Here is a 72,089-nt window from a genome sequence, read left to right as displayed (position 1 = left end):
TATTTTTCTAGCTGATGTTGAATTTCAGTGAGTTCCCTTAGTCACCCACCTTGCTGAGAAGCATCTTCCAACTGTTTAAGTCTTGAGTTGAGGAGCTACCGGGAGTGCACCCTTCCTCTGATCTGCCATCTTCTGCCCCGGGAACTTAATAGCAGTAGAAATATTTGTTTCTGAGTGTTCTTTCTTTGCTTTTTAACCACCTCCCTGGATGCAAACCCCAAAACCCCTTCTGATGGACGCGCCCATTATATTCACTTGTTATTATCTTAATCCAAATCCTGACAAATCTTGCTGGTCTGGAGCCTACTCATCGTTTATGTGATTTTACATTTTTTTCTCCGCTCTGATCCATTGAAAGTTAAGTTTAGAGGTTAATTGTCAGTGGTCACTTTCCCTGGTGCTGTCCTTCCTCTGCTCTCTCATCGTAAATCCTTGTTGGTTAGCAAGCCTAGGTTTTCTGACCACCGAGGTGCAGATGCCTGTGACATTACACTTATCTTCAGCTATCGCTAATCCCAACCCCAAGTCACAAAATGTTGTAGATAAAATTAAATTGGATAGAAAAGGTAGCTGACCTTTAGATAAAGTCATTTTAAAGAATTTCAGTTAAACGTGACAAAATAAGAAAGTAAAAATGTAAGACTGTTCCAGAGGGAGAGCTGATAAATGGCTGGAAAGAAGTTTCTTTCTCTAAAATTATTCACTCTTTGTTATCAAGAGAAAAATAATCATATATTAAGTCAAATATGCTCTCTGCACATTTCCTGCTTTGAAAGAGGAACTATATCTTACCAGGAAGAAAAACAACAGCACCAGGTGCACGGTTCACAGCGTTCACTGGAGACATTTAAAGTCTTATTCATAAAAGGCCAAATATTAACTACGTGATAAAAACTGAAAATTAAGTTTTTGTTTTCAGAGAACTTCTTTGGCTGCTGTATTTACTATATTCTGGCTTGGTAATTATTCTGAATTTACCATATAAAAGACTTTCAATTGTAGCTTTAGGAGGAAGTGATTACTTAGCATGCATACAAATTGAAAATTCCAGCTTCTTCTAGTCTAAGGCCTTTCACAGATGAAAATGTAATTCTTATTTTTAGATTTTTAGAAGATGGAAGCTGTAGTCAGAAAAATTGCTAGACCATGTTTGCTGGTCCACTTCAATTAAATGATATTCTATTTATTCCTCAAGTAAATTGGTTTTCACAAGGATATACTAGCATATCAGACACTGGCTCCTATCTTCTCCCACATATATAATCTATTTGAAGTGACACTTTCAATTGGGTCATAGAGCTGTATTAAATTATCCAATCAAATGTGTTAATTCAGAATGTCTTTAGAAAGTAGTCAAAGTTTGCTTTCCAAATTGGCAGTCCAGACACAATGGAATAGTTTGTTTGTTTTTGTAAATTTTATTTTTTAATTAGTACATTATAGCTACATACAGTATGGGGGTTCATTTTGACAACCATACAAGCATGGGATATAACTTGCTCTACTTCAGTCCCCAGTATTGCCCTTTTACTTCTTCTCCTATGTTCCCCTGTTCCCTTCCCTGTATTCTACTCTTCTTCCTTCTGTTTATTTATAGAATTTTTAAATTGGTGCTTTATAGATATACATAAAGGTTAAATTTGCTGTAGTACACTCATATATGTACTCAGCATAATTCAATCAACTATATTCCACTGATGCTCTCTTTTCCTATCCCTCCTCCCTCCCCTTCCATCTCCTTCCTGTGTTTCACTGATCTCTCGTCTATATTTATGGGATTTCCCCCTTTTTTTCCTTATTTTGGTCTAGCTTCCACATATGAGACAAAAACATTGACTCTTGAATTTCTGCTGGATTATTTCACTTAGTGTGATGTCTCCAGTTCCATCCATTTACCAGCAAATGCCATAATGTCATTATTCTTTATGGCTGAGTAATATCCCATTGTGTATATGTATCACATTTCCTTTAACCATTCATCTATTGACAGGCACCTGGACTGATTCCATAACTTAGATATTATGAGTCGTGTTGCTATAAACATTGATGTGCCTGCATCTCTACCATATGTGATTTTAGTCCTTTTGGATAAACACCAGAAGTGGACTAGATTTCTTGAAAATGCATTTCACCCTGAAACCTCACTCACATCCTCCACTTACACTTATACTGACACACATCCAGAGCACAATCTTTAGTCTATACTTACATTGTACATTTTAGGGTCATGTTTCTTAAGAAGAGCCTTTGAAGCTATCTCTGGCATGGTGCTTTTTAGAAGATGTTTTAAATGTGCTTCAATACCTAGACTTTGTCACTTACATCTGTGTATTCGAGCTCTTGTCTAAGCAGTTCTGGTTCAAACACAAGATGGTTATCCCTGCAGCATAGGTATGTTTCCTTCCCTCCTAGGCCAATGGGGTAGCTATGTCTGTCTTTCTGATAATGATGGGTGATGTCAAGAACAGGCACCGATCTAGATGCACAAATAATTCTCAGCATCTCATCATATCATGTCTGTTCAGCCGAGGTCAGTCAGTCCTGTGACTGAGTCCAGAGTCAAGATGGCCAGCCACCACAAATGGCCCATGGCAAAAGCACAGATTTCCAGAAGAGGACAGTTTTTTTTTTTTTTTAAATCTACTGTCACTGATTTTCTGCCCACAATTACTTTCATCCCATTTGAAAAATAAGCTTAAGCCTAGCATCTCCTCAAGTCTTCTCACATATTAAGTTTGGTATCCTGGATTTTATGACCGATTTTAGACCCATGTTTTATGCCTCTTCCATCAGAGAACTGTGAACCAGTCTGCCAGAACTGTCTGCCTCTCAAACACCAAATACACAATTGGGAGGGAAGGATGGATGCCCATAGGGGACAGTTCCATTAACAACTGAGACTGGAAATGGGTAGCAGAAACAGGTGTAGAGTGTGTGCAGAGGTCCCTTCATCTTGGGGGAAGATTGGTGCTGCCCACTAATTTGGCTTCTTAAATTCCTTCTGTAAAGATGTGAGAAAACATGTCTTCTACACAGTGTCCTACCATCAGAAATTCTGGTTCAAATATGATAACAGTTTTATGATTATTTACAGGTGCTTTTAATAGCGCAAAAAATTCAAAAGTAAACAATAAAATGAAAAAGAAACAATTACAGCTGTTGAGGCTTTCTATGTCTCAGACTTGAGATTTCTCCATGTTCCCAAAAACCTTAACTGTGTATGAGCATATGATTGTGCATGTTTGTGTGACTCTGTGTGTGTGAATGCTTCACTTTCTGGACATAAGCACAACTACTTTGGATTTGTCAGGCTGCTATAGCACAAAATAATTAAATTCTGAGAGCATTTTTTTTTAGTATCCTGAGGCTATGTTTTAACTTGAGATGTTGTTCTTTGCTGGAAAGAAAGAAGAAAAACACATTTACTCTCCAATCCACCCAAATCTTGAAATTTCTGTACTGTATGTAGAATTATTTTGAATAATGCCTCAAAATTGACCAGCACATTACAGAATCAATATCTTTCCTGAAGTATCTCATCACTGAAACTATCTAATGACAGGTGATACTTTCATCAGTCTGCCTACAAGTCCCCCCCACAAAAGAACATTAGGTGCAATTTTAATTTTCTAAACTATCAGAAGAAATAATTTTTCCAAATGTTCTCAACTATCTAACTAAGGTGTCACACTCCCCCAACTGTTTATAGCATTTTCCTTGTATTTTTTTTAAAAAGTTCATTAATTTTGTCCACACATAATTTTAACCAGCCAAACTTGTTACAAAGCAAATGCCAGAAAGTTATTGTTTTGTTATGATAGCATTTTGGTTTAATAGCATTGTTATTGTATTATACTTTAATTATTCTAGTTGTATTGCATGAGAAACAACCACAAAACTTCAGAGACATAAACAAATGCATTTGCATTTAGCTCACAAGTGTGCACACTGACTCTGTGGGCTGGGGTTGTGGGGAGTCTTCTGGTCCTTGCTCACATGTCTAGAAGTTGACAACTGAATGCCTGACTGGCTCATCAGATTGACAGTGACAACTCATATTTACTCTTTGCTCCCATCCTTTTCTTGGAACCTCTGGGCTAGTCCAGGCACATCCTTCTGATGGCAATAACAAAGGCAATACCATTGAGGTCAGACCCCATAGCACAAACCCTCTTCATGCTTCATCTTGTATCACTTTGCTGGTATTCCATAAGCAAAAACAAGTGTGAAGTTCAAGGTCATCTAGGGAGAACCCTGAAATTCTCTATGACACAGGGTGAGGACACAGCAAAAGAGGAAAAATCATAGCAATTTGATCACCTATCACATAAATAAGAAAACTTTCAGTTTCTAAGTTCAGGGGAATTTGAGGACTTTGTTAAGTAACAGTGAATGCAAATGTAATGAAGAACATTACATACTTCAGAAAATACAACTTTTGGAGTTAGTTACATTAGTCTAAAATAATCAATATTTAACCCTTTCTTCTTATTTTCTCTGTAAGTTCTTCTTTTATTTTTCAACATAAGAACCATTATTTCTTCCAGAGATGGAGAAGAAGCATCCAAGGCAAGAGTTTTATAGAAAACTAAGAAGGAAAAATGGAAAAAGATGTTTCAGAGCAATATAAAGCAGTTCTCAGCAGATACCGCCAAACACTTCCTCTCAAAGCCCTGTTTGGGTTCTTGGGTCACAGTGTGCTCTGAGTTCTAGATGCTCCTTGTCTACATCACTTCGCTGAAGCTGCCAGCAGGTCCGTGTCCAGTGCTGCTGCCTTATCTTCTATAGTCCTGCACTCTGGGGAGCTTCTAGAATTTCTGTCTCACAAGGAGAAAAGAAGGGCTTGAAAACCGTTGGAGCCCAGCGAATTTGGATGCTGAAGCAGAAGACCCACCACTGGGCAGGAATCCAGGGACCAGCAGCAGACAGGGGCCCAGAGCCCAGACTCATCTTCTAGTGTCCCAGGGGACTTCCCTGATCCAAAGTCAAACCTATACCTACCTGAGAGGGTTTCTTGAGGTTTGCGTGAGCAAATCTCTGGATGAGCTGACACACAGCAGTGGTTATACATGTCCCATGTTTTTATTTTAAAGAAGAAAGATGTGCACAGTGTTATGCCTTGACTTCATCTCACGGTTTCAGGGACTCCCTTTTCCTGCCTCCCTCTGGACACTGGAGGCCAGGGTGTTTTTGATCACTGCTATTTGTTTGTTACAAAGCATCCACTGACAAACATAATACACACCCAAAGATTCCAAAATTTTTTTCCAACTATCCCTGCCTTCTCTTTGATCCTTTTTTAATTTACAGGTCTCCACCCCTTATCTTATTTCTTCCCTTCTTCTGTCTCCATTATACCTTTCAACTTACAACACACACACACACACACAAACACACACACAAACACACATACACAGAGGAGTTCAGGTCATTAGATTTTGTCTTTGTCACTATTTGAATTTGTCACTTATTGGCTTGTCTCTTTCTATATTCATCCCTGAGCATATAGCAACCTCCATTTCAAGAACCAGTTTACTTTCTTAACACAAAAACTGAGAAACCACAACCATATCTGACATACCATGGTTCATTGTGGTTAGCTGTATTTTCCCAAGGAACACACCCGATAGCAAAGTCTTTGCAACAAAAATGTACAATATCTGACTGAAAACGTTCATCTGCTCAGGAAGCTTCGGCTTTAATGTATTGCCTGTGCTCAGATTCAACAACTTCAGATGAAGTATCTGACAATATCAACTCTTTGCAAACACTGTAGGCAAGAGAACTCCCTCAGATGTACCACACCATCTATGAAAACCTCACAGCAAGCATGGTTCTTAAGGGTGATGCACTGAATGTGCTCTTTCTACCTAAGATCAGGAGCAAGATAAGGATGGCTGTGCTCACCATTCATGTCCTACATGGTCCTGGAGGCTATTGGCAGTGGTGTGCAATAGGAAGAGTCATAACAGGCACAACGTTGGAACCAAAGAAGGGAGACTGTTCCTTGGTATGAATGACATGAATGTCTACGTAGAAAATCCCAATGTGTGTGAAAGACACCAAGACCAATAAGTGATACTAGCAGTGCCACAGAATACACGATCAACATAGAAATTGAATGCATTTCTATATATTCTCAGGAGTAATTGAAAGTTAAAGTTTTTAAATGGTATGTAAAACATTACTTTTACAAAACAATGTTTAACACTGAATTTAACAAAATATGGGCAACATCAAAAAGTACAAAAATAATAATGAGGGAATCAAATATGTATCTGTCCATCCACCCATGTTTCCATGAACTAAAATACCCGGAATAGTTAAGATGCTTATTCTTATCCAAATTGAGTTATAAATTAAAAGAAATTCCAATCAAAATTCTAATGGTTTTTGGGTGAATACAACTTACCCAATAAAATTTAGAATGTATGTGGGCATTCAAAAGGACATTCGAAAGGACAAATCTGCAGTATAAATATTGTATCATTCAAGATTTACCATAAAACAACAATAATCAAATTAGTACATTATTGGCAAAATACAGATATAGGTCAATAGAAGACAAGAGAGAGTCCAGAAATAAATAAACACTCACCTTATAAATTACTTTTGACAAAGAGGCCAAGATAATTTAAGAAGTAAAAGGCAACCAATCATTCATAACTGGAACCAGATAGTCATATGGAAAAAAGCACATCCTTGACCCTTATCTCATGTCACCACACAAACTCAAAATTGATCCATGACTTCAATGCGAAAGTTTAAGCTCTCTGATGTCTAGAACTGCACTGTCCATCTATATGGTAGTCACTAGCCAACTTTGATCATTGTGCACTTGAAATGTGGCCAGTCTTAGGTGAGATGTTCATATAGAAAAATCTTTGCACCAAAAATGTAAAATATCTGACTAATAGCATTCATCTTGATATTTTAAAACATTATTTTGCATATATTAAATTCAACATAATATTTGATGAAAATAATTTTCAGGCTACTTTTTGCTTCTGCAATGTGGCTAGTGGAAAATTTAAAGTTGCATATGTAGGTCATATTATATTCATCTTGAGCAGCACTGAAACAGAAAAAAAAAAAGAAAAAAGTTTACAACCAAGGTTAAGTAAAGATTTTGTAGATGAGGTGTGAAGGAACAGACTATGTGATAGCTGAATAAATTATGTTTTATCATGATTTAAGATTTCTTGTGCTTAAAATAGTAATTAGGAAAAGAAAAGGCCAAAAACATAAGACTTTAAGGATAAAACTAGGACACAGTATTCTACTGAAATACATCAGTAAAGAAGGCTTACATCTAGAGGAGTATAAGAACTCTTATAACTCACAGATAAGAAAATATGAAAGCCAGTTTTGAGTTTTTTTTTGGGGGGTGGGGGTAGAGGGAATTGAACCCAGAGATGCTTAAACACTGAGCCACCACATCCCTAGCCATTTTTATTTTTCATTTTGAGAAAGAATCTTGCTAAGAGCTTAGACATGCCAAATCCATTTCCCTTGAAAGTACAAATAACTACATTGATATAAATTGATAATGTCTAAATCAAAGCACTGAAGAAGTATTTAATACCCTCTATTATGGATAAGCTAACTGAGGGAAATTGTAACGAGCCTATGATTGCAAATATCAGAGTCCAACTAGGCATGATTTCATGGTACTTAACCTCTGCCCTGCCAACTTATACAATGACCTGGGAAGTTGGGCCTAACTGGAGTCTACTTTCTACTTAATAGTGTTTTTTCTTTACTTCAATGTGTGGCATAGCCATGGACAGAGACCAAAAAACCCAACCTTTCAGCCATTTGTTATCAAAAGGAATGGCTCCTATGTGGAATCATGTCAATATATTTCCCTTCTTTCCAACTGCTCAAGTCCTCACTAAGAAAAATAGGAACCAGAATCCTATTAAGAGTATTAATAAAGTAAATAGGAAACCTTGTCTTTCACATAGACAGAGATGTGTCATTCATCTAAGACTTGTTAGTAATAAGATATGAACTGACAAGAACACAGTCAGCAGAAATCAGAACCCAGGGACCCCACCAGGTGACATGAAATGGTGCTCAAAACATAGAAAGGCATAGAACTTGTGATATGTAAGGACAAGAAAAAACACAGTTTTATCTTTTATAAACACAGATGTTAAAACAAGAATCAAAAGAAAAGTTAATTTATATATAGTTTCAAAAGATCCATCCATCAAGAGAAAGTATATCCTAGTAAAAATCACCTTCTCTAAAAAAGGCAAAATTCTTTAAAGTTGTATTCTAAATATAGAGACTAGAAGTTGATTTTTAAAAAAGTACTGAAGAGGGTATATGGTGCTGTAATTTCTTCAGAAAAAGAGGATTAAATATTGATGCCCAATCAATAGATAAGGCACCTAAGGTGACAAGTTAAGTGATTGTAAATTAGGCTGTAGACAATAATACAAAGTCCTCCTCAAGTCCTTGTTCAGTTGGCCTTACTACCACATTTGTTAAAAATGCTTTTCATTTGTAGTTTAGTGAAAAATCAAATCCTTGATTCATCTCTTGAAAGCCTTTCTTAAAGGAGTTGAACTTTCTCATGATTAAAGATAAATCCATGCCCCTTTCCTTCCTTGAAGCATCTGTTTTATGGGAAGGACACCCAGGGTATAGCAGGCACCACCGCAGCCATGTAGCATATGCCACATGTAAACAAAAGAGCCATGCATTTGTAATTAACACCAGGTTTCTACTCCATCTCGACATAAACAAAACACATTAAAAAATAAAAAGCATCTCGTGGCTCTGAAGGTAATCATTTTATAAAGGGCTCTGAAATAAAAATCCATTTATCCATCATTTTATTTTTTCCAAACCCATAGGGATTCCAAAAATGATTCTTGTGTGTGTGTGTGTGTGTGTGTGTGTGTGTGTTGTTTTTACGAGCTGTGCCCTAGATCCTAGCTCCTACTGCCATTAAAATATTCAGTCATCTGTGTAAAAACAGAAGGATTGTGGATTATATCCTAGAGGTAACCCCAAATTGTCACTGTCAGATAAGTAAAAACTGACTTTTGGCATCCACTGTATCCAAAGGAGCAAAAATGAGAACAGGAGCAATGAGAATAATACAAATGTTTTGTATTACAAGTGAACAAAGGAGATTAATCTTATATGCTTTTCTGAAGAGGGAGGGTCAGTTCATAGCCCTCGCAATCAGTCCTTAACACCCTAGTAAATGAGCAGCTTAGAAAGCAAAAAAAAGGCTAATTTACAACTTCATTCAGAGAAGTACAATTGTAGGAAATCCATATATGTGTGTAAGTATAAGTGTACATATAGTGTGTATGGATATATATGTGTAGATACATAGTATGTATATATCTATATATTTTATATAGGTGCATGCATGCAGGCACAATAAAGTTAACAAATAACACTGATTCTATGGAAAATGGAAGACAGTTATGTGGGGTTGGCCTCTGGAAACAACATTGCTGCTGAGCAATATTATTTGTCTATGGGACTGGCTACTCTGAACCATCAGAACCATCCTGCATCTCCTTGTTCCTTTAGTCAGCCTCTAGACACCTTTTACCTCCAGCAGTTGATTCTTTTATACCATATTTTCTGCCACGCGACCAGCGCTGGCTTCATGAAAGAAGGTTCGGTTCATAAGAAATTACTAGGGAGTTTTAAATTAAAGAGACAAGACTCTTATTACCTTTAATACCAGCTCCGGGACGGCTTCTCCTAGCTCCCGCTTCCAGCCACCTAATGCGGTGGTGAGGTTTACAAAAGAGACTAGCGAGAGAGGGAGAGCACGCCAGGGAGTGGGCTTCTATTGGGAACAAAAAATTCCAGGGAAAATCCCATCCAATGAAGGTTAAGGGGGGCAGCATCCCAAGGTCAGGGATGTCTATGTCCCATAGACACTTAATATTGCTCAGGACAGTGGCCAGGTAGGCCTCTGCATGGACAAGCCCTCGGACCTAGGAAAGGGTGGGGAATGGTTCAGACACAGCTGTGTCTAAGCACCTCTCACCCAGCCAGGGAGGTAACTCAAATCACGTGTGAAGATGGCCTCCCACAATATTTTCTCAGAACAGTATGGTAAACTTATACAGTGTATACTGTGTACATATATACACACACTTATGCATACACATCATACACACACATCATATATGTAGAAAATACCCTAGAATAACATAGATTTTTACTTTACATTTAATTAATTAACACACTTGTTAAAACATAGTCTATGATTTTATTATGTTAACTAAGTAACATGAATTAAATTGTCAGTTACTTAATAAATAGTAATCATTTCAGAAGTGGTATGAAAGAGAAGAGGCATCATGAGCAAAAGCAATCTTCAATATCCTCATTATTTGCAAACACCTTCTTGACTATATTCTCTGTACCTTGCCTTGGTAGTAGCTGAGTGCAGCTTAGCTGTGCTGAGGAAGAAGACTGCCCACCTGCAGCCAGAAGTTTCACCCTTCACCCTGGTCCATCCTAGGGACTGGAGACTTGCTTATTCACCTCACAAATGCATAAGCCAATTCCTTTCAATGATTTCTTAACAGAGGTCTCCAGTTGCTTCTGTCTCCATAGTAGTATTATAATGGGTGCCTGCATCTTCCAGGAAAAAGGTAAGAAAGGACAACTCCACGAAAGATAAAAGAGTTGTTGATATGATATGGAATTTGGAGATCACTTTATATCTGGAAGTCTAGCTCTGTCTTGAGACATGTGGGGAAAAAGAATCTCTTCAGATTCAAAATCAGATGTAGAGAAAATGATCATCAAAGAAGCGGAGGAAGAGTCAAATAAGAGCAAGTGCCTGTATAAATGTGACCTGGAGATCAGAAAGAGGAAACAGGTGGAGAAAAAGAGAAATTTGAGTGCTTAGATCAACCAAAGTATGCCTGAAAGAACAGAGAACCTACACTAGCACAGCTGACACGGAGACACAGAGTGTTTAAGTGGTGATGAGGTGCACATTTGATCCTAAGATGAGATTTCTGAAAATATTTTTGATAGTGGAAATTATGATTGCCTCCAAATAATAATAATAATGATGCTTCAAGATCTAAACAAGTCTCACATTTCCCTTTTACTCAATTAATCACTGTTCTCTAACTTGACTAACTTGAGCTTTCAACACACATCTTTCGAGCGCCTGACTTACGCCATCTTGCAAGGCTCTTGGGAACCTTAGTGAAAATGTGTCCTCATAGTAATTATGAGAAAAATCACTAGAGGAAAGTTGTGGAACTAGGAGTACATTTATATATTTGAGATGTAGCTGGGAAGGAAGAAGTGTCAGGCTGCCTCCAGGGTTAGGCATAAGGGATCTGAATAAAGGGTTTGAATCTTCCTGTGAAAACCTCAGTTATTTGCTGGTAGGGATTCTTTGCTCACCATGGCCAACTCTTTCCAATATTATGTGTATATGTTTCACTTTGTTTTGTTGCTCTCAGGAGGTCAGTTTAGAAGTACTCTAAAAATACTCTTTCCTTAGGGTAGAATGGTGGAGGGACTTTTTTGCTTTTTCATAATAGAATCTGTCCCAGACTCTCTTCTTTCCTCACTAAGTGCAGCCTCCCTGGAACACTCAATCCACTTTCATAAGGAAAAGAATCATTTCTGTGTCAATCACTCCTGCATTCTCATCACCAATCTAAATCTGATTGCATATCTAACTGACTAGTTATCATCACTTCTGTCCCACGGGCTTTTCCAATTCAGACTATGTCTCAGCAAAAAGAATGAGCATTGCTCATTTTCTCAGGTCAGAGGCGTCAGTATTTCAGAGCTTCCTCCCCATTTTCTTACATTCAGCCTGTCAAACACCCAGATGTGAGCTGACTCTGCAACACTGACCAGTAGGATTTAGTCTCCTATTATCCTTTTGCTCTCATAATCTCTTATAGTTCCTCATGCCTGAACACAGTAGTCTGCATTTTGGACAAAATGAATAATGTTCACCTTCCAAAGTGTATATTCAATTAAGTTGCAGAAAGCAAGGAATCCACAGACCAGGACACCAGCCCTATTTCTGACTAGGGAGATCTTGACATATCATCAAGCCCATCCCATCCTCTAGTTTGTCATTATAAAACCACATTAGGTTATCTCTAAGGTTTATTCTAACTCTCAAAACTTTCATCATATTTTTAACAAAAGTAAAGATGAGATATGCTGAATTTTTAAATTAACTACTGTATATACTTTTCTGATTATAAATTGCACATTGGCTAGGAGGACTTTGAATAATCAGATTACAGTTCCAAAAGCACTTGCTTCCAGCTCTTACATGTAGTTAAAAAGAAAACAGTATAATTGATACAAAGAATGATTGGTAAGCTTTCCTTCTGAGGACACATATATTTCCTTTGAGGCACAACTTATATGATTGCTCCTTAGTAACTCGGATGAGTCTTTCCCATATAGTTTCCCAGCATTCTGTAAATAAACAATTCTATTGGAGTGCTAGGTAGAGCTTTATGGCCAGACCATGGCTCTGTCAGCACCAGGAATGTGCCTGACATGTTTGATATTAGCTCAAGATAAACCAGGTACTTTCTGGATTGGATGAAAACCACAGGACACGTTCCTTCTCTCTGACCCAAGTTTCAAGAACCCACTGGTTTTATTGCTGCTCTTAACTCTGCTATGTCTCCAAGTCCCCAGTAGATTTCTCTCTGTAATCCTGCATCTCTTTGTTCCTTTCGTCAGCCTCTGGACACCTTTTACCTCCAGTAGTTGGTTCCTTTACACCATATTTTCTCAGAACAGTATGATAAACTTATACAGTGTATACTGTATACATATATACACACACTTATGCACAGACATCATACACACATATCATATATAAGCATCACATATACACACACACACATATATGTAGAAAATCCCCTAGAATAACATAGATTTTTACTTTACATTTAATTAATACACTTGTTAAAACATAGTTTATGATTCTATTATGTTAACTAAATAACATGAATTAAATTATCTGTAACTTAATAAATAATAATATTTTTAGAAAATGCTACATGGAATGCACACATTTGGAAAAGTTGATGGTGGATAGGTGTTAAGATGACAGAAGAAAGCACACCCTAGAATCAGTGAGGTGAATCAAAGAGAAACCATGTTGAACCACCTCCATTCTTCCATTCTTTCTATCCTTTCACCTACCCCATTTCCCTCAAACCACACCATGACCTTTCTGTACAAAACTATTCTATTATTCTCCTAGTTAGAAAACTTCTGCAACACTGATGAGGGTCTTTCCCTAAGATTGCATTCTCCAGGAAAACATGGCTCTCTTGTAGAATGCCATGCCTACAACAGACATGTCTTTAGGTACCTGTTTTATTGTACATATGCTACCATGAGTTCATTAAAGAGCACATTAAACTGCATGATTCAGTTGTGCTTGGTTTATTTTTTAAAATTTTATTTTAGGGTGATAAGAACATTTAACATGAATTCTTCCCATTTTTTTTTTAGTGTACAGTACTGTATTGTTCACCATAGGCATGATAAAAACACCTAATTAATAGGAACATCCAATCACGTTACATGTTAGACTCTTTTATCTGTTGTACAGGAGATCCATAGAGCTTAGTCATCTTGCAAAACTAAAACTGTACACCACTGAATAACTCTGTTTTTGACTCCTAGTTATCATAGTAAAAATTGGCTAACAGTTGCCAATAATATCCATTCCACCCCGAATGCTGTGCTGCTCTGATATTTCCCACACCAGATTAATTAGTCCATTACCTTTAAATTCTGCATCACAGAAAGTCTCAGCTCATGGGAAAATATACATAACTTATTTGCATAATGTAACATGAATGGTTAATATTAGAATTCTCCTTTTTCTCTGAAACCTCATGAGCCCAGTCTTTATTGTCTGCATATCTATGAGCATTCTAGTCTTCTGAGCTCCTGCCAAAATTGCCAATTAAACTCCACTTATAATATTCTAAAGGTTTTCCAGCTTGCAGCTCTAAAATTGTCCAAATTCCTCTCACAAACTCCAAAATCTCCAAAAGTTTCTGAACCACATGATAAGGTTAATCATAGTAATTGCCCCACTCCTGGTACCAGATTCTGTTCTAGTCAGCTTTCTGTTGCTTTGACCAAAGGACCTTACAAGAACAATTCAGAGGACAAAAATGGTTTTTTTAGCTCATGATTTCAGAGGTCCAAGGTCAGCCTCCTTCATTCTTCCAGGCTCAATTTAAGACAGAACATTATAGTGAAGGGCATAATAGAGGAAAGCAGTTATTACCTGTCAGCCAGTAAGCAGAGAGAGCTCCACTCATCAGTGACAAAATATAAACCCCAATATAAAAATTCCAGTGACCTACTTCATTCAGGTACATCTACCTGCATACAGTTACTACCCACTTCAACGATATCAGTGTATTAATCCACTTATTAGGTTACAACTCTCATAATCTCATCATTTTACCTCTGAACTTTCTTAAACTGTCTCACATATGAACTTTCAGGGGACATTAAAATCCACCATATCTCCAAACCATAATGGGAATGAATAAAAGTTTGTGTAAATTAAGCTTATTTCTATAATACAATACCTTTCACAATTTTCATGAGATTAAGCTTGATATTTATTCAACAACTGGTGTTCTCTAGCATGTGGAGAAGAATTCTACTAGATGAAATAAGACACAGGAGGCTTTTGGGTTTGTCCTCAAAATCCCATCTAGTGTTCATGTTTTATTTTGCACATAAATATGAAACACTGCAGTATGCACCACAAAATATTTTAAGATTATTCTCTGGATAGCAAGACTCTTGGCATTCTTTTAAAGAAATAAGTCTTAAAACTACAACTTTGCCTCCTAAATTAATTGTCAATGTATGAAAAACAAGTTGCACATTGAGATTTGCATGGAATCTGAGAATGAATGCATATTATTTACATATAACTGGTGAATGTGAACACTCTTCTACACACATATTAATGTGCAGAAGAAATTTATTCATTGAATATCAATAAACTTTAGAAGATAAACTAATTAAGGAAATTTGTAAGATCCAAAGTAGACTTTTGTCAAATCAATATGAAATGACTTTTGGATGATAGGATTCTCTTAACAGTTTCCAGTAACACAATCAAATCCACTTTATATTTTTACATGAAGATAATCCTAAACTTTATGTTAACTATCTATCTATTTTTCTTTCTTTCTTTCTTTCTATCTATCTATCTATCTATCTATCTATCTATCTATCTATCTCACTATGTCAGTTTTTGCATAGCTGTGACCAAAACACCTGGCAAGGAGAATGTATTTATTTATTTATTTTTATTGGTTATTCAAAACATTACAAAACTTTTGACATATCATATTTCATACATTCAATTCAAGTGGGTTATGAACTCCCATTTTTACCACAGATACAGATTGCAGAATCACATCGGTTACACTTCCATTGATTTATATATTGCTATACTAGTGTCTGTTGTATTCTGCTACCTTTCCTATCCTCTACTATCCCCCCTCCCCTCCCCTCCCATCTTCTCTCTCTACCCCATCTGTTGTAATTTAATTCTTTCTCTTGTTTTTTTTCCTTCCCCCTCAAATTCTCTTATATGTAATTTTGTATATCAATGAGGGTCTCTGGAAGGAGAATTTAGAGGAGAAAAAGTTTATTTAAGGATTACAATTTCAGAGGTCTCAGTTCATATATGGCTGACCCCCTCACTTTGGGCCCAAAGCGAGACAACATCTCATCAGGGAAGGGTCCACTAGATGAAAGCAGCTCAGCTAATTGTGTGTTCAAGAAGAAGAGAAAGAGAAGGAGAGGGGGAAAGGTGCCATAGGGAAAATAGAACCTTCCAGAGCATACCTCCAAGAGAACTATCTTCACCAGCCATGCTCCATCTCCTATAGTTTCTACCAAGTTATTCAAACTAGTACAGACTGATTAGGTTGCCCATCTCATAATCTGATGACTTTGCCTCTGAATATTCCCTCATTAAGAAGAGTTTTTTTTTTGGGGGGGGGGTACCTTATATTCAAACTCTATCTTATTTACTCACTATCTATCCATCCATCCATTCATTCATCTACAGTGGCTGACCAAAACTACCTGAAATATTAAGTATTTTATTATAAAATAGGCTTTGCAATTAGGTGGTTCTACCCAAGTATAAGAAAATGTAAATTCTTTGAGCTAAGGTAAAATATGATGTTTTACAGGTCAGGAGATTTGAATGAATTTTCAACATACAATAGATTCAGTTATCAGGACATAATTCTATGGTACATTGAGGAATGTGGATGTGTGTGTGTGTGTGTGTGTGTGTGTGTGCGCGCGCGTGCATGTGTATATTTAAGTGGTTTAAAATTCATGATTTGAGAAACAATCTATGCTTATTTATAAGCTTATATCATACTTTTATATACTTATTAGTGTTCTCTAGAGAATATTTCTGTTGTTACAGTATCATAAAAATATAACTAGATAATAATCACCAGTAATATTTACTTTCTCTTCATGAACTACAGATTCCTTTTCCAAAGCCCAGAAGATGTACTTGTTAGCTGAGATAGCACAAACATGTTTTTATGTAATTTTTAGGGGAATATTAAATCCATCATCTGTAAAATAGGGCTGTGTTAACAAGTTGTAGAAGAGTCCAGGCAGATTAATGGACATGCACTTGGGGCACTGTCCTATGAGAAGCACTTGTGCTGCGGGCCAGGGTTTTTTTTTTTTTCTTAGACTAATATGTTAACCTTCTGAAAATAGATGACATACGGACAATTTCTCAAAGATTTAAAAATAAGTCTGAGCAGTGATATTAAAATGAAAAAAAATGATCATAGAGTAGATACAATTTTTAATAGGAAAGGTATTAAAGTCAGATCACAAGTGAATACAAAATATTGAAGAAAAGTTTTTTTAAAAAAATCATTGAAAGAGATGAAGATGGAGAGATTGTCAAGGGGGAAGATTGGCAGAGAGAAGAAAAAGAGAGAAAGAGAACAAATAGGTGACAATGGGAAGTGCCTAAAGAAGGAGAAGGAAGCTTTGGAAGGTCAGGGCAAGAAGGAAGAGGAGAAAGAAGAAAAGAGATGGAAAAGGTATAAAACTTGCAGAGAAGAGTGGAGTCTGCCGGGGGCCTGCCCCGGCGGGGTCCAGGGAGTCCCGAAGGAGGAGTGGCGTCGGCGAAATGATGAGACAGGAGTCGTTCCCTTTGAGCAATCTTCAGAGAGAGAGCTAAAGCAGCTTTTCTCTGGGTCCCCTTTTTATTACAATTTTTCTCATCATTATAGATTCACAATACGTCATTGATTATATAACTTAAAACTTTGCCAAGACATGACATTTCCTTAACCATGATTAAGAGCACACCGATCTACATTCTTCCAGGATATGACCCCCAGCCATACAATCATCAAAGTACAGATTCATCAATAAAACATGTCACCAATTTACATCCTTCAGATTTTCCCAAGATTTACTATTTTTCCCAAGATGTTATTTCCTTATTAACTAATGTCAAGCTACGTAACCAGACTCTAAGTCTCCTAATTAATCATTAACCTAAAGTACACCTGCACTTTATTTTTAATCTAAAATTCCCATCTAAAAAAGTCCCTTTAAATCTTATATTTAAAATGTCCTAAAGTTTATGAATCATCCTTAAAGCATATCAGAAACCTATATAACTAAAGACTTAATAATTTCTAAACTTAAGAATCTAAATAATATTTTTAACATTATTCTAAAACTGTGTCTTATAAAGCTATTTTAATTAATTCCTAAATTTATTCTCATAAAACTGGTTGAGCTGCTTTCTCAGAGAGTTTCTTTTGTTTCTCAGTCAAGGTACACTAGTTCTCAAAGAATTTGTTTCTCAGTCAAGGTACGCTAGTTCTCAAAGAGTTTGTTTCTCAGTCAAGGTGTACTAGTTCTCAAAGAGTTTGTTTTTCAGAGAATGATTGTTGTCTGTTATTAGGTTTGTCCACAATGTACTAAGATAGAAGAATAACCTTTTATTTTGTCCTTGATATGCTGAGGGGTGGGTAGCAGAACAGCTTCCAAGGCATGAACTACCTGTTCTGTTCTAGCCATCTGAAATTTAATTGTTTGGCATTTAACATACTCATGCCTCCTGTGAGAAACATAAGCATGAAAATGCAAAGTCCCAATTACATAAAAAAGGGTCTCATGGTTTCGGTTACCCACCAACCAGTGTGGCTTTGCCAGCATTCATCCTCACTGTGACCCTGTCAAGACAGTGGGAGAGCGGCTTTGCCAACACTTTTTCTCACTGTGACCCTGTCAAGACAGTGAGTGGGGGATCGCCTTCACCAGGAGTCCAGGGATGAGGAGTGTCTCCTAGTAGCTTCCAGTCTTCAGTTGTTACCATTTCTCAACTCTAGGCATGTGTGTGTGCAAGAGTGCATTTTGTGTACTCATGCACTTTGTGTGTACAAGTGTGAGTATGCACATGCATACTTGTGTGTTTGTGTGCCTTCATGCGTTCATGTGTGTGAATTGGTGTGTCATGTGCGTTTGTGATCAGACACACACACAAACATTTGGATTCTGTGAAAATGCTTTATTCAGTTTGCTTTTAGATATAAATAAACTTGATGCTGGTGTCTTTTGATTTCAAATCCAAAACAGTATTTACACACTTTATAGTGTACATGTGACATCCCCAAAAGCTCATGCGTGAGACAAGGCAAGAAGGTCCAGAGGAGAAATAATTGGGTTTGAAGAGTCTTAATTCAATCAATGAATTAATCCCCCGATAGGGATTGACTGAGTGGAATTGAAGTGGTAAAGTGTGACTGGAGGAGCATGGTTTTGGGGTCTGTATTTGGTGAGTGGACTCTCTGCTTTCTGATCATCATGTGAGCTGCTTCCCTCTGCCAGACTCTTCAGCCATGATGTCCTGCCTCACCTCCAGCCCCGAGGAATGGAGCCTCTTGTTTATAGATTGAAACATCTGAAACCTTGAGCCCCTAAATACACATTTTGTCCTCTACAGTTATTCTGGTCAGGTCCTTTAGTCAAAGCAGCGAAAAAGCTGATGAAAACACACACTTTTATTATTTTTCAATATCTTGTTCACTGTGCTCCCAAAGACTACTCAAAACTATTGATCTGCTATGTATGTTAACACACAAAAAAAATCAAATCCTAATTCTACATATCTGAGTTTATTCCACCCACCTTTCCACTTACCAGGTGAAAAAAACATGGCTCTGCCCTTGTCTTTCAGGGATTTTGAACATATTACTTCAGACCCTTAAGCCTCACTACTTTCTACTATAAATATTGTCCTTTTGAATATTTAATAAAATAATGCATTTAGGACCCTAATGTAGAGCACTTTAAGTATAAAAAAAATTATTATGGATATGGTTTTTTAATTTTTATTATTATATTTTTTAGAATATACAACAGAAAACATACAGTAAGCATTCAATGCATAACAATTATAAATATAATTATGAAATATAAAATATAGCTTATTAATATAAACAATTTCAATTTCAATTCAATATCCAGCATCACACAAAACAATAAAAATAACAAAGACATTTTTATTAAAATAAGAAATAGGGCAAAGTACACAATATATACGTAATTACATCTCAGTCAAAATCCCAAATGGCTTTTATTTTGAAACTTGACAATATAATTGCACATTTCTTCTGGAATAATAATATATCATAATAATTAAGGAAATATAGAAGGAAGACAATGGGAAAGGACTTTCACAATGAGATATTTCATGAGCTATAATAAATTTTAAAATAGTGTTAATTCAAGAGTAGACATATTGATAAAGGAAAATAAAAACCCTCCAAACAAACGCATTGAAAGAGATATATAATATCTAAAGGGTCAAATTTCTGATAATTTAGTATTATCTATATAGTGTATAATATAATATAGTATAATATAATAATATATATAATAAATAGTATTATGATTATTGGTTGGCACATGGAAAAAACTCAGGATTAAAAAATTTGTTTTATACAGTTTGTTAGCATAGATTATAGATAGACTAAATTTTTAAGTATAAAAAGGGAACAAAAACATTCTAATCATGTGTTTAAATAATAATATTTTTGAATGAGTTTTTTCAAGTGTCAAAATGTTAATTAAAATAATTGTTAATTAGTACATTCAATATACTGGTAGCATAAACATCACATCAACAAAATGTAACGACCTATTTTAAAACAGGGAAGACTTTTAGAATTCTAATAAAAAGTGCTCTGTACCTTTTATAAAAGGTCTTGCAAAAAACAAAAGAACAACTATAACCACCAGCAATAAGAAGACATTGACAAAGTAGGTGCTAAGACAAGTTTTTAAAAATAACCTTTTAAACATATGACAAGAAAATGTTCAGCTTTACCAATGGCTGCCTGCTGAATTTGGCAAAGAGAGAGTTGCCAAAACCTGCAGGTGTGATTCTTTCAGTTCCTTTATATTTTTGAAACTATGGCATTGTGTACCTACCTACACAAGGAGGAATGCTGCATCTTCTGCATGAACTGACACCATCTGACACTCAGAAATGTTTGATGTCACCTATGGTAAGTTTCCTGTATGGGAATATACTTTAAAATTAAAACACCTGATCCCATTGGAATCTTTGACCTTCCCCTAAAAATTCTCAGTCTTGTTTTCCATTTGTTTGCTTTTCTGCCCTGTACACCAGTCTGGGGAATTTATTTTGATAATCTTTGACTTTCTCATGTGTCTAATTCCAAATCCAGGCTGTTGCTCTCATCATTTCTTTTTAGTCTGTAACACTTCCTTAGGTAGTTCTCAGTGTGACTCTGCTTGTGATGAATCCTCAGTGTTGTCTCTTCAGCATTCTTGGTTTACCTTTATATTTGAAAGCCATTGCAATGTTCTGCTTCCAGTTTTAGCGGATATACTGATCCCAAGCTCAGCCTCTCTTACCTAGCTCTTGAGTCCTGTGCTAAGTTACATGCTCTGCTCAGCTCCACCTAACTCCTGCTTTTGTTCAGCACATACATTCTGTGGAACACGAACTGGGGGGACTCTGTAACTAACCTGGTTTGTTCTTTTTTCTGGAAACAGTGACTTATGTATTTTGTCCACTATCATAGATGTTCTTCACAGGGTAAGTCTGATCCTTAGTTCCCCTCACTGAGCAGAACCACAAATCTCCATCTCCACCAGAGATTTCAGTCATAATAATAATAAAATTAAAATGTTCATTTTTTTTCTCCATGTGCCACAAGCATTAAATAAATTTATATATATATATATATATATATATATATATATATATATATATATATATATAAAGTAAAAGAAGCTGACTCAGTTTAAATTGATGGAAAATCATACTGTCAATTTGGCAGTATACCAAAATCTATTTAAAATATGCAATGCCCTTTGTTTGAAAAATATTCTTTTAGTTGTTGATGGTCCTTTTTTATTTTATTCATTTATTTATATGCAGTGCTAAGACTTGAACCATGTGCCTCACACATGTGAGGCAAGCACTCTACCACTGAGCCACAATCCCAGCCCTGCAATGTCCTTTAATACCCCAACAAATTCCTAATTATTTTAAGAAAATAAATATAAATGAAGACAAGAGTTGTGAGTAGGAATAAAAAAGTAAATAAATGGACATGTACAAAAATCATTTGAGATAAGTAGAGGTTATTGATTTAACATTCAAGCAGCCATCTTAAATGTTAACCACCATCTTATAAGTTTCACTTTTCTGCATTTCCTCTTACCAGACTCCCCCCCACTCCCATTAGTGACCTACCCCATGATACCATAACCCTAAGCCAATCCCAGCAGGACAGGACCCTTTTGCTCTGGAAAGCCCCATGGTGCCATGGACCTAAGCCAATCCTTTGCTATTCCCCACTCACCTAGCTCTGATGCAAGCACTCCTGAGCCTATCCCATAGCACAACAACTACAACTCCAAACCCCTACCCCATAAAAGCAGAACAACAATTTGGGGTCTCTCTCCTCTCTATAGAGAGATGCCCTTTATTTGTCAGCTTTGACAAATAAACTTTCATGTGGATCTCTGCCTGGTCTTTGTTCTTCTTTTCTGGCTTACCCCTGTCTTGCTTTCTCACTTTCCTTTCAATAAGATTAATTAAAAGCAAGATTATACAGCCCTTAGAACATTGATTTTTAAATGACTGCTCTTGGAGATATTTAGGCCAAGAAAGTAATTTTTATTCCTATTGTGAATTGTACTGGGAAGTGGCTAAGCCAAAAATGATGCATGTCTCGGGTCCAAGAAGGGACCAAGGGGAATGATCTGTAGAGTCTGGCTGTAATATAAGAAGTAGCAAGGATGGGTTCCCTCAGCCTCAGCAAGAAAGTACAATTATATTGCAATATAACAACAATGTGTGTGTGAACTTCTCACCAACAATAATCAGATGTAAACATCTGTGACAAAAACATTCTAGAATTGCAAGATAGGTGTTTATTCCTCACTCATGCAGAACAGAGGTGAGCACTAACAATATGGTAGGACAGATTGTCCTCCATGATGTGGCTCTGATAACAGAGCAATCACTCCATTTGTGTTTATATCTGGGCTAACGGGAAGGAAGAATGGAAGAAAATAGAGCATTTTCTTTCTCTTTTTTTCTATTGTGGGGTTTAAAAGTTATGCATGTAACTTCCCAACAGCCAGTTCTTTGGTCCCACTATTATTTGAAGAGGAAATTCAAATAGATCTCTACCATTAATCTTTTTTTTTTTTTTTTTTTGCTATTTGCCTCCAACATGAACCCTATGCTCCAGCTTTGTGGTCAGGAATTTTTTTTTTTTATAAAGGACCAGATAATAAATATTTTAGAATATTCAGGCCTCATGATTGTTTCTTCATTCCTAATGGAAGATAATCTTATAACACCAGGATTAGGATGCATACAAACACAAATTTACATGGCAAAGATTTCATCTAAATGCCTACACCTCAGTCCAACTACATACAGCATGGGATCCCAAATAAATGAAATCTATTCTCCCTATTTGGAGTTTATGGGACAAAACATCATCTTCAAGAGGCAGTGCATAAAAATCAAGGCAGAACTTATTAAAAATTCATCAAAATCTGATCAAGTAGGAATTTAAAAGCTCATAATACAACCTACTAAGGATTATTAGAACTTGAAACATCCCACTTATTTATAGAAGCATGTATTTAAAATGTATTTAATCTACTCAGAATGTTGATGGAGTATAAAGAAAAAATTTATATAGCAAATATGGGTTTAGGTCTGAAAATCATAAATGAAAAATAACTTATTTAGTCTAATTTTAAATTTATCCACAGAGAAGTGCAATGTATTTTAGAAGAAAGCCAATACAACTAATTAAAATTGATTAGATTGCAATTACTCGGTGGTATAGAAAGGGAGAGGGGACTATTGTGGCTGGCATTTCAAAAAATATCATCAAACGACCAAGATATTAGTATGCTGCTGGTGAATGTGATATTTATATATTGGCCATTGAAGAGAAGATCAAATTGCCTTTTTATGTTAGAAATTGGATAAAGGACAGGAATCAAGTAAATCCAAAGTGTAATTTTCTCATGAATGTGAAGTGATGGGACATGTTCAGGTCAAATATAATGTGTGTCACTGTACAGCTGAGGCAGGAATCTCACAGTTCTTTGGCCCTGCTCTAAAATTTGAAGTGTAATGCTTTTATTTTCCACTGATACAGCTGTTAAAATTCTCATATGAGAACAGCCCCAGCTGGCATGTTTTAAATGAAAATACACGTGGGTAATAACCGTGAACTAAGAAGTACTGCCTGCTAACCAGGAATCAAATTAGGGGTAAGTAAAAGCTTTGTTTATATTTCTTTTGCTTTTAAACCTTTCCAGAGAGTTGATTACATATTATTAGCACAAAGATGCATGGATTAGGAACCCTGGGAGACAAAACTGTATATTTAGCTTCAAGAAGCTTCCTTGGATGAGTGTGTGTGTGTGTGTGTGTGTGTGTGTGTGTGTGTGTGTGTGCGCGTCTGTATATCTGTATGTGCCTATGCACAAAAATATTTCTTCTCATGGATATAGAAGTAAGAATAATAGAATATGTATAGATTTGTTCAGACTTCTTCAGTTGGGAACAAAACTTACAGACCTAAGGCACTGCCTTCTTCAATCTACTTTGACCCACTTCCTTTCAGGAAGGCGTGAAAGGAATAGAGTTTTCTGTACCAGTCAGACACTCTGGGTGAAGTGGAGGACTCAGCACTTGGGGCTCTTAATCAATAGTCGTGTTCTGGAAATGGCTGACTGCTTTGAGAAGGGCTAGGAATATCATTTGCCCCATTCTCTTTCCTGCCTAAAAAGTTTTATGCCATTTCACGTCCTTGTTTAGCAAAAAGTCTAATCTATAAACCTAATGAGGATTTGAAACTCTCAGGTATGAGTGAGAACTCTGATGGAAAAGGAATTGGAGGAGGAAGCAAAACAAAGCACTGTATTGTGTGTTTCCTTCGTGTGCACGTAGAATTTAAATTCTGGAGGGCACCTATGTTAGAAATTACCCTTATTTTAATAATAAGGAAACATGCATAGATGTTTTACGACAGGGAAGCTGCATAACTTGAATGCAGAATTATTCAATCTGAAGAAAGTGTTTTTCATGCCACACTTTTATAATCTAATGAATGTAGGTTATTCGAGTTCCCATTGAGTATTAGAAGTGAACAGCAGTTGAACAATTTAAGAAACGTTTTTAGTTGTTTTGCAACAAATGTAATTTTCCCATTGACAGCAATAAACAACATTTAGATATTTTCCCTGAGGGGAGAGTTCACATCAGTGACTATTAGACTTGCTTGGGAAGTGTATTCACAGTACAATGGCACTAAGAGCCAAGTCATCTGCCGTTGTCATAAATGAGAAAGTGGAGCTCTAAGCACTTTGCCTGCACAACCATCTGACAGATTTGGTTGTCCCCATGTGGTCTGCTCAGCAAAGGAAGGCTTTCAGGCATACACCATCCGCAGCTCGATGGGATACTGAAGAGTTCTCATTTGTGTGCTGATGTCCTCCAAAGCTCCCTGACTTCAAACATCTGTAGGTTAAGGCCTTTTTTTTTTTTTAAAGTGTGAGAACAGTTCTTGACTAATGGGGAACCTACGAATATTTCAAAAATGAAGACCTCTTCGCTTTTTCTCTGAAAATATGGTGCCCGAGTATAGCTATGATGACATTTTTGGAACAGCTATTTTATAGAATCAGAGTAGCAGGAACCTTGGAGTGGATGTACCCTGGTCCCCAGGACAGAAACAAGCTGAATGGCATTCTCTTCCAGACTCTGCAATTTTCCAAAGAAGACTCTTGATTGTTAAATATCTTCTACTATTCATTCTTCCTTTTCTGTGTCCCCATCTACATTTATCCCTATATTTCATTCATCTATATTTCATTTCTCATCAAATACCTTGACTTTGTTCAGTTTTCCCACTTGGAATTTTGTCCCGAACTATTGCCATTCTCTGGCCATTGAACCCTCTCTGGGTCCACTGATAAGTTGTTGCTGTTGAGTTAGAGCAAGCACCAACCTTAAAACAGAAGTCTAGATATAGTTCAGACTACACCAAAGTCACAAACCATGGGACTGAGACACCTTTGATGTAAGCTTAATGCATTCATTGTAGCAAATCAAGATGGGAAAACCTTTTCACCTGCCATACTTTGGAAACCACATATTGCATTGCATTTATTGCAAACCTATTTGTGTTTTTCTTGTAAAATTTTACCATGTCAAAAATAACTATCTTCTAATGCAAATCTAGCTCAAAAATTAAATAAATACAGCAATTAGAATTAATCTCTATTTTGCCTTTTTAAAAGATGAAGCATTGCTTCAAACAATAAAAGCAAATTTTAGAATATATTTCTCTTTCCTAGTATATATCTCATCCTATTTAATAGCAGGAAAAGGACAATACTGTAATTTGATTGCTGAATTTGGTTGCTTTACCCCCCAGAATCCCTTTATGTTTCTGGTTGTTCAGTAAACTAAAGATCTTCTATAACTGTGATATTATGACTTTTAGCTTAAGGAATTAAGATATATTTAGACATAGCAAATCACCTGTTTCAACCCTGTGAATCTTCTTGTGACGCATATATTGCTCTAATCTGGTTCACATGTATCCTCCGTCCTCTATTCAGAAGGTTGCCTGACCTGTGACCCATGTCATATTGTTAATCATAATGTTACTCATTAATTCTTGACAAAGAGTCAAACACTCACCTTTAATATCCACCTCTCTAGACTGGCACACAGCTCAACTCTGCCCTTATCTCTGGCAATTCTGATGGATTAAGCTAAGAACCATTAACTGGAGTTTCTACTGCTGTTTGTCTTGGGGAGGTATCCTGGTGCATGGAATCATTGGAGAAAATTGATCTCCTCATATTCTGGTGCAGTAGATAGAGAACCAGAGACTCACCGTGGGTGCAATGTGATAGAGTTTAAATTCATTTTTACTGCCCCATTCCAGATCTCATTATAACTCCATTTCATTTTTTTATAAGACAATTGCCCAGGTTTCTGGACTGCTATGCCCCTACATGGGTTCATTCCATCATCAAAACATTCTCATTCGGTTACCTACTACATAAAAGCCTACTCACTAAAAAGTAAATGGTAAAATCCATCCCGCATTCTGTTCAATTTAACAGCTGCTTCCTGTACTTTGATGTGTTTTAGTCATTGAAACTGAACAAAGAGAAAAGCATTTTAGACAAAAACACTTTGTAAGTAAGCGAGTTTGAAATTATTTTGACAGTTGTTTCCTTTTTCTGTGCATCATTGTGTTCCAAGTAACAGATAATTTGAGTAAGGTAGACAAATATGGAAAATGAAAACCCTTAGTTTGAAAAGATCCACATCTCAATCCTACCTAAGTTGATCTCAATACATCACAGACACTTAGCTTCTCTGGATTGAAAAGCTAAGTGACTAGGCTGCACTGGTTGTGTGTTAGGCTGAAGTGTTTTGCTCCTTTGGGAAAACAAAATAATATCCTTGAGACACTCTTGTTTTACTATTAATATTTTATTTGTCCTTTGAGAAACAAGCATTAACATTTTATTTGTCCTTTGAGAAATAAGCATTAACTTAGGTTAACTATAGGGTAAGAGGTTCTGGACAAACCAAGGCCCATGAAAGATTTTTATTAACTTAAGCATGTGCTTAGACTAGACCAGTGGTGATGGTCTATGTATCTTATACTCAAGGAGTAAGGAGTTGAGTACTAGTTCCCCTCCAAAGATATGTTCAAGTCTGTTTCACTGATACCTATATGTGGTCATATTTGGGAACAGGAGCTTTGCAGATGTAATCAAAGTATGATGTAGTCATGCTGCATTAGGATGGCATCTACTCCACCAACACTGTGATTTGGACTTCTGGTGTCCAGAAATATGAGTGTTGCCTTAGGCCACTTTTATGTGACACTTTGTTATGGCAGCTCTGTCAAAATAAAAACACATAGTAGACCTTGGGCTACTGGAATGTTGGCCTGAGTTTATCTCATTATGGCTCACAATTCATCTACTCTAAATAAATAATCTCCTAACCAAATGAGAATTTCACAGAAAGTCAGGAAATGAACGTTAAACATATGTGAGTATTTTAAACTGTGTATTAAATTTAGTCATTCAGAACTGAAGCCACTTAATAAACTGTATTTATCCAGTAGCACTGGACTCCTACTGTACGATATGTATACTACTTTCCCTCTCAGAAAGTATCTCCAGAAAATACCTATTTGATTCAAAGGGTAATGTGGAGACCCCATGGCTAAGTAATGAGTTTTGGATCAGGTGGTGAAGGGTGATGTTCCCACTTGTGGGACAAGGGAGTGCCATGTGCCTCCCAAGCCTTGTGATGCTTGCAGAACGGCACCACCATGTTCCCCATGAGGGATGCGGCTCAGTCTGGGAAACAAAAGACTTGTTCTTAGATTTACAAGGTCAAGAAAGGAAAAGACTAAAGATTTAAGCCTCCTGACCAAAAGGGCTGAGAATGGAAACAGCCAACTGATGCAGCACAGAACTTTGGACTCGATGCTGAGCTGGTAGGGGCTCAAACAGCAGCACTGATGGAACACGTGGAACAAGGACAATGACGACAATGATGTGTGCAAGTGGTGTCAAGCATTGCTTCACTGCTGATGTGTTAGGTATTGTTTGGGTTTGTACTGTTGAGAAAACCCTATTGTGCACAATAAATTCTTCAATATTTATAGAGAATTTGGGCATAGGAATTCATTATAAGTTTGAAGATGTTTGATTTAAAAGAGTTATACACAGATAAATAAAATTTTCAGTTGAATTTCTATCTTGCACAAAAACTCCAAAGGAAAATGACTTCCAATTCCAAAACATAGTACATTCTCTAAACCAAATAATATAGAACTTTGAATTATGCAATCATTTGTTTCATACTCACAGTTAATGCTTATTTCTCTTGTTTTATTTTTACTCTATATCTGAATCAATGAGGTCAAAGAAGTAGAGGTTTATTAAGCCAACTTACATGTATTATGCCCACAGAAGATTATGCAGTTCAAAATGCTTCAAATTAATGTCATTTATGTTGCATGAGTACAATGAAGAGAAATGAAGAAACAATTCAAAGAGGAGTAAAGACACATTCTATTCTAGAGTCTCTGTTCTCTAGCGGCACAGATTTTTTTTTTTTAATCCATGGCCCAAGATAATATTCTATTACCTGTTGACAAATACTTTATATTACACTTTTGGCTGTTTTTAACCACATAAATGACAACCTTGTCAATTCCAGAATATTGGGCACAAACTTCTTGACACTGGACGATACTTCTAGCAACTAAAAAGAAAGTAAAAATGGAAAAGAAAAGCATGAAATATTAAACTTATATTCTATACATTTATTTATCACATGGACAAAAATCATCAAGCTAATGCTTGGAAATCCCCTTCATCTTTTTTCTTATTCATATGTGTAGATGATTATATATTTTCCCTGTATTTACCCATTTTAATACTCTTCTCCCATTTCTAGCAGGAAGTATCCTGAGTTTTTTTGTTTATTTGTTTCATTTTTTAAAATAGGGGTGTTTGGTGAAGCAGAATTCACATGAAAGCTGTCTGATTTTTATTTATACACTTTTGAACCTGAGAAGAGAAAGATTTGGAGTATGTTCAGAAATCCATGAAAGCAAAAGTGTTCCCCCCCACATTCTCAGGAAATGTCCAACTCGGGAAGTAGGAGGAATACCAGTGGTCATTTGGATAAGGGTGCAGGACATCTTGCTCACTGTTGGGTAGTCCCTTGGTTCTCACAAGAGCTCACTGCAGCAGGCACAGAAGATTCAGAGGAAAGTAGAAGACCCTGTAGCCATGGGAGAGCGGCACATGGGACTTAATGCTCCCAGGCAGTACCCTAGTTGGGGATGATCCTGGAACCAAGTCATGCCCCAGGGAGAGGATTGCAATTACAACTGAAATTCAGAAGTTGACACTTCAGCAGCACTGAGCCTTGAAATAAAGACTAAATTACATTATAAAATAAACATTTTATATCTTTCATGTATATTGTAAATTGCTATCTGTCATATAGGATAAGTTATGGATGTTATTATTTATCTTTATAAGATGCTCATTTTTGTGCATCTTAAATTTGTGTAATTTTTCTTAAAATGATTAAGAAATCCCTTTGAAAGTAAATCTAAGCAAGGAGGAGAAAGACTTCTACAATGAAAACTATAGAACACTGAAGAAAGAAATAGAAGTAGACAACTAAAAGATGAAAAGATCTCCCATGTTCATGGATAAGCAGAATTAGTATTGTCAAAATGGCCATACTACCAAAATAATTAGACAGATTCAATGGAATACTCATGGAAATACAATCACATTCTTCATAGAACTAGAAAAACAATAGTCCTAAAATTTATTTTGAAGAATAAGGAGCTAGAATAGTCAAAGCAATAGTAATCAAGAGAAATGAGGCAAGAGACATTATGCTTGATCTAAAATTATACTATAAAATTATAGTATCAAAACAGCACAGTATTAGCATTAAAACAGACATAAAAACCAATGGAATATCATAAAAGGCAGATGTAAACACACATAGGTATAGTTTTAGAACCGCAGAACAAGCCTCTGTAAGTAGGTCACTCATAGGAATGAAAACATATTCTTCACATAGACTGCAATTCTGTAATTTATTTCATGTGTCTTGTCTCATCCACCCCTCTCTATTTCTCTTTTCAATGCTCTTTTGGGAAGAAAGTGATTCTGCCAAACATCACAGATAAGTTCAGTGCAATCATGTTACTGAATGAGTGTGTGTATCTATCCCATTCCAAACCAAGCAATGTCAAAAAGCCAGTTTGATGGATTTTCCTTAAAGAATAGTTGTACACTATCATTTGGTTTTTTTGTTATTTAGATATGACCAAAGTTCAGTGTTAAGCCAATAACAATTTATCACTTTCAATGTCTAGTAGAAATGCATATACCATACATAGATGTATGTTCAGGAATCACACAACCAAATCATTCAATGACTTTTCAAATTATTTATGTTTGTGACTTCAAAATGCACTATTTCCAGAAATAAACTGAAAAGATGACTCCTTATATAGAGAACCTTACCTGAGATCATTGTATTGGTAGTTTTGCCATAGCACTTTGTAAGTAAATCATGGGGTTGTTTCCATAAAGTACTTTCTACAAGTACATAATTGGTCTAAATCAAATAATAGCTTTTGGACTCTTGGACCATATTAGAAAGTTATTTTCTTAAATGATTTACCAATTTATATTTCTTTAAGAAATCTATGAGAAAATCCATGGCTCTGACCCTTCCTGACCTTTCAGCAATTTTTGAAATTGTCACTTTGCTCAAAAATTTCTTCACTGGACTTCTTTTTTTATACTTTATGACACAATTAACCAAGATTCCCTGTACTGAATGCCCCATTTAGTGATTTTAAAGTAAATATTCACTGAATATGGTAGTAACTTTTACAGGTTCACCCAATGAGAATTTATACCATTCTCTCTGATGAACATTCTATAATTTTATAGAAAAATATCATATTTATTTTTAGTTATCAGATGAATACAGTTCTAAATAGTATACTTATTTCTTGACTATCAGTCATATGATATTAAATATTTCCCTTGATGAAATTTAATATAGTGTACTATAGTCATTAATTTTCAGACACTAAAATATTCACTTTTTTGAAATGAACTCAATTTGCTTGTCATACATTGTACTTTTTATATACTGCTGAATTTGATTTCCTAATATTTTGTTGAAGAATTTTGCATCTGTATTTATTAGTAAAATTGATGGTCTCTTTATCCTTCTGTATTTTCATTTATGATTTCTTTTTCTTTCAAAGTGTTCATGTTGTTTTGCAGTATAACTGTTTCATTTCTTCTTTAAAATACTCATGTGAATTTGTTGTGAATAAAGATGGGTCTGGAGGAAATGGGTGTAGGGGAGAGAAAAGGAGAGAGAGGGAGAGAGAAAATCTGTAGTAGGAAACTAAGTGACATTAAGCTATTTCTAAGTTTTTTGAGGGAAGTCTTTTTTTCTTGTTGTTGTTAATTATAGTGTCCATTTATTTAGAAACAAAGGATTACTATTACTTCCTATTTCTTCTTGTGTAATTTTTGTAAATATTTAGTTTCTTAAGACTGTTTACTTGATATATTCAAATTTATTGACAAAAATCTCATGAATAATATCCTTTTGTTATCCTTTAAAAGACTGTGTGAGAGGTACTAGTAACTTTTTTTTTTTTTTACTTCCTAATGTCTTCTGTTGTGGTGGTGGTAGAGATGTTGTTGGTTGAAGGGGAGGTGTTTGTGACACAGGAAGAGAAAAGAAAAAACAGATAAATGAGAGACAGAGACCATGTGTTGATTTGTGTAATTGTTTTTACTTTTCCTAGAATAGTCTTTCAAAGAGGCTATTAATTGCTTTGGTGTTTTATAAGATTTAGGTTTAGGCTTTATTAAAATTTTCTATTATATTCTGTTTTTTATTACATTAATTAATATTATGATATTTATTCCCTTCTATCTGTATTCTTTAGGTTTTTAGTTTAGGTGCATAAACTCATTGATCTTTCTTCCTACTTTTAATAAATTCTCTTTTAACATGGTGTTATCTACATCCTACAGATTTTCATGTCTAATTTCCCATTATTGCTCTAATCAGACTATTTCCTAGCTGTTGTGATTTACATGTTTCTGTATTCATTCTCTTTATAAATATAGTTCTATTAAAATATATTCAGATTTTCTTTTAATTCAATTGTTAAGAGTTTCTACATAAACGACCTTGTGGTCTGAGAATATAGTTCATATGATTTCAAGCTTTTGAAATTTACTGAGGGATATTTTGGGGCCCAATATGTGTTGGATGTGTATAAACATTCCTCTTTCTTTATCACTGGAAAGATTATATGCTCTTTAGTTTTTAAGGGAAGTGTTCTATATTGTGAGAAGATGTGTTTTAATTATTCTACCAAATATCCTTACTATGGTTTCATTTTTTTTTCTTCCATCAGGTACTGAGACAGATATGTTAACATTTCTCACCTTGATTGTAAATATATTTTTTCTTTGATATTATGAAATATTATTTTCATATATCTTAAGGATAAAAAATTGGGTACACAAAACATAAAATTATTACATTTTCTTGGTGACTTATAATTTTCATTCACAAAAACTTTCCCTCCTTTACCAAATAATACTTTTTCTACTGTGTTGATAGATCTGCTTTTTTAAGGCTAGCATTCACATGGCATAACATTTTCTTGATCTTTTTTTTTATATTTTAATACTGCTAAATGTGCTTCTTTTTAGCAGTAGATAATTGGGCATTTCATTTTTTGGACATTCAAACTGAAAAATTTTACTCATAATTGGAGGATTAAATCCATTTTTATTTTTAAAAATAAACTTTATTATTTTAAAAAAAGTTTAGAACATAGTATAGAGAATTTCCCTAAAACCCAAACTCCATTTCTCTATTATTTGCATCTTATTAAAAAAACAAAATGGAGGCCTGGCATGGTTCTATCCTGAGCGCCTGTTCTAGGAGGCAGCTGTTACATGTTTTTCATCTCTCCCACCTAAATGCATGCCACCACTTCACGGACCATTTGATGGAGTTGTGTCCCCTGAGGCACAAGAAATATATTTTGGGTTGTGAGCTGAAGGCTGACAAAAATGATCACTTTAAGATGGGTAATGATGAAAACCAGTTCCAGTTCTCATGAAGAAGGGTCAGTTTAGAGGCTTCTGAAACGGAGGAACACACTGTGAAAGCAGAGGTGATGCATAATGATGGCATCCTATTAAATTAACACTGGCAACTTTGAAAATGTCTTTGCATCCAACTTGTTCCTATGAGGTCTTTGAAATGACACCAGTCCCGGTCTTAGGTTAAAGTGAGGTTCAGAGCCTATGCCTTTAGTAGCTGTGGAGCAAATGCAGTGTCAGAGTATGAAGAGGAGGAGGACATAAAACTGAGAAGTGCACGTGGAAGGCCACCCACCCCTCAAAGGGGTAACAAGATTCCACAGAAAACCGTAAAACTCGATGCTGATAAAGATGACGAGGATGATGAAGATGGCAGTGATAATGATGGAACTGAAGAAAAAGCTCCAGCGAAGAGATCTATGAGAAAAAAAAATGCACAAAAATCAAACCAGTATGGAAAAGACTCCAGATTATCAACACCAAGATCAAAATGTCAAGAATCCTTCAAAAAGAACAGGAAAAATCTCCTAAAACACTCAAAGAGCCCAAATCTTTAAAAGACATTGAAGCAAAAATGCAAGCAAGTACTGGAAAAGGTGTTTCTCTTCCCAAAATGGAAGCCAAGTTCATTCGTTATATAAAGAATTGCTTCCAGATGACTGGCCAGGAGGCTCTTGAAGATCTCTGGCACTGGGAGAAGTCTCTTTAAGAAAATAGTGCGAACCATTTGCTAAAATTTTCCATCTTATTTCACTTCTGTAACGGTTGATGTCTGGCTGTCCTTTTTATAATGCGAAGTGAAAAATTTCCCTGGTTGTTTGATAAATGTTGTCCAGGTCCCGTTGCCAAGACTGAGTCATCCAAAATGCCCATTTCGTTTTTGAAGATTTAATTCCCCTCTTTGCTAGGTTGTGAAGTATGTATGGAACACTAGGATAGGACATAGTAATAGCGGTGGTCACACAAGGAAATGGTGGAGAGTCAAAATTACACATGTGAAATAAATTTGGTACATTAATAAAGTAAAAATATGGATGATTAAATCCCTAATTTATTCAGATTTGTTTAGGTTGTACACAAGGTCTTTTTTTTTTTCTGTTCCAGAAGTCCAGTCAACCTACTAATCTACATTTAGGTGTCACATCTCCTTAGCCTTCTGTTACTGAGTAGATTTCTCAGACTTTCATCGTTTTGATAACCTTGGCAGTTTTCAGGCATTCTAATCATGTAATGTACAGAATGTCCCTTGGATGAGGTTTGGAAAATGTTTTCCTCACAATGAGAACAGGGCTAGAGCTTTGGTGGAAGATGGGGAACCCTGTGCCAATCCTTCACGTCACACTGGGGGTACATACTCTCAACCTGTCATCCCCTTAGTGTGGCCTGGATCACCTGCCTAAGTTGTTTTCCTCTGTGAAGTTTATTTATTTTTTCTCCCCATACTTTCTCTACTGCCTTCTTTAGAATGGGGTCACTTTACATACAATAAAGAATAAGGAGTGGAGTATCTGCTTCAATTATTTAGAATTTTTCTGTAACGGCCATCTGTCTCTTTGCCATTTATTCAACCATTTATTTATATCAGTATGGACCCATGGATGTTTAGTTTATATTTTGGGCCTTTTTTTCCATTTCACCATTATTATGTGTGTAAAATATATGATTTTAGCACTTTTTTTCTTTCTACAAGATGTGAATAAAGTGGACTTTGGATTATGTGTAAGTTCTGAGTACTTAAATAATTATACAACATTTAATGGCAAAAGAAAAAGCCCCCTGTTACAGAAGAGTCTAATATATTACCAGTATGTCTAGAAATGTTTGCATCTATTACTTCTTTATCATAACCACTTCATGGTCCCCATTTACAAATGAAAAAACTGAGCTTTTAGAAGTTAACTAATTTAGCCCACAGTCAATATTTAGAAAATCATTAGACTGTGACGTCAAACTCTAATGAAGGTTTGAGCATGTTTTCTTATCACTACATCCCTCCTTGGTATTTTCCTCTGGGGCTCAGTACAGACTGGTGTTAGCCCATTGTGTCCATATTATTTTGCTTGCAGTATTTTCAGAGATCCAGTGTTGCTATAACTCCTCTAGGTCCCTATAGCCTCCTTAAAAAATTCAGGTAAAACTGTCAGTTCCTTAGAGGAGGAGACAATCAGAAATTCAGGGATATAGGAAGCAAAGGGTGAAAAGATGGAAAAGTATTCCAGATCAAGCGCAGGCACACTGCGGTGTTTTCTCCTCAAGCATCAGCTTCAACACTGTGAGAGTCCAACAGAAGAGAAGAAGGAAGAAAGAGATGATCCGCTTAACCTAGATATTTATCTACCTGAGATATTTACATTCTTTGAAAAAGTGTTAACAATTTGTACACACAATGTAAATTTGAAGATGCATTTGCAATTTAAATATTGATCAAATGTATTGACTACCAGGAATGTTCAGAAAGCTTAATCTACATTAATATTCACAACAACCCCATTAAGTCAGAATTATTATTATATCCAATATAGAATTAATATAATAAAGGAAGTAAGTTTACGTTGGCTTATGGTTTGGGAGGCTGGGAAGTCTCTATTTGAAACTGGGATTTTCTTAGTGGTTAAGTGTTGCTGATTACTAATACAATTTTGTTGCTGAACACTAATACACTTGTTATGATTCTGGTTTTCTTTTTCTTCATGAACCAAGATTAGTGCTTCACGTGTTTCTAAGAATTTATCCTTTTCATCTAAGTCATCTAACCTGTTGAGGGAGAGCTGTCTATAACACACCCTTAGAGTCTTTTTTATCTCTTCAAAATTTGTAATGACAGCACCTCTTTCATTCCTGATCATGGAAATATCTTTTTTTTTTTACTTTTATCAGTTTAATTAAAATTTGTCTTTTTATTTAATTCTTTAAAACACCAAATTTTGGCTTTGTTAATTTTCTCTTTTGTTGCCTAATTTTTATTTCACTTAGTTAGTTAGCTGCAATCACTAGTATTTCCTTCTTTCTGATTCTATTGGTTTAGTTTGCTCTTATTTTCTAGTTTCTTAAGGCAAGACATTAGGTTATTGATTTGAGGTCTCTCTTTTTCCTTAACATAGCTGTTTATGACTCCAAATTTACCTTTAAGCGCTGTTCTCGCTGCAGATCATAGGTTTTTCACGTTATGCTTTTGTTTTTATCTGACTCAAAGTACTTTCTAATTTTCCTGGTGATTTCTTCTTTGAACCACTGTTTGCTTACGGTTGTGTTATTTGATTTCCACATATTTGTGGGTTTTGCAGATTTTCTTCTGTTGTCGAGATCTAATTGTATTCCACTGTGGTCAGTGAGCACACTTCACCTGATGCTCCAAGTCCTCCTTATGTCTGTCATTGTACCAGTCCTGGAGACCTTCCCTGTGCACTTCAGGAGGATGTGACTCCCACCTTGTGTGGCAGAATGTCCTAGAGACTTCTGTTAGATAGAGCTGGATCTAAGTGCTGTTCAGCTCTTCAGTTTTCTTGTTGATCTTCTGCCTAGTTGTTCTATCCATAATTAAAAATGGAGGCATTCAGTCTCCAACTATTACTGTTGAATTGTGTATTGCTGCCTTCAATTCTGTCCATTTTTCCTTCATGTATTTTGTGGCTTTATTGTTCAGGAAATACATACTCATGTTGTTATATTTTTCTGATGCAATGATTCTGTTTTCATGAAAGGATATACTTTATTATCATTTCTCACAACTTCTGTGTTGATGTCTTTTTTTAAAAAAATTAATATAGCCAGTACAGCTGTTTTTTGCTTACTGGTTCTGATCCTTGGAATTTAAAGTTCCTCCCAAAGCCCCTGTGTTCAGTTAATGTTCCCTGTTTGGTGCTCTCAGGAGGTGGTGGAAACATTGAAGATGGGGTCTAGTTGAAGGTCTAGGGTCTTTGGAGTTGTATCTTTGAAGGGCTTTACATGAATCTCTTGCTCTTTGTCTGCTTCCCAAACACATGAAGGGAACATCTTGCTCCATCAATGTTTCTCACAATCTTGTGCTGCCTCAACACAGGCCCCAAAGCAATAAAGCCAATTAACCGGACTGAAACCTCTAAAAATGTGAGCCAAAATAAACCTTTCCTCTTTTCAAGTTGATTATCTCAGGTATTTTGTTATAGTAATGAAAAGCAAAATAACACACCTTATCATGTCATAGCATATATCACCTCCATCCTTTTATATTCATCCTGTATCTAACTTTGGATTAAACTATTTCTTTTACAGACTGAATTGTAAATGTCTTCTTTTTCTGTGTTTTTATTGGCACAATCAATTCATTTGCCTTTAAAATAATTACTGATATGTAGATTCTGTTTCTGCCACTTTGATATTTTTCATTTCTGATTTAAGGGGTTTTTGTTTTTGTTCTCTTATTCCTTAATTACAGCATTTGTGTGTGTGTGGTAAAAGTATATTTTCTAACTTTTCTTTTTATTCCATCTTGGTTTCTTTTGTTGTAATTTGCTCAGATTTTCAATTAGCATTTTCGCTTAATGTAATTTGATTATAATCAATATTAGATTAATTTCAATAGTATTAAAAACTTTTCTTTAATATAGCTCTATTTCCACTCCTGGCTTTTGAACTCTTATTACCATACAACTTACATGTTTATTCATTAAAATCCCATCAACACAGTTGTATAATTATTGGTTATACAATATATATGATCGACAACCTATACAATTGTCTCTTAAAATAGAGGACTTTATATTAGAGGTATTAAAGAACTTGGGAGTCATGGCTCCTATCTTCACATGAAAAAAAAAAAAAACTGCTTAAAAAAACTCTGAAAAATATCCTTCTCTACTTTTACACTCCAGACACGAGAATTGAAGTTAAAGGTCAAACTGAGCCATCTACCAGCTTGAGAAGGAAAATCCCAGCTAAGTTTTAGGAACTCCCCTACACTTTTGTAAGCTTTACCTCCAGGAGATTCACCAGGATCTCAGGGTAAAGTGAGAAAAAGTCCCTATGCTGCTAGAAAGGAAAAGAAACTTTTTGAAATATACCAGTAAATTTTTTTAACAAAGTCCTACTCTTAAGGGAAAATAATCTAGTAGAGTCTAACAGATTTATAGGAAGCAAACAATGAACTCTAGTTCTGACTAGCTTTCCTATCTCTCCTGAGGAAGGAAAATCCTAAGAAGAACATGTGCAGGTCATAGTCAAAGGGCACAAGCTCATAAGCAAGGACCCAAGCTTTAGGACCACTGAAAGTTTGTTCTCCATCTACACCTAGCCACCAGCTGGGCTCCTCTATATATCTAGGGGTTACAGCTTGAAGAATTTCAGACTCAGATTCTATTTCAGGAGTGTGTAAGACACCCCAAAGGAATTCTTAGCTCCTGAAAAGCTGCAGAAAAGTAGCCCCTCTCCCCTTTAATCATTAAACCTCACACTAAAGAGCTAATTACGTCTTTCCCGTAACCCCACCTGATACATCATCTCTTTCAACAAAAAATTGCAACACATACTGAAAGGAAGAACAGATAGAGAAAAAAAGTAATAAGCAAAAGTAATATGTTTAACTCTATAGTTATTTTTATCAGCTTACAGAACTCCCTTTATTATTTCTTGTATGGCAGAACTACAGGAGACAAATTCTACAAATTTTTGTTTATTAATGTTTTAATTTCTCTTTCATTTTCAAGGAGAATTTTATGAACCCAGAATTTTGAGGAGTTGATAATGATGTCATTCCACTGTCTCTGACTTCTGTCATTTTTTGATTTTCAATGAGAGTCACATGTTAATGCCACTAAATAGATTCTCTGTAATAAGTCATTTTCCTCAACTGATTTTCATCCATTTTATTCTGGTTTATCTAGGTGAGAATCTCTTGGATTATTTTTTTGTGCAATTCATTCCTTATTGAGTTGCTAGATTAATATTTAACACATTATTTTTGTCACCTCGTATTCTTCTTCTGTCTCTATTCTGTGTATGACAGTATGCTTGATGGGATTCTGCAAGCCTACGGACCTGTCTTGTTTGTCATTCAGTTTTTGTATTGTGCATCTCAGAGAAGGAAAGTTTGATGAGCTTATTTTCAAACATAATTAATTTATTTATAAATTATTTTTATTAATTTGTATACTTATTTCTTTATATAGCTAGATATAATTTTAAATTTCTCATCCCAGATTTATTCTTGAACCACATTAATTAATTATTTACTTCAATTTTTATGCCCTTTAACTTCAGAGTTTGAATCTGGTTCTCTTATATAATTTCTGTCTCCACTGATATTGCCTATTTGGTGAACTATGTTGACATTCTTTCTTATAATTTTTCAGACACAATTCCTTTTACTTCTTTTTTAAATGTATTTATAATGTTTTTTTTTTTTTTTTTTGAAGTGTCTCTCTACTAAGCCCAACATCTGGGCTCCCTCAGGAACACTGTTGGCTGCTTTTTTTCACCAATTTTGTAGGAGGTTTATTCTGTTTCTTTGAATGCCTCTCTTCTGTTCTTGTTGAACACTGGGCTTTTTAGAAATTGTATTATAGAAACTCTCATTTCTGATCCTTCCCCAAGGTATGTCTCCATTGCCAGGTGTTTTGTTTGTTTGGGGTTTGTTTTTCTCCTTGATGCTTTTCTGTGGATTGACTCTTCTGAGTTCATTCTGCAGGGTCTGTGTTCCCTACAATGACTGCCACTGTGTTTCACGCTAGCTATAGCCTGTAAGTTATTCATTTTATTTTAAGCTTGTCTTTCCAGGGGTCACCCTTGGGTTTGTGTAGTTCAGTCACCTGCCAATGATTGGCCAGAATTTTTGCTTTTGGATGTCCTCCATTTTTCTTCCACCCTTGGTCGAGAGGCTCTGGGAGGGAACATATGCCTCACTCTTAATGTGGCTGAAGATAGCCTTGCTTCCACCTTCTGCTTAGGGAGGACCTCCTAAGGTAAGCTGGAGGTGAATGATAGAGGTTTTCTTTTTTCCTTGATCTTTCCCAAGCACATGCACAAACTTGTACATGCATGAAACTTTCTAGATCCTTAAGAATATGTCACATATTTTAAAGTTCCTTCTGCTCATCTTGTTCTCCAGGAATTTCTTTTAAACCAGCCAGACACTTGTCCCAGCTGAATTGCTGCTTTATGGAACTGTGACATGTAAGCGGATTGATTGCTATTACTTTGGCAGTGGTCTTGGATTAGTGTCTTTTATTCATTGAATTTAGCTTTGAGACAAATAAAACAACCAAAAAGTAGTGAGGAGTTAAATCATGGCTAGTTTTTTATTTGGAATAAGTGAAAATGAAATAAATGGCAAGTACCTTTTGTCATGATTCTTATGAGACTAATTCACATATCATAATTTTTGTTGCTCTCTGTGTACTATTTTTATAACCTCTGTATGTTCTCATTTTGCTTCATTATTTACCATATTTATTTCATCCAATATAAAATAATTATTAATAGCAATTTAAAAAGTACAAGCTTGGGCCAGCATGGTGACACATACTAGTATTCCCAACAACTTGGGAGGCTAAGTCAGGAGAATAGCTAACTCAAGACCAGCCTCAAAAACTCAGTAAAACCCTCAGTGACTTAGTGAGAGTTGAATAAATTTTTTTAAAAAATGGGATGTAGCTCAGTGGCAAAGTGCCCCTGAAACTTTAATACCAAAAGAAAAAAAATTCAAATACAAACTTATAATTGATTCAAAAGAATGCATGTTAAGTCTACATTTTTTTCCTTTGGTATTAGAGTCGTAGGTTGTCTGCCATATCTATTTTTGATTGTCATTCTCACCTAGTTTTCCATTTTTCTAAACTTTCCTTATGCATTACATTGTCTATATTTTCTTTTTTAACTTTACCATCACTTAGATAATTATTTTCATGACAATAATCTTAAAAATTGTATTATCACCAAAAGATTAAAAGGAAAAAAAACATTTTTAATGGTGAATGACTTTGATTTTGCTTTCTTCCTGGGCTATGGTAGTTGTGATATTGAAATGCATGTGAAATTTAAGAGAGCAAAATAGCTCCACAACTTCAACATCTGGCTCTCCAAGCCTGCATGTTTTGTGATTTTGGAGGTAACAGTCAAAGGTTTTTGCTATCAAATTTGAAAGCCAGGGAATAATTAAGAGGGAAAGAATATCCCTCTGATCCTTTGTTCTCTTGTTGTCTCCCATTCTAATTCAAAGCATATGCAGGGTCTGAGAACGAATGCCTTACTCTAAAATTCCTCTAATTTTATATCTTTCTATTTCTCTTGAATAACTCATTATATTATTGGAAAATTTTCTATCATGGTGCCTTTTGAATCCTGTCAAAGCCTCTTTACCAACCCTCATCTCATATTTCACATGTCTATATTACTTATACCGAAATAGGTAGAATCAGCCTCAATCAAAATCACCATCTCGTACGTATATCATGCAGAGTTCCAGCATCATGTGTTGGTTTGTGTTTTGATTCTGGCCTGGAAAATAATTCTTTTCACTTATGAATGAAATAATCCGTCATTCAAGTTCAAGTCCAGCCTCACCTGGGCAAAGTCTATGATATTGCTCTAAGCCATGTCTGTGTTCCCATCCTCACCTTGGAAAAATTATTTATCTTACCTATCTAATAGGTTACATTTTTTCCTCATTTTTAATTTAGAACCATAAAATTACTTATGAGTTGAAGCAAGTTCAGAGTCCAGCCAGTTTATTTTCAATGTTGGTGTTTTCTGGTTTTAAACTACTAACATGATTAAAAGGGAAATCTAGAATATTTTACCTTATAGAACAAAATTATATTGTTCTATAACTTCTATAAATATCTTAAAGATAGATTCTAATTTAGAATAATGTTTAATTTACAGAAATATTGTGAATATGATATAGAAAACTTCTAATTAACCCACACCTAATTTTCCCTATTATTTCTAGTTTAGTAGGTTATATTACTATTGCATGATTTTCACAATTAATGAAATGGTATTGACATACTACTATTAACTGAAGTCTGCATATTATTTGGATTTTCTTAGATTTTTGCATAGTGTCCTTTTTGGGTCCAAAATCCATTATACGTATCCCATTGCATATAGTGATCATGTCTCCCAATCTCCTCTTGGCTGTGACAGATTCTGATACTTTTCTTGTTTTGGATGACCTTGACAACTTTCAATAGTGTTTGTAGAATATGGTTATTTTGGGATTCATCTTATTTCTTTCTGTGATTAGACTGGGATTAGCAGAGGTAAAGTTCTGCTCTCAGCATATCTTCCACAGGGTACTTAATATCAACATAAAATTATGTCCATGCTAACCTCGATTATGTGGCCAAGGTACTATTTATTTGTCAAGATTTTTTCACTGTAAAGTTATTCTTCTTATCCCTTTTCTATTCTGTGCTCTTGGAAAAGAAGTCACTATGTTCTACAGTAAGGAATTATGCTCTTATCCTTGAAAGTACAGTAATAAACAAATATTTGGAACTCTGCATAGGTGACTCATCTCTTGCACATTTATTTATTTAATCTTTGCTTTATATTTGTGTGGGCTTGTGGATATTTAGTTTATGCTTTGTGTTACAACCATAATTCAATCACTATTAATATATTTGTTTTGCTTTTTATTTTTTTAAGCGGGGGTCACTGTAATAAAAGCCCCTCAGTTGCCTACTCACCCCTTGACATGCTCCACCATTGTGTGTGTGTTACCCTTTCTTAACTTCCAACACTCTCAAATGCTCTAGGTTTTTCTTGTATATTTCCTACTCTGATCCTTGAATCAGTCATTTCTCCAAGAAGCCATGAGGCTAAAGAGTAATATTAGAAGTCAAGTTTTTATACTTAACGTGCTCATTGCTACTGAGGAAAGATGACTTCTAGGTCCTCAGAGCTGACACAGCAAGAAAATAAACATGTGTGTAATAGCCCACACATACACACACCTTCCAGTATTTCCAGATAGAACTCTCTGTGTACAGATCAAACTTAACGTAGGTTTACTGCAGAGTTTCTGATTCTGACCCATTATAAGAGTCATTCTAGTCTCCTGTCTTTTCCTACCCACAACTCTTTAATGAAATAGTGAGAAACCTGGCTCCAATCCTTGTCCATCCATTCATTTAAGTGATCAACTCCAACATATGCGTACAGTGGTTTCAGAACTGTGAGACTGTACCCTGTGGATAACAACTTCATCAACTGCAGTGCAATGATCATGTACGGATCCTTTTGTCTTCAGTCTCACACCTCACGTGTCTCCATATCACCTGAGTCAGCCTTCGCCAGCCCCTTAGTGAGGTGGCTTCATTTGTCTGTAATGCAGTTATGTTGTTTTTCACAGTATTCTCAACCTGAGGATCTCCCATCATTCCAAGTGCCTTTAATTTTTTTTTTCATATGTTAAGGTTTTCTCTTGCCATAAAGTCCTTTAAGTTTTGTTGTTGTTGTTTGTTTGTTTACTTTTTCGGTGCTGGAGATTGAACCCAGGGCCTTGTACATGTAAGGAAAGCACTCTACCAACTGAACTATATCCCCAGCCACAGTCCTTTAAATTTTGACAAATGCATGAGGTCATCTCTCTTCCACTGTAGTTTCATGCAGAGTAACTTCACCATTCTAAGAAAATTGCCCACAGCATTGCTCATCCACCCATCAACATATTGAAATACAGCGACCAATGATCTTTTTACCTCCTCTCTGGTATTATCCTGTTATTTTAGAATGTATACTATGTATACTATGCAGCCATTTCACACTCACTTCTTGCGCTTACATTTAAGGTTCATTCATAGAGTAGCCTGGCTAAAAAGCTCATTATTATTTTATAAGTAGTATGTTCTCTTATATGAAAATTTAACTATTTTTCCATAATTTGTATATTTATTCTCCTTTTGAAGATAATCTTGTTTGATTCCAGGTTTTGGTAGTCATGAATGATAATATACTAAGTATTTTGTGCATGTTTTTGTGTAGACATAAAATTTCAATAAAGTTGGGTAAGTAACTAGGAAAATGCCTGGCTTGCATATATCATAGCCATAGTGAGACTTATCTTTATAAGTCTTCTAAGGTGACCACACCATCAAATCATGGGAATTCCTGTTCCTCTAAATCCTCTCTAGCAAATGTATTGTCAGGTTTTTTTTTAGAGTTTTGCCAATCTAATGATTGTATGTGATTGCTCAATTTGTACTTCCTAAATGGCAAATTATGTTGAAAGTATTTTATAATAATTTCCCACTTTTCTATCTTCCTTGATAAGAAGTTTCTTTACCTATTTTGCCCTTTTAAAAACTGGCTTCTTTGTTTTTCTTATTGTTTGAAGAGTTTGTATATTTTGGATACAAATCTTTCATCACGAAGATGTTTTGCAACTATTTTATCTGAGTCTGTGTCTTGTCTTACCATTATCTTGATAATGTCTTTCACAGAGCAGACATTTTTGATTTTAATAAATTCTAACAACCAGTTTTTCATGGATTGTTTACTTGATGTTGTATCTGAAAACCACTTCCGTAACATTTTAAGAACACTTGTTCTCTTATCTTTCTGAAGAAAATAGAACAAATCTAATTTTGCCTCTTCTATATACTAGCATGGAAGTGTATATGGAAGAATTTGTACTTCCTGCCTCACTCTTTTGGTTTCCTTCATGCATTTGTTCCTGTATGAAATGAGTTTCCTGACTCTCAGGGATCTCACTATTCTCTCCAATCTCTCAACCTTATATAAGGGTCAGTTTGTACCACTAGTGTGGTTCCATTAAATGGACTGTCAAACCCAATTTGAGTGATGACCCTGGGAACCCTCTGCCCCTCAGAGTGGAAGCATCTGTGCCACTGGGTGGGGACCACTGGCTACTGAAGGTTCTCAGTATGTCCCTCTCCAAGAATTCTTTTTCTTTAAACAGAGCTGCCTTGCTTCATTTATGCCCCTGCTTCAGCAAAGACAGCTGAATTCCTCAATGGCACTGTCCTCTGTTCCATGTTGGGACAACTCATGGGGTATGTTACTACTTCATCCTATTTTAACTTGTCCTTCCATCTGGGTCTGCTTTGCTCACTCCTTTGCAGCTGTTGTGTCTTAGAACACTCCCAGTCCCTGGTACACCTTCTCCAAGTTAAGTCATACCTCCAAGTTTGTTTCCTTTGGATTTTGGCTTATATATCCACTACTTAGAAAAGTATGAAAATATATAAAATGGTGAACTGCAAAATGTGGTGCTCCTGGTTGCTTGCAAATCACAGAACATGCAGCACAGTTTGTGGTTACAGGCAGTAGTGCTTTGCCCCCAGTCCTCGGGAGGCTGACGTTTTAATGAGAAGATTGCACAACCAGCAAAACTATGTCCGGATTTGGAATAACAACAGAAAAACAGCCAACATAAAAGATCTTGTGATATAGCATTCTGCCCATTGATTCAACTTATTTTATTTGACTGAAATGTAATTTTTAATGTGCTCTTTAGCACAGAGGTAGTGATTACCAGAGATCAGAAGTTAAATGGTTTTAATCTGAGAGCAAAATAATTCACTATAGTGGACACATGGACTTCCTCAAATCCTACTGATTTCAGTAATTTTTTTTTAGTGATTATTTCAGCATCAAATTGTTGGGGACACCCACAAGCTCATCCACATAACCCATAATCCAGCAAAAGGTCACTCTGTGGCCTCCATCTTGACTCTGGGGGGTTCACTTGTGGAAATCATTTCACACTAAAGCCCAGAATTGTGGTTGCTAGCAACCCTTTGGCCAGTAGGAGGAGGGAAGTATTGAATGGAAGAGTTTGCCTTTTTCCATGAATGCACCATTCTGAGGCATGTGCCTGGTTATTTCTCTGAAACAGAGCAACCAGTCACTCTTAGCCTATTAGTGAACATCCCCACCGTAGCCCCTGCCTGTGAGCCTGCTCTACCACCTATTTCCTGGCCCTAGACATTATACTGTTCCCTGGATCTCATTCTCAAGTTTGTTACTTGCACTGAGCTCATCTCTGCTCTGGGAAACCCAGACTAACCGATGTACTACAAATTCCAAGATTTACGATATCTTCATGAACATCTTGTCCAAGAGGATATTTTAAAATTCGTGAGCAGTATACCTACCACAATGGTACTCACCTCTCCATCTCATGTCCCTCACCATCCCTGGGAACTCTCCTTCATTGCTTATGAAATGACACAAAGTAGAGATAACTTATTTTTTATTATTTTCATTTTTATTTGGCTTTTCCCATCAAAGGTCCATTTGGTAATAAACATTACTCACACATTACCTTGCTATAACAATGTATTTATCACAGTGATGACGCCCTTTCTTCTTCTGATAACTTGTTTACATTTCCTCATTTCCCCTCCTGATGATATATTATTTTCTATAAAAGTGAGTGTGTGTGAACAGTGTTAGTGCTTACATTTTTTTATTCATTTTTTTCCTTTAAATTTTTGTTTTCTTTTTTGTTTCCCTGTGGGTTCAAGTGGAATTTTAATTACAACCTGTCATTCTTTCTGTCTCCAACAGGTACCTACTGCCAGGTCAAAAGCTAAAGAAACAAATTCTATTGGCAATTATGAATATGGCTGAGATTAATGGATGAGGTAGACTGTAGGCCAGTCCTCCATCATATACAGAAGCAGATGGGACTGAAATACAATTTGCTCTCCATGGATCTGTAAATGACCTGAATGAACATAAAGGAATGTAAACAGTTTATATTCCTTTCCTTCTGAACTGCTGTCATTTTATATCTGTAGAAGTCACACATGAGAGATTCAGAATGAAATGTTCTTACATGTGGGAAGTGTATTAAAAGAAAAACATCACATGCAGGAAGTATCATGTTCAAATGAAGTCATGATTCATAAGAACTTCAGTAAGATGCTTGTATTAAGGACTCATTCATTGTGGAACATCCATGTTCCTAGAAATGACAACACATAAAGATGAATAGATAGGTAAATAGGTAGACATACAGGTAGAGTAGATGGATGAGTGGTAGATAAACATGTATGGAAATGGAAATACAGGGATGTAATGTAGAGGGATATATCCATCTCTATATCTATTTACCAAACTTATTCTTATGTAACATGCTCAGAGACAGAATATTGTCATAATATTGACTCAATTTTGCTGGAAATAAAGTGAGGAAACCTAGTGAACATGAGTTCAGTAAATATCTGAAGTCCTTGGTTTAGCTTATACATAGCAGAATCATATTTGAATGTAGTCATGTGACTTTATCACCAATACATAGCCTTCTAATTTTTAAGTAATGTTGTCTATTAATTAAGTGACTCTTTTGTGTTGACTGATTCACATACTTTAATTCTGTTCATAACAGTCTAAGGGCAGTATCTCATTTCACACAGTTGGTAACTGAAGCTCTAAGACACTAAGTAATTTCATGCTGGTATGTGGAGGAGGTGCCACCTGTAACTCAGGTTAGGCTGATGCCTATGGTTTTAACTGTTATCTCGGTTGCTTCTCCACAATGAAGTCCTAAACTGGTCTCAGCCTCAGTCTTCCTTGGTCTGTTCTTCTTCTCTAGGAGGTTCACTTCTCATTCCAGAGACATCTGCATTTTTCCTGCTGTCCATGAATCTGATTATTGAATATTCTATCTTTAACTATTCAACAAGAGTGAATTTTGTCTCTGTTTTTTTTTTTTTCTGATTTTCTCAGAGCAATTAACTTTGTGGGCATTACAAGTGAAGGAAGGAAGGAATTAAATCTCTTTTTTGAAGAGGTATTTCTTTGTAGGAGTTGAGCTGAAAATACCTTACATATGAAAAACAATGTGGAGATTTCTCAAAAACTAAAAATAACTATATAATCCAGCTATCCCACATCTGGTATATATACCAAGGAAATGAAATCAGCATACTAAAGATATACCTGCACTCTTATGTGTGTTGTAGCTAAGATGTGAAATCTAACTAGGTACCCATCAACAGATAAATAGATAATTGGATAAAGAAAACCTAGTGTGTGTGTATGTGTGTGTGTGTGTGTGTGTGTGTGTGTGTGTGTGTATATTGCAATGGAACATTATCTAGTCATAATGAAATCCTGTCATTTGACCAAAATGAATGGAACTGAAGGACATTGTGTTAAGTAAACTAAGCCAGGGCCAGAAAGACAAGTACCAAATTATCCTATCCATGTATGGAAGCTAAACAATGTCAACCTAAGTGTGGAATAGTGATTACTAAGGGTTGAGAGGAGGGTTGGGTGGATAAAGGGACATTGGATACCATGGCAAGATAGGAGAAACACGTTCTGGTATTCCATAGCATCAAGGGCCAAATCTAGCTCACAATAATCTGCTATATTCTTTACAAAGATCTAGAAGGAAGGAGCTGGAAGGCTCCAACTCTTAAGAAATAATAAGAAGAGGGAAATGCTAATCATTCTGATTTGATCTGTGCATATTGCAAGCATATGCTGAAATATCATGCTGAACCCCATTAATATGTTCATGGTAGCACAAATTTACACACAGATCTGGAAAGTAATGGTCTATGTCTTAGGAGAGGAAAGAATATTTATATATGATTTGTAAATGTTGGAACTTAATGGCTTGTGAAGCAAGTTTGGGTAAATGCAACTATTTCAAGATGAGTCTTGAAATAGGGTAGGCGGAAGCAAGAAGGTCCCATAAGTTTCCATAGCATGGGAACAGATGGTCATCTTACAGAAAATATTCCTCTGTTTATCTTTCTCAGGACTAAACACAGCCCCTTGTATCCCTGAAGCCACTGTCTCTCAGGCATGTTCTCTTCAGCCCTGGGGATGCTGGGGTGTTAAGTTACTGAGTTTGATAAAATGTCTCTGCTAAGTCTGAGGTTTGTATTTGAACTAGAAGCTTCCAGAAAATAGAAAGAAATAATTGTTCAACAAATAATAAGTGGACAATAATTATGCACTGAACACTCTTCCAATTGCTTGGGATGTGGTATTGGACATCCCAGGTAGAAAAGTTCCCTGCCATATTTATATTCCAGCAAAATCCTAAGACTTGATTATAAAGAAATCTCTTCAAACAGGGAGATAGAGAAGATTATTTTATAACTAAGAAGATCCTCAAATTATTCCTTGTAACTATTTGCCTTTCATGCCCAGTTAGACCTGGCTATAAAATTTATTTAAACACATTAATAGCCATAGTCCAATAATTCAGGATCACAAAAATTGATGCACTTTAAAAAATTAGTTGTCATTCACAATAGAATGGCTTCTAAGGACAGACACACCTGGATGGTGTTTCTTCTAATGCTGAATGAGCTCCTTACAGACCTATCATAAACATTCAGGATTAAAACATTACATGCCATGAGGAACACTGCTTCTAAATTATCACAGGCTTGCATTCTGCTCAATAAAACTCTTTATCTGATTCTATCCACATTTCTGGAAAGGCAGATGATTGCTGTCTTATATCATTATGTTTCCTCATCTTCTGCCAACTCAAATGATTAGAGGCAATTCTAAAACTTTCTGTCCTATTGTTCCAATGGGTCTGGGAACAAATTCACAAGTACATCGTGAACATCGATTTTCACATTCTCAAAACTCTCTCTCTAACTGAGGAAACAAAACACCCTTCTCCCCCTTTGTAAGGGGAATTTGGAATTTGGATAATGTTGGAAAGTTCAGGAGCCATTCATTGCTGGATGCACACACCCACACGTGTAAAATGATGGCCTCTTTCTAAGATCAGAGCACAGCCTGCTGTAAGGAACCATCACTGGCTGCATTGATCAGAAGGAGAGCGTCACATAAAACAGAGTCCGCTATGCAATCCAACCTGCCCCTTTTCAGGACAGATTTTGAGTAGCTTAAACCAAACTTTCCCTCATACAGCAGTTGAAAACATGCCAAATCTAAGCCAGACAAAATTGTTATGTGAGGGCTCAAATTTGGCTTCAGTTTTATACAAGTAAGAACAAAGAGAACCATAGTCGCCTTATAAAAAGGAAAGCATACTTCCTTTTGGAAACAAAGGTTTTTTCCTAGCCTTAGACATAAAACCAGAAGAAAAGAAATCAGAATGTGCAAGTGCTGTACATAGACCTTCCAATAGATAATAACTAGCTTTGAAATGAACAAAAGGATCCATAATATTTCAGTCAAAGGGAGACTTCCATCTTGATCCTTGACACTATCAACTAAGCATCATTCAAAAGGAATTTTATTAAGAATAGAACCATAGAGCCTGGCATGGTGGTGCAGATTTGTAATCCCAGCAACTTGGGAGGCTGAGGTAGGAGGATCTCAAGTTCAAAGCCAGCCTTGGCAACTTGGTGAGGTCCTAAGCAACTTAGTGAGAACTTGTCTCAAAAATAAAAAATAAATCAAAAGCTGGGGGATGTATGTAGCTCAATGGTAAAGCACTCCTGGGTTCAAACTCCAATACCTGCCCCCCCCCAAAAAAAATAGAATACAACAACAGACAGTAGCTATCTATTACTCAGTAAACTTGAATTAGTAAAAGTTTACAAAACAGATGATTAAAAAAAAGTCAAAGCCACCATAGTGTCTTGCTTCCTAAATGTTTCCAATAAAGAGAAAGAAATGCATAAATTCATCTACCAAATAAATGATTTTTCCTCCACTGTGTTGATGGTAGAAATTTGAATTAGGATAGACAGAGAAACTTCTTTCATGGGTCTTCTGAAGTATAAGATGAGGTAACTGAAAATGGGGTTAAAATGATGGAGATGCAAAAGATGCCAGGGAAAAATAAAACCAGAATGTATTGGAACATTATGAAATTATTAGACACTAAAAAAAGAAGGGCTGGAAAACATCAAAGACATTGGAACTTTCCATTATACTGTCATTATTAAAGAAGCTAGGAGCAAAAACAGTCTCAAGATTCAAGAAAGTGTATTCTTTGACAATATTCTTTGACTCCACTGAACCCTACCAAGGTGAAATGATGATGGCACCTTAGGTATGCCCTGTATCTATATAGGCACACGGTCTGCTTTAGGTCAGAAGGTACTTTCCAGTTGACTCTGTCCATTTCATTTTGGTCAGGAGTTGAAACTCTCATAGTAAGCCATTCACATTTTCCCATGTCTAAATTTCCAGACTTCTCTTCCCAGATGTTTATGGTAGACACTCTGCAGTGTGTGTGTGTGTGTGTGTGTGTGTGTGTGTGTGGTGAGTATAAGAGAGAGAAAGAAAGAGACTGAGTAGGAAGAGAAGTCGGACTTATTATTCTATGTATCACCATGCCACAAACAAAAAGCCCCTACATTTCATTTTCCTTCTGATTCTGCTTTCTTTTGTAGACATAGAGCAGACGCCCCTGGTCTCTCTAGCTATCACACCTAGCTCCTTACACAATATTCTTTGACCCTACCTGAATCGAATTTTTGTACTTATAATTCCTTAACTCCACTCTTGTCAGAGTTGAGGGTAATTTTTTATCCTGGCAAATACAACGTTGATATTGGCCCCCGTTTTCCTTAGCTTCTTCCCACACTTAACATCTTACAACTGCTCTGCCTTCACCTGGCTGCCAAGTCACTGTGCTGCCCAATATTTTCCTGTACCAATGCTCCTCTGTTCATTCTAATGCTAAATATTAGGATGCCCAGAACTTACTCTGGTCCTTCTTTCCATCTTCAGTTTCTTCCTTAGGACCACACACAGACGCAGGGCTTCACATAGCATTTCCAGAAGTAGACTAACATATGCATATCGGAAGCTTCACTTGTTAACTTCTGTCTAGAATACAGGTGAACAAAGAATGTTATCACATAGCTGGAAAGGGAGATGAAAAATCAAAATCTAATTTTACCTGTATCACCTAGATCACATAGACAGGGTTCTCTTAATGGAGTGGCATTTTTCTTTACCTCGTAGTCACCTGATCATGTCAAAATCCATAAAATTTCAACAAGCTAATATTCTACCTTTAAACATTAAACACCATTGCTGTTGATTGAGCTCTCTGTGGTGTTTAATGTTCTTTATTACTGAAGGAATCTAAGCTTGTCTTTTTTATAGTTAATAATCTGTCATTAGTAAAAACATTATTCCTGAGAACTCTTATTAAGCCCTTGAGCAAAACCTGGAAACTCTATCACTCAACATTCTGAACTTTAAATATCTTTGGCTCATTGACAGCTTGTCCTCACCTGCATCGAAATCAGAATATGCAGCAGTGGAAGTTTTCTATCATTTTGGGCCTGTGCATAGTTGGTTTTTATTTTATAAAAACCCAGCCACTGTGACTGAACACTTGATGCAGATGATATAGGGTAAAATCAGCTCTGCCTTAAATTTGCAAATGTGAGTAGAAAAGAGTCAAAATCTTAGAGGTCTGGGAACCCAGCAGCCCTGTTGGGTAAAGACATGACATGAGGTGAGGAAGCAGAAAGACTCAGCTTTCCGGGGACACTGATCAGATTCCACTGCAGCAAATGAGACCCAATCTGATAGAAAAACAAAGTATGGTGCGTAAATCAGGGTGTGACATATTAGACAGGGAGCGGAAGGCACAGACTGCAGAGGGAAGGAGCACTGCGTCAGACTCATTGCATTTCCCTGAGATCAAGAGGAGAAAGGCAGTGCCCTGTGGGAAGGAATGGCCCTCGATTGGACAGACCCAGACTTATGTCTCTTCTTTGGAACTTCCTATACTCTAGGCAAGAAAATTTACTGTCAGATTTTTCTAAGTGTCTATTATGACACTTACGGCCTGTTTTTCTGTGTTGCTATGAGTTTTCCTAGAATACAGCAGACTTGTGATACTCCTCCTCCTTGCACCTTGAGATGCTCCGCGCATGCTCAGTCCCTGTCTGCTTCTCTTGTCTGTTTCCTCGCTGGTGCTCTTTATCTCTCCTCCTCCACCTTCTCATGGTTCCTATTTTGTCCTCCATTGAGACTCTCTTTTTTTTCTGTTGCCATGTCTCTCTGCGTCAACCTGCTCTTCCACTGACCCTTAGTCACCATCCTGACATGCTTTCTACCTACAAACTAAACCAATTTTCTCTTTATTATCTTAATATGAATGAAAATTAAAAACAGCATAGAGAAGAGGAAACACTATGTATCAGGAAGTTAATTAGGCCCATCTCAGCTAAATGTCTCTTTTAAGATTTTGCTTACTTTCTAAAATTGGAAATATTAGAAGTGATCAATAGGAGGATTTTCAGCAAGGATGGGTAGTTTCTAAACCCTGTTTTTTTGAGGTGGTACAATATTTCCACTGTGTGCCTCCAGGCAGAAAAGTATAAGGTCCCTGGGTTTGTGGTCTATGCTTCACTGTATTTTTCTTCTCATTGGAAAGTTAGAAAATAAGAGGATACCTGAAGCTTATACTTGTGGAATATATAATTTACAACATTGGCTTAGCCGTAGTCATGTTTGGGAATTCTGGGATTTGGCCAAGGTGAAAGGATTATATCTGATCCCACTCCTTATTTCATCCAGAATTGAGTTTGATAAGAAAATGGGTCCTGTTGCTTTTTGCAGCTCATAGCTAGCACTCTCAATTCTGAAATGGTGAGAGAACTTAATTATATAGCTAGTTTTCATGCATTTACCTACCCATTCACTTTGATACTCATTTAAAAGCCCACTGTTTCCTTAGCAACCTCTCTTTTCTTTTTCCCTTCCATTGTGTCTTATCAGTTAACGTGCTCTTAAAAATGTTTTAAGGGGAAATTACAATTTATAACAATTTATCTTGTTTAACAATAACCTGGCCATTGTTGTCATTCTTTCCATAGTTCAAAGAGAATCCTGTAGCAATGATGAGTCATGCAACATGATGACGAAATTTTTAGGAGTTTACAGGTAGGCAGAATGAGAAACTATTTGATGTGGATCTAGCAAGATCTTTTTTAAGAAGTCTGTTCTGGAGTTGAAATAGCTGCCATGTGCCAACATTTCACTGTAGACCACAAGGTTACTTCTTGGGCTTGCTAGACCATTGCTGACAGCTTCAACCTGAGGGTCCACCTTATGTGAGTTCTCTCTCCCCAAGGAATAAAAGAGAAATAGAAGCAATATATTCCGAGAGGTAACTATTGCTGCATTTATGTTCCTTTCTACTTGGCCCAATTCCATGGCTTTTTGCATCATCTTTTACTGGCACCATGATAGCATTGATCTAGTGACATCACATTACACATTATTTTGTTGTGATAGGTCATCACTTAATGTTAAGTGGCCATTCTCAGTTTCACATGGCACTTGTCCCTGATCTACCTATGTAAGGAAATGCAAAAGAAAGTGAGTCATTATGTGTATGAAGCTCAACTGACAAATGGATGTTTGATGAACATCAGAAGCCAAGAGAATCCTTGTGACCAAAGGATCATTATAAGAATTTTCAAGTGAGCAAGGTTGCTGTCTTCCTAGAACTGGAAGATAAATAGAAATGACTTTGAATCACATAACTGACTGTGTTCTTAGCATCTGCATAGTCATGGAACATGAAACTTTGTTCAAGCACTTCACATGGCCCATCACATGGGCTTTCAAGTTGACTTTACATGAAGGCTAACTACTCTATAGATGTTTTGCTATTATTCTGATTGCTGAAATTATCATAGTTTTAAATCATTATGGAAACAGGGCCAGCATGGAAGGAAAAGAGTACAGAAAACCAGATGATCCAGGTGAGCTCAGTGGTAACAGCTGATACAAGGAGAGGTAGAGTAATGTCTTAATAGTCCTCCATGTCCAGAACTGGATGGGATGCCAATGATTTCACAGCACCAAGTTTTACCTAAGAAACATCAGTGCATGCTTAGGTCTCATCTTGACAAATCGCTGACATTCCCTAATGTCTTTGAAGCTGTCATTTGCCTTCTGTAGCAATTCCCATTGTTTACCACTATTGTTCTGCAGTCTTCTACCAGGTGACTGTCTTGGACCCTGGCGTTTTATTGGAGATAATGATATCACCCCAATTTAGTAGCTCCTAAAGATCTCAGGAGTGATCATACTCCTTCTTCAACATCTGGGAGAACTAGTCTTCCTTTATTTGGCAGTTCCTTACTTGATAAAATGAAAGAATACTGAATATTTGGGGAAAAAAATCACCCAGTATCTAAAAAAACAAGGTGAATTTATCATTTGCATAAGCAAATTAAAGCCCAGTCTTTTTGAGCAAAGCAGGGAGCTGATATTACATGGGAATTATGGCAGAAGAGATTTAAAAAATCTAATGAAATTCCAGAGTCAGGAGAGATTAGGAATTGACTGACCTTTTGTATATAAAAATGTGTTATTGGCATACATCTGTTGCCAATGGACCAACTTTAAGAGAAGCTCACTTTAAATATACTTGAAAAAATAAGAGTTGTTTCATAAGATTTATTTCAACTCGCTATATTTTAATAAATAGGGTATTGTGTTACTACCATTATATAAAAAGTTATTTGTAACTCACACAATATATTCAAGACTTACTTTGTTAATAATAATATACTTTTCCCCCTAAATTGTTACTACTGCCAACTTTGCTACAATAAACTCAATTGCAAAACTCTGTATAGATGATTCCTTTACAGATTATTCCTTTATTCTTAAAATTGGAAACACAAACCAAGTAACAGGAATGGTTGGATGATATTCACATACAAATCCAACTGTGCCTGGATCTATAGTACATAGTTTGTATGTAGTTTTTAACTTTTTATTTTGAAATAAATATGGATTCATTAGAAACTGTAAATAAGGTATACTGGAAGGTATGTGTAACATTCAGTTACTTTTCCTTAATGACCACAATGGTAACTTTTTTATAGTAATTATACAACATCAAAATGAAGAAGGTGACATTGGTATAGTGCACAGAACTTATCCATATTTCTTAGTTTTATGTATGAGCATGAGTTGTATGTATACAGTTCTAAGTAATTTCTAAGTAATCCCAATTTCTAAGTAATCCCACATGTAGATTTGTGTAACTACCTCTGTTATCAATGTATAAATTGGTGCCAATACTCGTATCTCCTTGACATGGCATCCTAAACCATGTCATTGCTTATCACTGAAAACCGGCAAACGTTCATCAATTCACTAGATCTATAAATTTATATCATAAATGGAATAATATGGAGATTGCCTTCTCATATTCCTTGAAATACATCCAAGTTGTTTGAACCACGATGGGTTTCACCTTTCCCCCATTAAAGGACATTTGTGTTTTCTATTATTATGCATAAAGCTGACTTGAAAGTGCAGAATTTTGTGTGAGCACAATTTTCATTTCTCTGAATAAAGTATTCCAATGACAACTATTTGAGGGTTATATGGTACATGAATGTTTAGTTTTATAAGAACCTGCCAAAATATTTTCCACATAGTGGTGTCATCTTACACCCCCCTCAGCAACATATGGATAATCCAAGTTCTCAGCATCTGCTTCAGCATAATCAGCATTATCATGACTTTTTTATTTTAAAATAACTATGTAGGAATAACTCATTGTAGTTTTATTTGTGTTTTTAATGGCTAATTGTATATAACATCTTTCCTTATACTTACTTGCCATCAATATATTCTTTATATTGAAAGGTCTGTTCATGCCTTATATCCTTTTACTAAATGAAAACCATTATTCTGTATAATTAAAAAGCACTAATAAAATAAGGGAGAATAAAAACTACAGCTGAATAAAATTTCATAGAACTGTATATATACACACACAGTAGTGTATGCAGAGCTGGTGACATCTGAAAGAATTTTACTAAATAGAGTTTTTACGTGTGTACCAAAGTTTACATATTCAGTCACCAACGGGGGAGTATTTGAGTTATGTCTAGTTTTGAGTCATTTTGCATAAAGTTAAAAACATTCACATACAGATTTCTAGACCCCAGAATGGGATTATGGCATCACATGTTAGGAATAGGTTTGAATTTATACTAAACTATACAATAGCTTTCCAGATGTAACATTACAATTTTTTGCTTGACCTTCATGGATGAGAATTCTAGCTAGCACTGGCCACTCTGCTGGCCATTTGTGGGTGCTCCAATATCTGAATACTATTACTTTCTATATTTTGTCTCATGTGCTTATGGTGCCAGACAGGTCTTTGCTTTGGCACCATGGTCAGAAACAGAAATCTGAGTCTTCACCTTTCAATCTTGTGTCATAACTGTTCTGTGTGTCCCTGGTATCTGCAATCTCTGTGTTACTCTTACTTCATCCATTTATGCCAAATGATTCTGTTTTGCAAAATATTTTTGCAAAATGTTGATTTTCATTAAGATATTTGGCTCCTTATCTAATATAATGTCATTCTTGTCTTAACTCTCCAAGGGTCCTATATCCACATGAAACTTGATTCTGTACTTTTTCTTTTTTTTTTTAAATTTTTTTAGCTGTTGATGGACATTTACTTATTTACTTATATGTGGTGCTGAGAATCAAACTCAGTGCCTCACAGATGCTAGGCAAGCATTCTACCAACTAAGCCACAACCTTAGCCCATGTTCTTTCTTTTTTTATTGTTTTTTTTTTAGTTATATATAACAACAAGATTCATTGTGACATAATTTAAAAAACATGGAATATTATAATTTGCTCTAATTTAGTCCCCCAGATTTCTCCTTTCCTTCCCACCTCCCTCTTTCTGTTCCCTTCTCTCTATTGATATTTTTACTGTTTACTTTTAGGTTTTTTTTTAAAGAGAGGAGAGAGAGATATTTAATATTTTATAATATTTTATTTTTTAGTTTTCGGCGGACACATCTTTGTTTGTATGTGGTGCTGAGGATTGAACCCAGACTGCATGCATGCCAGGCCAGCGCGCTACCACTTAAGCCACATCCCCAGCCCAACTTTTAGGTTTTTTGTCCCTTTATTTTTGTTAATGTCTTGTGAAATATTCATATACGTACATTGGAAAGTTAAGTCAGATTTATTCCTCCATTCTTCCCTTATTCCATCCTTTCTCCCTCCCACTCAGTCCCCTACATCTAGTACTCTGTTCTTCTATTTTGATGGAACCCCCTGCCCCATTCTCCCTTTCTCTCTCTCTCTCTCTCTCTCTCTCTCTCTCTCTCTCTCTCTCTCTCTCTCTCCTTTTTTTTCTCTTATTTTTGGCTAGCTTCCTCATATCAGAAAGATAATCTGACCTTTGACTTTCTTTAGTCAAGTATATTTCACTTAGTATGATGTTCTTCCATTCCATTCATGTACCAGAAAATGCCATAAGTTCATTTTTTAGAGCTGAGTAATACTCCGTTGTTTATATATTCCACATTTTCTTTAACCATTCATCTCTTGATAGACACCTAGGTTGGTTCCATAGTTTGGTTTTTTGAGTTACACTTTGATAAACATTGATGTGACTGCATCAGTATAGTATGCTGATTTTAGATCTTTTGGATACACCCTAGGGAGTAGGATAGCTAGATCATATGGTGGTTTCATTCCTAGTTTTTTGAGAAATCTCCTTACTCTCTTCCAGAGTGTTTGCACTACTTTGCAGTCCCACTAGCAATGTATGAATGTATCTTTTCCCCCAAGTCCTCAATAATATTTTTTATTAGTTTGTATTCTTGATTATTGTCCTTCTGACTTAAGTGAGATAAAATGTGAATGTAGCTTTATTTTTCATTTCCCTGATTGATAGAGATGTTGAAATATATATATATATATATATATATATATATATATATATATATATATATATATATATTTGTTAGTCAATTGTAATTCTTCTTTTGAGAATTATCTAGTTAGTTCTTTTACTTGTTTATTAATTGGGTTATTTGGAATTGTTTTGGTGTCAAGTTTTTTTAATTATTCATTCTAACACATAGCTCTATATTGATGTCCTCGCCACAAGTGACTTTGCTCTAGCCAAAACTCAAACTCCTTTTCCTTGACCAATTCAAGACCTTGTCATTGATTTTAACTTACAGGAGCTTCAGTGTTAAGCACTCAGTTCTCTAGTGGCCACCATACTAATGTGTGAGCTCCATCACCACAATCATAAATCTCCACCTTCTTCACCAAATCATTCAATCCAGTCCTTCTACTTCCCTTTTAATTTATCTTACCATTCATGTGCATAGCTCACCACTTTCTCCTATTAATTTTTATGGCCCATAATTCTAATCACTGTTCTATTGAGATTTTCTACCTTTTCTCTTTTTCCCTCTGTTTTAGTAAAGCTTTTCATGCCTGTGATCAAAATGGCTCATGATGTCAGAGTCAGAGGTTTCAGTGTATGGTCAGCTGGATCCATGGCCAAAAATAAATAAATAAATAATATATATATATATATATATATATATATATATATCAGAAAGGAATGACAGAGGATAGTCTCTCAGCTCATGGCAGCCAGGAAAGAGAGAAAAAAAGAAAGAAAGGGACCAGGGGGTAACATATACTTCCTAAAGGCATGTTCCCATTGACATATATCTCCAACCATGCATGCAGTTTCCACCATCCCCTAGTAATCCATTCATCTATCAATGGATTAAACCATTGATGATATAAGAGACTTCATGATCCAATCAATTCCCCAAAGCCCAACCTTTGGACATCACTGTACTGGGGTACGTTTCAGATCTAAACTATTATACCTTTCTCACAATCTCCTGACTAAAACTAAATATTGGCTAAATCAAAACAGTTCCCTATTCCAACCTTGTGCATACTATTTTGAACACTGGAGGGAAACAACCTCATCAGTTGTGCTCATGTGTATCTATAACCACAAACTTTAAGAGGTGTTTAATTCTTGACAATCATTTCATTTTCAACATATTAATGTTCTACGTGGATATGCTATTGTTGATACCTTTTCACCCTTCAAAAATTTCCTTCATCTTATTTGCAATTTATAATTATGAAATGCAGTCAAAAGATAATGACCGTACAACCCGACTACTCCATCCTTCCACATCCGTATGCTTGCAGCCATCTGCCTTACCACCTGTTCCTTGAGTGGATGGTCCATCTTTGTAGAGGCTGACCCTTTCACACATGTACCACTTTTCATCCACTTTTGCCTTTTCAGTACAATTGCTTCAAAAATTATTCTTTCTCTTCTATCTCATCAGAATTCTCTGCTCTGATGGATCTTTGGGTCAACATACCTGCATATTATTATTTATTTCTTCTTAACAAAGCAAAAGAAAAAAAGTATATTAACTCTTGCTCTAACTTCCTATCTCAGTTATTTCCCATCCTTTCTATTGGTCCACTTGAAAAACCCTTGTGAAGCTTTGCTATGTCGAAAGGTCCTTTCTAGGTCATCATCTTGCTTTGCCCAACTGTAGCAATGGGTAGGTAAAAATTAGGAGTTAAATGGAAAAACTTGGAAACTTCTAGATGAGGACAAAAACTAAATTCCATTATTTGGAAATTAGAATAGATTTTGGACTTAGCTAGTAAATCCATCAACAGGTAAGGAGAAAACTAATTCAAAACTGATGTTTCAAATTAAGAGGTTTTATAAAAGGACTTGCATAGAAAAGTTGGCAAAGTAGAGCTTTCCAAAGTGAGAGATGGTTACCACATGCAGATACGAAAGATCAGACACGCGATATTATAGTACTTGAGGTCTGTAATATGGAGAACATGGAGCTGTCACTGCCTGCTGGGAGCTGTGGCCATATGATAAGTAAGACATGGTACCCAAACATGGTCAAAGTGTGTGGATATGTCCTGATGTCTCTTGCTCCAGCCTTGTCCATCTTCCATCAGCATTTTCCATGGGCTCATTATGACTCCAGCTGCCAAAGTAGTCTAGACCATAGAGTCTGTAGAATCCAGCCTCTGTGCTTCCAGAACATGGTAGAGAAGGAAAGACAAAGTAACCACGTTCCATTTGTGAATCTATGTACTCAAATTTTATCTAAATAAGATCTCAGTGGTCCATATTTACCAATGATCTCCTCCAAGGCATCGATCAAATCTTTAATATGCTTGAAACCATAAGTCCCAACAAAGAATTTGACATGTGATATCAACATGTATAACAGTTAATAAAATGAAAATATCTTAAACTCGAATATTCAAAAAAAAATATTTTGTGTAGGCCAGATATTTTTCAACGTCTTTTCTATATGCAGTAAAATAGCCACAACACTCAAATGTGGCCAGCTCCAAACTAAAATGTGCTGATAGAATATTCTACTTGCTGGTTTTTAAAGATTATGAAAAAATGTTAAATGATTCATTATATTTGATATGAATCACACTTTGAAATGTTTGTATATATTATGAATTTTTTTTAATTACTAAAATTCAGTTCATGTGTTTTTTTTTCTCCATGTGGCTGCTGGGAAACCTGTAGTTAATTATGGGGCCCACAATTGTGGTTTTCATCACATATCTGTTGGACAAACCTGCTTTGTGTGATTTACAGAGAGACATCAAGAGGCAGAAACTGGACTTGAACTAGATAATCATCATGCTGTTCTATGCTTACATTGCTAATAAAGCAGTGAGAGTAGGACTCACTATCCTTTGAGCTTACTATGAGCCTGGGGATTCATAGATGTAGCTGAGAGCAATCCTGCAATGTAAGTGTTAGGATACCCATTTGTTCTTAGATGAAAAATTTAACTTCAGAATATCAACCTTCAACGACAGCAACAGGATAACCAAAATGCAAATCCAAGATACTCAGAGTCCTCAATCCTGAGCAGTAATATTACTTTCTTAGTATAAGTGAACTGAAAGAAAAAACAGGTTGAAAGTTTATAAATAGAAACTAATAACATGTTTATGAATATCCTCAACATGGTAAATTCTAGAGACACTTCATAACTTATTCTATAATGAGGCATGATTAGGGCTAAGCAGAATTTCTCATTTGTGAGCTTGTAGATGAAGAAATATTAATAAGGGAATCTACATGATAAATGGCATGGTGCCAGACAAGCAGGTTATCATTAATCACATAATGTGCACAGTGTATGAAAAGGACCCGTCCTGCCAACAGAAGAAGTTTACACACACATACACACACACACATACACACACATTCTCACAGACCACCCTTTTTCACTCTAGGGGCTTACTTCCCTATCACAAGGGGCAATTAAACAATAAACAGGAAAGATAAGAGGAGGACTCCTGATAATACATCAGAAAGCTGGAAGGGGCTGTGGTTTATGTAGGAAGCCTAAAAATTAAATCATATTAAATTATGTTTTATATTCTGGCACTAAAATTAGATAGAGAAATTTATATAGAGGTATAAAAACTGAGAATAGCCTTCCCTATGCTTCTACAGCAGAAATTAATTTCCCTGCACATTTCCCATTTTTTAAAAAACTTTTTCCTGATGTTGTGGTTACCAGGTTATAGTTTTTTAGAAAGCTTTTGTTTTCACTCAGTCTTGGGTACCCACGACAAAAATATTATCTAAAATAGAAGTACTTTTCTGTAATGCTTTTTTCTTCTTTAATCCACAAGAGACGTTTCTATAAGGTATTGTTCAATTAAAATAAACATGCTGATGTTAAGTTGCAGAAGCAAAGAATTCTATTTTTGTGGATAAATTTTAGTACCTATAAGATGATATATTATAGATTTATTTATTTGCAAGAGAAAGGCACACAAAAGATGGTGCCCCATGCTATTTTGATTATTATGATGACAAATAAAAAAACCTTTGGAGGAAAAGGTTCTGGAGCAGCAACAGTTTAGGACATGAAGAAAACTAGAAAGGATCACATAGAACATTTAGAAAAAGCAACAACAGAAACTGAAATTCTGCATTTGCAGCAAAAGCAGACCAAAGATTATTAAAAATATTTCTGGGACATTTTAGAACATTTTTGGAGTTCATTACTCAAAGGAAGTGAAAACTATAAAAACAGATGTAGAATAATGAATATTTTGTTGTTTCATTGCTGGAATCAGTTTGGGTTCTATATGTGCACTTTCTAAATTGGTGCAGTCCATTGGAGGCCATAGAAATGAGGACTTTTGTTGATGCACTAGGTTTGGCCACATCAAAATTTCTACTCACCTTCTGCTTTCTTTAGAAACTATATCTCAGTAGGAAACTGAGTAAAAGAAATCATTTCCTCTCCTTTTTCTTTCTGTAAAGCATATGGTCTATTCCATCCTGTGAAAACTCCAATTTGTTTTAGTATTCATGAACCTTCATAACTAATTTCCTGAGCCAAACTATAATTACTTTAATTCTACACTGCTGGAGAGAATTTGAAAACAGGACTTCTTCAGGAGAAAATTAACTTATATAATGAGTGAAGAGATAAATCATATTAGCTCTAATTAAAGTATATTAACATTTTGGTTGCATATGAATAAAAATCAGACACAATGAAAGCAGGCTTCTCATAAAGAGTCAATTTATGGAGATTTATGAAGATTTTAGGAACTTGCAAAATTTCATTACTTAACATCTCTATTAAGATCTTTACAAGCATGCATAATGAAAAGGCTAATAAAAGATTTAATAAATGGACTTTTGCTTAAAGTCACACTGATTCAGTGCAAGCAAAGGTTCTAAACCCCTAATGGAGATTAAAATGATAATTGTCGATTTAAAAATACATATGCTGACTACACAGTGCAAAGTGGAGAGATAGGAGAGTTAGGAACTTAAACAACCATCTTCAACCAAAGTAATTTGATAGTTTCTCTCTACGTCCCAAGATCATGATGATTACCTCAGTCTTCTATATTATTTAACGCATTATCTAAATGAGTACAGAAAAAAGAAACATAAATGTCTCACTATCGTAAAACTGTATTCCAAATGCATCTGTTTTGCATCAGTGAAAATTTTTTCTAGATCTTTATATGCCTAGAACGAATGTCTATCACAGGAGAATTTGTTTAAGTTCAGCTTGAGAGGAAAATGCTCTCCTTCAAACGTACACAATGGCAGTGCTCGATGAAATAATTTTCGACAGCGTTCCTGAATGACTCATAAAAACAGATGCTCTCAAACTAAGTCACAGAGAAAAGTGCACAGTGAGCAGTAGGGTCTGTGTGTCTAATTTGGAGATGAGATTTGCAGCCAGCATTCGCCATGGTGCTCTCCAATTTCCATGAGAGCAAACGTCTCATTTGACATGGCATTCAGATCCCACTAAGCTCCATCGGCCACCAACACTTTTATCCTTAACTGTTTAAGTTCCCATGGCTGTAAACCTTATATTGTGGGTTCAACTTTCCTGTCATTTGCTCCACAACCTATTTATAATTGCTAGTTTAAACAACATGTCAATACAGTAAATAAAAAAAAAAAGAAAAAAGGGAAAAAAAACCTTCAAAGCTTCATACAAAGTAGTTGTTTACTCTCCAAAAAAATACGCACTTGCAGATTATCAAACAATATAGACAAAGAATATTCCAGGCCAAACATTATGGAAATTTATTTTGGTTTCACAATTTATGCATTGGCAATTTGTTAGTGCAAACAAATATTTTCCTGTGTGGTGCTCAGTTGTTCTTTTACAAAGCTAAAATGATACATGACAAACTATCATTCTACATGTATCATCTCTCATTGCTTAAAAATATTTATTAGATTGCATTTTTTTAAAAAAGAAACAAAACTCTGCATTCTATTTCTAAAATTACCAGAAACAATGAAAGCAGGTAACAGAATTTTCAAAGAACTTAGAGAATAAATGACATTTTAAAAACAGACAGAAAAGAAACATAATTGTAATGGAGAGACAAGAAAAACTTATGATCAAAGAGTTTCTCACAGTATGATGGGAATACAGGATATATTCTATACAACCTTGATACAGCAAAATAAATATAATGCATATTTTAAGAAATATATCTGAAATTTCAAATGGACATGTTCATAATGTAAGAAAAAGAAAGAGAAGAAGCCAGACGAATAAGGATGTTATAAAAGTAGAGAATTCAGTCAGGAATCCTTGATGTGGACGAGCTTGCAATGGCGCAGAAGATGCTCCAAATGTTTTTTTTTAATTTTTAATTTTATTTATTTATTGTTTTTAGATATACACGAGTAGAGTGTATTTTAACATATTGTACACACATGGGGTACAACCCATTACAATTTTGATCCCCTCTTGTTGTTGAACATGATGTGGAGTTACACTGGTAATGTATTCATATATAAGCATAGGAAGTTATGTCTGATTCATTCTACTTTCTTTTCTGTTCCCATCCCATGTACTTTCTCTTCATTTATCTTTGTCTAATACAATAAACTTCTATACTTCCTTTCCATACCCTTCTTGTTATAGGTTAGCATCCATATACCAGAGAGAACATTTGACCTTTGGTTTCTTGGGACTGGCTTATTTCACTTAGTGTGATATTCTCTAGTTCCATCCATTTACTGGCAAATGCCATAATTTCATTCTTCTTTATACTTGAGTAATATTTCACTGTGTACACGTACCATATTTTCTTTTTTCCATTCATCTATTGAAGGGCACCCACGTTGGTTGGTTACATAACTTGGCCACTGTGAATTGAACTGCTATAAACATTGATATGGCTATGTTGTATGTAGTATGCTGATTTTAAATCTTTCGGTTTAAGCCAAAGAGTGGGATAATGGGTCAATAGTGGTTCCATTCCAAGTTTTCTAAAGAATATCCATACTGCTTTCTATAGTAATTATACCAATTTGCACTCCCAATAGTAATGTATGAGTAAACATTTTCCCCCATATCCTTGCCAACATTTATTGTTACTTGTATTCTTTTTTTTTTTATTTTATTGTTGGTTGTTCAAAACATTACATAGTTCTTAATATACCATATTTCACAGATTGATTCAAGTGGGTTATGAACTCCCATTTTTACCCCGTATACAGATTGCTGTGTCACATCAGTTACATTTCCATTGATTTACAAATTGCCTTTCTAGTGACTGATGTATTCTGCTGTCTATCATAGAATTTGGAGGGAAATGGATGGCATTAGAGCAGATTATGCTAAGCGAAGCTAGCCAATCCTTAAAAAACAAATGCCAAATTGTATTCTTGATAATTGCCATTCTGAATGGAGTGAGATAAAAATCTCAGTGTAGTTTTAATTTGCATTTCTCTACTTGCTAGAGATGTTGAACATTTTTTCATATATTTTTTGACCATTCATATTTCTTTTTCTGTGAAGTGCCTGTTCAGTTCCTCTGCCCATTTATTGAGTGGGTTATTTGTTTTTTGGAGTTAAATGTTTTGAGTTCTTTGTATATCCTAGAGATTAATACTCTATCTGAGGTGCAGGTGGTAATGATTTTATCCCATTCTGTAGATTCTCTGTTCGAGTTCTTGATTGTTTCCTTTGCTGTGAAGAAGCTTTTTTGTTTGATTTCATCCCATGTATTGATTCTTTTTTTTATTGGTTGTTCACAACATTACAAAGCTCTTGACATATCATATTTCATACATTAGATTGAAGTGGGTTATGAACCCCCAATTTTACCCCAAATGCAGATTGCAGAATCACGTCGGTTACACATCCACAATTTTACATAATGCCCTATTAGTAATTGTTGAGCACAGACTAGTGGCAGACAGAGGTACATAATCCAGAACCCAAAGAGGCACCTTAATGCTTAAAAGCCAAATGTGGGCAGTCCAACAGTAGATGAGACCCGAAGATACACAGCATCTATGTACAAAAACTTCAAGTTGTGACCTTATTTTACAAGGGTCTCTGGTTTGTCCTTGACAGAGCAAAAGCAAATACTGCTGAGAAATATATCTTCAACACATGGTCCAAGAGTTTCCAAAGATGAACCAGAGTTGAAAATGGGTGCACCCCACCACAGACACACACACACACACACACACACACACACACACATACACACATACTTCACACAAAATTAAGACAGTAGGAACAAGATCTGGGGCAAGCAGAAACCAGAAAAATCACACACACACACACACACACACACACACACACTCTCACTCACACACATACATACACACACAGATGGGAATTATAAGACAGACTACAAATTTAAAAAAAAACAAAGGAAAATGCTCATGTGCTCAATGACATTCAAATTAAAAAATCTTATTTATCAAAACATATAAAAATGGTCATGCATCTTGTTTAAGAAGTAACATAATTCTTCTAAGATTTAAAAAATACTCTATTATTTCTAAAAAGCTTTTAAGGTTTGTCATTTGTATTAAAGTCTTTAACTTTCTTGGAATTGATTTTTATGTAAGGTGTATGGAGATCTCATTTCATATTTTTATATATTTTAACAAACTGTTTTGTGATTTGAACAACAGAAAGGAGCTCATAAAAGTAAATCCATTACAGATACTTTCTATTTTTTACTTATTTCTTATGTATTTAGAATGTCATTATTCCTGCTTTCAGTACAAGGAGTGAAAGTTAAAAAGCCTCAGACAGATTTGAAAGATAATAGGGAAATGTTACAAATATTATGTTTTCAATTCGAGAGAAGCAGGCTTTTCAAAAGAGATTTGGAAAACACCCTGTTTTGTAATCAAGATTAGGTTGTTATGGTTTATCTGTGAAGTGCTCCAAAAGCTCATTTGTGAGACAAAGAAAAAAGGTGTACAGGAGAAATGACTTGGGGTATGAGAGTCTTAACTTAATTAGTAAATTAATCCCTGGACAGCGATTATTTTGGAGATAATTGTAGGCTGGTCAGTTGTGGCTAGAGGAGGTGGGTCATTGGGAGTATGCCTTTGGGTATATATTTGTTGAACTGAGCTCATCTTCCTCTGCTTTCTGATCACATGAGCCGCTTCCCTTCACCACACTCTTCTGCCTCACCTCAGTCCTCAAGGAATGAACTGTGAGCCCACAATAAACTTTTCCCCCTCTAAAATTGTTCTTGTCAGGCTTTTAGTCACAACAGTGAAAAGCCTGGCTAAAGCACAGGTCTTTTCTGAGACAAGTGGATCTGAGCAGCAAGACCTTTTCTTAGTGCAGATTTAGAGTCACCAGGCTTTATTTACAGTTTGGGGAACATTCTAGTTATAAGCTGAATAAATTAAGAAGTGATTGCAATATCAGTGGTATTGAAATGTCCTATTTGGTGGTTGTGATTGGCTCTAGATTTAGGTGTGAATGTCTAGATCACTCCATTGATATTGACATGTGAGGCCCTCCTTGGGTTCTCAAATACAGTCCCAGAGAATAAATAGGATGTGCTGCTTGATGCACGTGTCACAACTTAGTTGAGGACAGCATTTGGTGATATTCATAAGCAACAGAATTCAGTCCTCAGATATACCTTGCCCAGAAGTTGCTTTTATACCTAGCTAATGTTAACTTTTTCTATTAATTTTTGCATAATGTCATGCAACAGAAAATAGATATATCCTTAGACAAACACACAGTGCAATTATTTTTCAATCTTTGTGTGTGTATGCCTCCAATATAATTTATAATATGCTGCCAATTATCTATTTTCCATTAAAGGTGTTCATACCATTACCTAATTTGTCAAAATTTTGTCAAATGTCACTATGTGCCTTAGGAAAGTCTTCTTGGACTATCCAAGCCAAATGGTATAACCAGTCCAGTTTTTCTTTTTGTTCTTTAGGATGCCATTGGAGCCACAGACTAAACAGAACTCTATTTATATTGATAACATTGTTGATGAAAATTTTAAAAAATTAGTTATTCTTTTTCCTTTATCCATGGTATTATTTTAATAACAGTGTAATAAAAAATTACATGCTAATCAAAAATAGTTTTTATCCTTCTCATTGTACAAAGAGATAAAATACTCAACAGAAACTCTTAATCTCTGATTGATATATGATATATAATGTTGCTAACAAATACTAAATATTTCTGAAAGCTACTGAAGAATTATCATAATTGGTTTCTCAAGTCTCTGAACTGTCCTCATTCACCTGATCATTTTCACACTTTAGTGATTTCAAGAGTATACCTGCAATTATGTATGCTACTTGTTATTTTTGGAAAATATCTTCTATTTTTTTCTTCCTAGAATAAGAAGGAGGACATTTATAAGGTCAGAATTAAATATGAAAGTCACCTAGAGTTAGATCCTGTACTTTATGTTTTGACAAATCTTTCTAATTACAAGCTTGGCAATGCCCACACAGGTTACATCTATATACAAAAATGCAGAGGTATTATCTTTGTCAAGATGCTTGTAAATTTACTGAGCATGTTGGAAAATGACCCCTTAAATTTCTAGTGAAAATGCTTCTATTTTCAGAGGGGTTTTGCAAAATGCATTTTCCTTTGGTGTTATATGCATGACCCTTCTGAAGTAACATTGAGTCAAACACTTACCAAGTGAGTTAAAATTGTAAAATTACTTCTTTCTCAGCAAAGTGCTGGATGAGTAACTTTAATTTTCTGAGTCTTTGGCAAGCATGTGACTACATTAAGTAAGTCATCAATCTTCTTCCTGGTTACTGGGTACAGCACTTAAGCCAACTCTTGTTGCAGCCCAACCTGGAAGTCTCTCTAATCAGGCAGATTTTCTCTTACCTCCTCCCACACCTTCTCATGGGTGCCTTTGCTTCCACCTATGTAAATGTTTAATATCTTAATTTTATAATATTTTTTTCAATAAATGGAATTTACTCAGCTGATCAGTCACTTTGATCCCTGAGGTTTTCATAAAGACAATGATGATGATAAAGTACAGAACATGAGTGTGTTTTTATCCCTAAACTATTTTGACTTCTTGGACTTAATTGGTTAAATTGAGCAGAACTGAGGCAGATGTCAGAAAAAGAGGTATAAGGCAAATATACCTGTATATAAACATTTTAGAAGTAAGGAATGGGTTAAGTTTAATTGATTGTGTTCATTCTGCTTCCAATCTGTGCATTGAAATAAACTTTTGAGAATGAGGAAATCCATGGGAGATTTGCATTTACCTGACAACCCTCCTGCTCTGGGGGACATTTGCTACACACTCAACCTGCCAAGGCAAGGTGCTTTACCCAACTAGCACATGAGAGGCATTAATTCTATCACAGACCCATTGGCTTTCCCACAGCAAGGGGATATGGCTTAAAGTCCTTGAGAGGTCAAAGAGTCTTGTTATATTATTTCCCAAAGGCAGATAGCTTGCCCCCTTACAGTATTTGAATAAGTAAAAGATGATTTGAACATGGAAGAGGATGTATACCTTTCTGAAACCAATTGTTTTCCCCCTCAAAATCCTGGCTGCAATGGGGTTGATCTGTGTTTCCTGTAATATCATTCACAACTTCAAGATGAATCTTTCACAAAATACCAAAGTTTGTTCTGTAGGTGCAGAATACATAGGATCCCCCTCCATAAATTAACATTGCTTTATCTGTAACTTATCACTGATTTTGAGTTGATGAGCAAGTTGTGCACTTTTATTTCTGCTTATCATTGCACACTCTTCTTAAATTATTCTGAACTCACAAGCATTTCGAAAGGCAAGACACATTGATTTCCTCATTATGTCAGGAAATGGCAAGTTAAGCAAATTTCTAAACCCTTTCAAACTCCAAGGTCTGTTCAGGAGTGATAAGAGGAGACACCATGTGTAAGTTGGTGAGTTTTTGTATTGAGACAGTTCTCAGTGGAAATATTTTTGTCCTGGAAATGTGTCCTCTCCAAAGAGGAGAAGGAGCTCAAGGGCTAATTCACTCGCAGCATCCCTTAGTGTTTTCTACACAGTGGGAGACGGTGGGAGAGGGCTTTGTGTTTAATTGTTTTTTACTTGTATGTTCCGCATGCAATTTTCCAAACCTCCTTAAAAAGATTACTCTAATATAAAGATTGATTATCCTCATTAGCTACAGATTCATGGTAACAAAGGCAAAAGTAACATCAGAATTGTTTAATCCAGTATTAAATGCATAAGGTGCTGAGTCATGAAAACTAGTCACTTCTTAAAACCTGAACAGAAGATTGTCAAAATCAACATGCTAGTCAGTCGGCCCAAAATGTTTTCCTACAGACCACTACTTCACACTGAGTCTTAAAAGTGCACTAAGTAAACAGAAATGACATAGGCGGGTGAAAAAAAATAAATCAAAATCTTAACTGTAGCTTAGAGAAGTATAAATTAAAAGGACATCAGTGGGCAATTTGAAAGGTCAAAGGAATAAAAAAGAGGATCTTCTAAGAATAATCAGTTGCAAAACTGTGAGTGAAATTCCCTGCAGCTCGGGAATTTTCATTCATGTTTGGAGGGTCTTTTGACATTTCCATTAACTGGAAAAAAAAAAAAAACACGAATAATAGAATCTGTACAGATTTGACTTATACATAGGAGAAGAGTGCATTGAAGACTCATTTTAGACGTTGCAATTAAAAAGTACATAAAACATTGATTTTATTGTCTCCTGGTGCTTTTAAAAAGATTTCTATGAAGTATGGTAAGGTCCAGGGACCATGGTTTATCAGTTCTATTTCTATATTCTCCAAAGAGATTGGAAACAGTGAAACAGGAAGACAACTGGTTCTTAAAAGATTTTAGGAGGTTTTAATTCATTTTAATTCAACTTAGTTCAGTAACTGTTAGTTCATGGTAGAGTTCATATGCTCTTACCTCACTACAGAAGCTTACACTAGATGAACTCCAAGTGCTTTGGGTGTTGTTTTGTTGTTTTAACCTAAGCCTATGATATTACATAGATGACCATTCGTTTCACTTTCAATTTCTATTTTTAGTATAAAATCCAAGACATACAAGAAAGATAAACATTCTCAGAAACTTCATTTAGTTCCCATCAATGCTGAAACCCAGTATTCAGGGACAAGGACAAGCTTGTGTAGGGTGTAGGGTTG

Source organism: Spermophilus citellus (assembly GCF_964194105.1).
Source record: "Spermophilus citellus genome assembly, chromosome: 6".
In the NCBI taxonomy this organism is placed as follows: Eukaryota; Metazoa; Chordata; class Mammalia; order Rodentia; family Sciuridae; genus Spermophilus; species Spermophilus citellus.
This window is presented reverse-complemented; position numbering follows the sequence as displayed.